Raw genomic sequence first — 72089 nt, 5'->3', positions numbered from 1 at the left:
TCCATGCACATCATATCCTTGCTGTTCGTTAGATGGGATATCTGTTGGTAAAACAAGCACAGATCGAAATGGTTCAACGAGTCATGGAAACTTACCTGAGATCATAAACTCTGACATTGTTAAAACAGCTATGGGTGCTGCAGAAAGAGCAATATCATCTTTGACGAAAAAAGCTTCTATTAATTCAAATGTAAATGAAGGTAAATATGCTTTCCCAAGTGCCTAAAATGTTTGTCAGGCTTTTGTTTTGTTCTGTCAAGCGTATATTGTAACATGTTATTAGAAATGAAATGAAATGCTTATAAATTTAGCCCTAGTCGATTAGCGCACTGTGCCTTATTGTTGTATGATAATGTGAAGTTTTTGTTTAGCAAAATGTTCATGTGCTTATTCAATTTCTCATAAATTTATATTTGCATCGAGTGCAGAGAACAAGGAGAAGAAAGATGGTGAAGCGGAAACGAATCATGGTAATTGTGAAACCAACCTCACTGAACTTTTGAATGCCTGGTATTCTGCGGGTTTCTACACAGGAAAGTAAGTAATTCCACAATTCTACTTCTCTCAAATTGTCAGAAACTTCACTTTATTTTTTTCTTCCAATGATGATGTTGAATGAGCATCTGCAAAATTATATCTTCAGTCTGAGCCAGCCATTTGTCAATTCTAATGCTGACATGCTAGACACAAGCATGAAGCATACATACACTTGTTTGTTAAATTTGTTTAAATGGCTGTCCCTTTTTCCCATATGTATGGGGTAAAGGGAGGTAAGATAGTAGGCTGCCCCCAACACCAGGTTGAGAGCAGCTTCCGTAAGAGACCTTCGAATTATGAAATGTCCTTCGTGGGACTCGATCCCACGACCTCAAGGTTAAGAACCTTGTGCTCTACTAATTGAGAATCAGGTATAATTCACTAAGAATCAGGTATCGAGTCCGATGTAATCTCTTTGACGAAATTTATTAATTAGACTGTTGGATGTTGACTACTTTCTTTCATCGGAATATGCCATTGCACTGCCTTACTCAGATGTAACTGTAGTTTGTTAACTTCTGCTATTAATGAAAATGTTTGGAAGCGTGCCTTTAAACACATATACCAAACCAAATGATAGAGTTGTGTGTTGAGCTCTCTAATCATGGAAGTTTGACGGTGATATGCAGGTACCTTGTGGAGCAGAGTATTGCCGAGAAAAGGCAGTGATATGCATCCTTTTATGCAATGTGGAAACAAGTTGCTACAGGATATTAGTCATCCTACATCTTGCATTGGAATCCGTTTATCGAGTATGGTGAGAAAGGAATGTGAGAATGTATGGCCAATATACGGAATCTGGCCGATATTGTTAGATTTCGGATATTCCAACAAATTCAGAAGTTATCCGATTACGATTACGACTGCATATTTCAATTAACATTGCTCTGCTTATGATCTGGTTACTTTGTAGACTTCGGATTGTACTGCTTATGTGTTGCTTGTTGTACTCTGGTAGATTTTTTCAGCATTGTTCAAAGTACTAGGAAAGCCATCAGAATTATCATCCATTTTTGTTGATTTGTGTTGAAGAGGGACATATAAGAGGATTGAATATAGGAAGGGTCTAAATTATTTTACATCAAAGAATAAGGATTTATTAAATATTTAAATTTAAAAATTGGGAGGAAAAAATCTTAATTAATATTTAAATTATAAAGCACTTAAAATGCAATTATTAAAAAAATCATTATTTAAGAGTTATACATATTTCAATAAGAATATTATATATCACCTTTCATTAGTAGCTAATACTGTATTCAAACCTTTAATTCTTTACTAGATTATAACTGAATTTTAATGGTCGAAATTTACTAAGGTAATGATATGCAGTAGGACTAGTAGACGGTTGAATATCCTTTTTCTCTTTCACGAATCGATTAATGGAGTACATATTAGGCTTATTCCAAACTAAAACGTTTTTATGTATATGTGTTTAAACTATTTTTTGAATAATCTCTGTGTTTAATATTATTATTTTAGGTGTTTGTACTGTCAACAATGTTAATTTCTTTCGATAAGTGACACGTAATATAATTTAGAATTTTAAAAAACTTTTTTTAAAATTAAAAAAAAATAAAATTATATTTTTTGGAAAAAAGAAAATTTGAAATAACCCTAAAACTATAAAAATCTTCATTTTTACCTTTAAAACTACGTCACCCTTCGTCGACGACAAACCTCTATTCTATCTCACCTCTCCCCGTGACCAAAACCTCTATGAATCGTGATCGATCTACAATGAATTGATGTTTTATACCCCGCAAATTCTAGGATGAAAATCATGATTCCATGCGATTCTGACGTCTAATTGATGGCAACTACAACGACGTATGACTAAGAGGATAGGAGGGATCACATTGCGGCTGTGGTCGTGGTCAGAAAGGGCAACAGTGGCGGGTTAAGTTAGAATTTGGGGATTTTAGAGATTTGGGAGTATTTTGTAATTCAAGAGATATTAGAGTTTTTTTATATAAATATAATAATTTTTTAAAAATAAATTTCAATATTATCAAATTGTGACATGTATCATTCAACGGAGAAAATTTATATAATTAATGATATGAGTACTTAAAGTGATAACGTTTGTGACGTTAGGTCCCGAGATCATTTTAAAAATTATTTAGACACCTATTTGAAAAATGTTATAATTTGAACACTTGTTTTTTTATCTAAGCCTATATATTAAATAAAATTAGAAGAATGAATGGTCGAGATTGGATCTCACGGTTGATTGAGTATATTTATTGACTATGCGAGGTGATTCGATGTTGTCAGTAGTTTGGCAATTGGGAATTTAGGGCAAAAATGGCGAGAGAAAAATCCAGCAAGGACAACGCTCAAGCTCTCTTCCATTCTCTTCGTTCTGCTTACGCTGCCACTCCCGTCAATCTCAAGGTATCTCTCGTCCTTTTTCTCCTTTCCCTTTCACACTCAATTACTTTTTCTAATTACCTTTTTTTTCTTTCTTTTTTGGTGTGGTGGTGGTGGTTTTCTAAGTACAGATCATTGATCTATATGTGGGTTTCGCAGTCTTCACCGCTCTGATACAGGTACTTTCATTCATCTTCAGAAATCGGTTTCCTTTCCTTGATCTACTGAGATACATGGATTTGTTCTTGCGGGATTTATAATTATATCCTTTCGCATTATATTTCATCCATTGTAGTAGCAGTCTTCCATGAAATGCACGTAATAAGTAGATAATCAGAATAAGAAATTAGAAATGCTAGTGTTTATTGAATGAATTAGAGTTTGATAATATCATGCCAAACATTTTGAAATTCCATGAAATCAGCTTTCAATAGAATGTAAAACATTTGACGACTGTTTAATTGTTGGGGTAAGGTCGTGTATTTTACAACCCCAGCTTTTCTTTGAGTGGTTCTATCTCAATGCATTTAGATTTTTTCATCATATTTGAATTGGGCGATTCCTTACTCTTGGCTTCCATTGAGGATCCACAGGTGGTTTACATGGCTACTGTGGGATCATTTCCTTTCAATTCATTTCTTTCTGGAGTACTTTCTTGTGTTGGGACTGCTGTTCTTGCTGGTAAGCACACTTTACTTTGTCACTCTTTGCAAGAAAAAAAAAACCGTCTAACACCATTTTGGTTCCGATTGGATGTAGTTTGTCTTCGTATTCAAGTGAACAAAGAAAACAAAGAATTCAAGGTAAGCTTTTTCAAATTCTGTCTTACATTCCAGTAGGCAGGGGAAGAAAATCATGTCATCTTAATATCCATCGGATTTCAAATTGTGGAGTTCAATTCAACCCCATGGAATAACTTTTTTTTCCTTTGAAGTTGTTTTCCATCACCCAAAGGTTGAGTTGTGGGACTGGGAACAGGGTTTATTCATGCATGTATATAGCAGTGAACATTCGATTGCTTGTTAAATCCCAACTTGATAATACGCTTGTAACAATTGCAGGATCTACCACCTGAGCGAGCTTTTGCAGATTTTGTACTTTGCAACTTGGTTCTCCATTTAGTGATCATGAATTTCCTTGGATAAAATCGTATCTCCAGGTTTGCTGGGCTGCTGTTTTCTCGGTTTATGGTGGTGATTTGTGATTATAAAAGGAAATGAAATTCATAGGTTATCATTTTGCTTTTGTGCATGGTACACACCTAATCCAAAATTGTAGTAAGATTTTTTATTTTATGGGAAACAGAAGATTTTGGAGTATCGATTTGCTCATTCTGATTCCTTTCCGTCACAGACTTTCATATAAGGCAAATTAGATTTGGTAAGAAAAGGCGTTTTCCAATGGTAAGGCTGCCCATAACAGCTATGCATCAGTACAAATGGGTATTTTGCATGTTTTAGCCATCTGCAACCCATTCTTGAAAGGTAGAGATTTGTGCAAAGGAATTCATCGAGTGGTATTAGTGATAAAAGTAAATATTATTCTTTCCGAAAGATCTGGTTAAGAAAAGTTTTGAATAAATATTATATTGTAATCACTCCAAATTATTCAAAAATGAGAGAGAGAGAAGATTCGTGCAAAGAATCAAGGAACGGTCCCAGTGGAGAAGGGAATACTGCTCTTCATAGGTGATTTGGCTTAGAGTAGTTTTAGCTGCACTTGTGTGCGAGTTCAGTCAAATTTGAAATTGAATATAGATGCTATCTTATAATCATATTAGAATTTAGAATGATAAATTAAAGAGAGATTCGTGCAAATGTGATGGATACCCTTCTTACTAAGGGCTTAATGAGAATGTTAACAGCTACAGTTGTGAAGAAACTCCATTGCTAAATAACAAAGAGAAGCTACACACATATAATATGCATATGTAAGTATGTGTGTGTGTTTTTGGTGGGGGGGGGGGACATTTGATGTAGTTTATAAGATGCAGCTCACATGCTGAATATATTTTTGTATTTGGTTTTTATTGTTTGTTGTGCAAAGGGGTAAAGATATCCAGCACTTTCACTTTTCTTAAAAACCTAACAAACGAAGCACGAAAATGCTTTCGTTTCACTCTTTTTATGTTTGTTTTCAATGTGGATTATATTTATAATATACATGCACGAGGCTTTGTATCATCTCACGTCGATAAATGCCCACATTTGCTTATATATATATATATATGCACACACACGCCAAGTTTAGATCTTTTAGTTTTATATCATTTTATGATAATTGGATGAGGAAAAATCAAATACCGATATGAACTCTCTTTTTTTCATGAATATCTTCTCATTTTCTATTTTAATCTTAACATTGATTTCTATCCATCCAACGATTCTAAAAATGTAGAACTTTTAATTTTTCACTATATATATTTAACCCTATATATAGGGATATGATCCAATTACATGTGTAAAATCTTTTAGTTTTTACACTTTTTTATGACATTTGGATGAGATAAATTAAATATTGATATTAATAGTATAAATCGTAAAGATATTCATTGAAAAAAAATAATGAATGATTCTCAACCACCTTCAATTTTCTTCAATTTAATGGTGCTAAAATATAAACTAAAATAGTTTTATACAATGCAATTGAATCCTAACATAGATTTATGGCTTGAGTGCTTCAAGTATGCATTAAAATGTTCCACTTTCTTGGAAATCAAACCTGATTTATGATGGCTGTTTTACAGTTGTTCAAAGCTTGCATTTAGGGCACGCAACTAATTATTATTTAGCGTTAGATTTTTTACAGTTTCTAAATAGCTGAATTTAATGTTATATTAAACTTCTCACCCATTCAATTTTTTAACAAATTCCAATTTGATCTTAATCTTAATTAGAAATAAGGGAAAAGGATTTCAGGGAAATGACGCGAAGTGTTCTAAATTTAGATCTAATGACTTAAAAAATAGAGATAAAAAGATGAGTAATTTGATTATCTAATTAAATATGTTTGCTTTTCATCCGTTTAATTTGTTGATACGACATGATGTTATTGTGAATAAACGATGTTTTCTTTATACAATAATATTTTTAAAATGAATGGTTATGATATTTATTCATGAAACATTATGAAGTAAGTTGTAGTCCTTGAAAGAAAAGGTTATAGTCATGAATTGCTAACTGTTCTTGTTACTCTTCCAACTAATTATTTTCTTCCCCACAACTTCTACTAATTGTTACTCCACCAACTCCTCTCTCTCTCTCTCTTTTTGTTTTATTTAATTTTAGTTAAATGATTATCATTATTCCTTCTTTTCATCCGTCTGATTTAAAGAAGATTTAATTCGTATGATGTATTAATTTTGGGTAAAATCTTGTTAGTTAAATTTTACTTCTTTTAATCTCTACAATAAACATTTATTGAGATGTCATGATTTGATTACATGAGTTTTTGTCTTTGCTTGATGTTATTGGAATTCAATATTGCCTTAAATTTGATTTTATTGGAAATTTGTGAAGTTACAGATGATAACTTGTGATTTTGGCATGTTAATTGGGAAATGCTTAAGGAAAAACATCGAATAAGTAATGGGGAATTTGATTAGTGTTTTAAATAGTTTATATTAATTTCTCATTGTTCATTAGATTTTGTTATTTATTTGGACGTTTCAACTAGTTTTCTATGCATGACCCTGAGTTCTGGAAATTGCACTTAAAAAACAAAGTTTTGCATTTTTTTTTATTTTTCTAGAATCATGGGCGATCTAGTGGGCATGAAACCGAACATGAAAGAGTTGAAGTGCAATCCGATCAACATCATCTAGAAGGTCTAGTCAGAAGTTGCTTGAAGAAAGAAGATTCAACTGCAAATTCGAATTTAAATTTGGGATTTATCTTTATTTTTAAGATTTAATTTCAAGAATTATCTTTTAAGATTTTTAATGTTGTTTTAGGATTTTTCAGGAGACTATAAATATCCATTGAGGCTGTCGAAACGATTTTTTCTTAGGTGTGAGAAAAGGGTGAGATTTTGAAAACCACATTAATTTTTTAGTTTACCTCTTTCAATTGATTTTTAATTTAAAAATAAATGCGATTTAAAAGACCTCTTGTTTCGAAAAATTTTGGATTTTCTTTATGATCAAAAAATACGGTTCAAAGAGTCGCCACCAATCTTTGATTAGGGTGTGATTGGGCACCCAAAAATGCTTTGTCATTTTAAATAAAAATTAATTTTAATTAAAACAACAAATTGAGGTATGCGTTACCAAAATCCGAGTTCGGGAGTCGGTTACGTGTGGGGAAGGATTAGCACCCCCACAACGCCCTAAATCGGTACCTAATAATTAACGTCCTTGCGTGTTGAACAAATCCGAATTCAATTTGATTTTGATCCCATAAAATAAAATGTAAATTTAAAACATTCAAAAGCACTCAAATAAATTAAATTAAAATTACCAAGTCATTTTAGAAAGATAAAGGATGTTCGATTATTTACAAATATCGAGACCAGATCTTAAAGATATAACAACCTTTTCTCGATATATTTAAATAAACGAACATTTCTTTTTCTCTCATTCCCAAATTTTAGGGTGATGGATCAATTTTTAGGTTTCACTTTCGGGATACACTTTTATTTTTAAAATAAAAGCGGACCTCAAATCAGTTTATGACTGCCACTTCAACAATTTTAAATTAAAAGGGTATACCCTTAGTCCGATTATGTAATAGGTCGAGTTATGCAATAAGGTATCATGCAATTATGCAAATGATGTCATGTAAAGACAAAATAACTAAAATATGCCAGCACTCAAACAAACTTCTAATCTTATAGATAAAAAAAGAAATAAAATTCATATGTATTACGACACAACATACATTAGAATGAAACAATATATACAATAAACATGCTATTAATAACTCGATTTCAAATTCAAAATTACCGTGAAGGACCATAATAAAATAAAATTAAACTAAGCATGCAAAGTAAGAATAACAACTAACTTAAAAACAAATCTAAGAAGGGACTATGTTAAAATAAATTTAAATTTAAAGAATTAATTTAAAAAAAAGTCTAAATTATGACTAAATTAAATCTATGGACGAAAATAAAAATATTAACATAATTACATACCAAACGTAAAATACAAGATATTAACTTGAATAAATAATGGGGTCAAATAGTAACTTTTTAAAGTATGAGCCAGAATCCAATCATTGCAAAATTCAATTAACACACACAAAATGGACTAAAATCGAACATGCAAAACTGAAGACGAATATGCAAACAAGAGAAAATAAATACCCTAGCATTTAGGACTAAAATCAAATGTGCTAAAAGTTAAAGACCAATTACGAAAATACTCGGCTTCAGGACTAAAATGGAAATCAACAGCATACGCAGTGACCTTAAAATAATTAGCCCTAATAACTAACTAAAACCTACTTTAAACTAAACCTAATCCTACACTCATATTAAACCTAACCCTCAGCCGTTTCACTCATCTTCTCTATATCTCTCCTTCTTCTTCCCACGCTCGCACATTGCCCAAACCAGAAAAGGAAATCTACCGGCTCCATCTCTCGGCCACCACGTCTTGGTGGCTCTACTCCGTTCGTACCCAGTATAACTCCAAAGTTCAACGCCCACTTAAACTCGGCACTAGACCAAACTCGATCCTATCTCTCTCTTCCCATGAACGCTTCAAGTTCTTCACACCGGCCACCGCTCGCCGATGACCACTCTCCATTAACACGGTCTCTACTCTGACCACTCAAAACAGAGATCAACTATAATCATCTCAATCCCGACGACACGAACGAATGGTCTCTAAGACTAAGGGTAAGTATCTCTTTACTTCTTCTTTGTTTGGTTAGAACATGTGTTAATAATAAATGAAAATATTACTGAAATATGAAATGGTTGAATACCTGTCGAAGAATATTCCCTTGTATGCTCTGTATATCAAAATGGAAACCTTGTTTACTTTCCGAGATTGCTTTGTTCTTCCTTCTTGCTCTATTGTGTGAAATAAAAAATAAAATAAAACGGTTCTGGTTTCGTAATAGTATTAATTGCTTCAGAAATTTGTTTTTTATTTGTTGAAAAATAGATGTAGAAGGAATCGTTTTTTTCCTCTGATTACAAGATGGTCTCTTTCCCCCCCCTTTCTTTTCTATGATGCCCTTTTCTATATCCCTCTCGATTGATAGTTTTTAGTGGTTAAAAAACCCCCCTCAAAACTGACCATTTCCTCCATTTACAGTTTTTGATAACTCACAATACCCCCACTCTCTACAAACCGTTCCTCTAGTTTTTTCTGGTTTCTTAACTTCCCAGACAAATTAAGCATCTACAGCTGCCCCTCTTTGTTCATTGTCGTGTAACGAGAATAGAGCAATGATCAAAAGATGATCGAATTTGTCTGGTCATGAGAACTTCAAAAGATTAAACCACTCAATATTATGTCGGGATAAGAGACTGAAATCTTCAATGACGAGTCTGCTCCGTATTCCTTCAGGAAGTATAGACGAACAATCTTCGTAAAATGTGTCTGCTCTCTATTCATTCAGAGAGTATAAGACTTGAACAATCTTCAACAAACGTGTCTGCTCCCTATTCGTTCAGGGAGTATAAGACTCGAATAATCTTCAATAAACGTGTCTGCCCCCTATTCGTTCAGGGATTATAAGACTTGAACAATCTTCAACAAACGTGTCTGCTCCCTATTCGTTCAGGGAGTATAAGACTCAAACAATCTTCAACAAACGTGTCTGCTCCCTATTCGTTCAGGGAGTATAAGACTCGAATAATCTTCAACAAACGTGTCTGCCCCCTATTCGTTCAGGGAGTATAAGACTCGAATAATCTTCAACAAACGTGTCTGCCCCCTATTCGTTCAGGGAGTATAAGACTCGAATAATCTTCAACAAACGGGTCCGCTCTCTATTCCTTCAGAGAGTATAGAACTCGAACAATCTTCAACAAACTTGTCCGCTCCCTATTCCTTCAGAGAGTATAGGACTCAATCTCCAACGAACTTGTCCGCTCCCTATTCCTTCAGAGAGTATAGGACTCAATCTTCAACAAACTTGTCCGCTCCCTATTCCTTCAGAGAGTATAGGACTCAATCTTCAACGAACTTGTTCGCTCCCTATTCCTTCAGAGAGTAGGACTCAATCTTCAACGAACTTGTCCGCTCCCTATTCCTTCAGAGAGTATAGGACTCAATCTTCAACGAACTTGTCCGCTCCCTATTCCTTCAGAGAGTATAGGACTCAATCTTCAACAAACGAGTTTGCTTCACTACTCTTTCGTGAAGGCTTATAGATTTAATTATTTTGAAGGTCAAACTGAAAGCCATTGGATATTTGAATCTGCTTTGACTCAATTTTCGTCTGAACAACATTCTTGTCAAAATCTCAAGACCAGTTATCTTCATCTCGATGCTTCAAACTCTTCAATCTTCAACATTATTGGGAAACCTGCAAATGCTTAAGTCATCATGCAATTATGAGTGCCATGATCTATTCATGCCTAAATGTATGCAAATATGCAATTTGATGCACTTTCTCTTCGAAGGAACTCTATCTCCTTTGATCTCGATGGAACTCGGCTTCATCTTGGGCACAGAACGTTTGACCAGTTCACCCCAGTTGACAATCTCAATTCCATATCTCTTCGCTTAACATGACCCTGACTCCTTTCTTTCTTGAAACCCGCCAGTATCCATGACCAACTTCTCGACAAACAACAATCTCTTAGGGTCATCTTTTAATGGCTGAAGTTTTCTACGAACTCCAAGTTTTAGCTTACCGTAGCCACACAGCTTACATGTTTAAACCATGTCAACTTCAGAATACCTGCATTTTCCAAAATCTTTTGCACAATAATACAAAGTGATCTCATGTACTTCAAGTTAAGCTATATGTTTAACTTTCAAAATAAGATGCTTTACAAAAGGGAAAACGAACAATAAAAGACATCTTTATTTATAAATACAGAGCACTTTGGCAACTAAATGGCAAACTTTTAACTGGAAAAGCAAAGAACAAAAGAGTAGGCGTCTTCAAATATCAATAATGCAAATGCTTTTGAACTGGCACGCCGTTAGAATGTCTCAAATGTAGCTTCTGTCAAAAATATCTCCAAATTATGATGCTTAAGAGTATGAAACTACTTCTAAACTCCAAATCTCTATCATGGATGCCCTAAACCAGTATTGAATCTCATGTGCATTCAATTCTCTCCTGGTTATTTAACCGAGACTCATTAATCTTTAGTCTCATCCTGATCACCAACTGTCATTGTTACTATCCATATCAGGAGCTTTCACTTCCAAAATTAATTCAGAACCTTCCACTATGCACAAATTCTGAATTTCAAATTCAACTCAAGTCCCTTGCGGGTTTTCAACTTGAGACCTTTGGTTCCAAGACGCCCTTTTGGGTTTTCATCTTGAACCCTCCTTTATTTTTTTTTCATTTTCTCTTTTCATTTTTCATTTTTCTTCCTTTTCCATTTTCTTCTTTTTCTTTCTTTTTGTTTTTTCCATCATTTTTGTTTTCATTTTTTCTCTTTTATTTATTCTTCAAGCAAAATATCTCTTAACAGCGTCGGAATTCACTGGATATGGTAATTCTGATCCGTCCATTTCAGTTAGGACTAGAGCTCCCCCAGAAAAGGCCTTCTTGACAACATAAGGTCCTTCCCAATTGGGCATCCATTTTCCTCTGAAATCCTTCTGAATAGGCAAAATCCTTTTAAGCACTAAATCTCCCTCATGGAATTCTCGAAGGCGAACTTTCTTACCATGTGCCTGTATCATACGTTTTTGGTACATATGACCATGACAAATAGCTTTCAATCTCTTTTCTTCAATCAAATTCAACTGGTCATACCTACTTGGACCCATTCTGCCTCATCAAGCTTTACCTCTGACAAAATCCGAAGTGGGAATTCCACCCTCAATAGGTAAGACAGCTTCCATCCCATAAACCAAAGAAAACGAGTTGCCCCAGTTGAAGTCCGTACTGAAGTTCGATAAGCAAACAGAGCAAAGGGCAACTTCTCATGCAATCCTTATAGGTCTCAGTCATTTTCTCTATGAGCCTTTTGATGTTCTATTGGCCGCTCTACTGCCCCATTCATCTTTGGGCGATAAGTGGTATTATGCTTTATTTTGAACTGTTTACAGACCGAGTCCATCATCTTATTATTTAAATTCAACGCATTATCGGAGATAATCCTCTCGGGCAAACCATATCTACAAATGATCTCCTTCTTCAAAAATTTGCATATTGTAGACTGGGTAACATTTGCGTAAGAAGCCGCTTCTACCCACTTGGTGAAGTAATCTATGGCTACCAGAATGAAGCGATGACCATTTGAAGCTTTGGGCAAAATTTGTCCAATAACATCCATGCCCCACATTGAGAATGGCCACGGAGCTGTCATTACGTGCAACGGATGAGGAGGAGTATGTATAATCTCCATAAATCTGACACTTGTGACATTTCGGGCATAATTGATACAGTCTGTTTCCATAGTTGACCAATAATACCCAAATCTCATAATCTGCCTAGCCATAACATGCCCATTAGCATGGGTACCACATATTCCCTCATGCACTTCTTCAAGAATAAATTTGGCCTCTTTCGCGTCCACACATCTTAACAAGACCTGATCCAGACTTTTCTTGTATAGAGTCTCACCATCAAGCACATACCCTGATGCCATTCTTCTAATGGTTCTCTTATCATTCTCAGTGGCTTGTTCTGGATAACTCTGATACCTTATATATTGCAAGATATCATAATACCAAGGGTTTCCATCTTCTTCTTCTTCAATATTAAAACAATGGGTTGGATACTCATAAGCCTTCATTTCAATAGGCATCATATTTGAATGCTCGTTCATCTTAAACGCTGCTGCCAGTGTGGCTAAGGCATCTGCCATCTGATTCTCTCTCTGGGGAGGTAATTGAAGTTACTTCATCAAATCTTCAACAAGTTCCATAACTAACTACGGTATTCTACAAGCTGGATCTTTTGTCTCCCATTCTCCTCTGAGCTGGTATATTACCAAAGCTGAATCTCCATACACCTTGAGCATTTTTACTTTGCGTTCAACAGCAGCTCTAAGACCCAGAACACAAGCTTCATACTCGGCCATATTGTTTGTACAATCAAAATTAAGTCGACTGGTGAAAGGATAATGCTCCCCTGGGATACCAAAATTGCCCCAATTCCATGTCCCAAGGCTTTGAAGCACCATCGAAGTTCAACTTCCAATATTTGCGAGTGGATGCAACTGCTTCTTCTACCGAAATAGCCATTAAATCTTCATCTGGGAAATCAAAGCTCAACGACTCATATTCTTCCGAAGCCCTGCTTGCAATGAATTCTGCTATAGCACTTCCTTTAATTGCCGTTTGGTTTACATACGGATGTCAAATTCGGACATAAGATCTGCCAACGAGCTAATCTTCCAGATAATGCAGGCACACCCATTAGATATTTCAAGGGATCAAGCTTGGATATAAGCCAAGTAGTATGATACAACATATATAGTCTAAGCCTTCGGTAGCCCATACTAAAGCGCAACACAACTTCTCAACGGGTGTATCTTGTCTCACATTCAGTGAACTTCTTGCTGAGATAATAATAGCCCTTTCTTTCTTCTCAGTTTGGTCACGTTGCCCCAGCACACACCCCATTGAATTTTCATAAACTGACAAATAAAGAATCAAGGGTTTTGCCTGAGAGGGTGGCGCTAAGATTGGAGTGCTCGACAAATATTTTCACTGCTTCAAAAGCTCTTTGACAATCCTCACTCCATCTCCTGAGTTATTCTTGCGAAGAAGGCGGAATATGGGATCACACTTTTCCGTCAGCTGAAATAAACCGAGCTATATAATTTAATCTCCCCAAAAATCCTCTGACTTCTTTTTGTGTTCGTGGGGGTGGCAAGTTTTGAATAGCCTTTACTTTATATGGGTCTATTTCAATTCCTTTTGGCTTACTATGAATCCAACAACTTTCCAGATGTCACCACCAAAGTACATTTATTTGGGTTGAGTTTTTAGTTGGCATCTTCTTATCTTTTAAAAAGCTTTCTCAATTCACATATGTTCTTCCTCTGTCTTAGCTTTGACAATCATATCATCGACATAAACTTCTATCTCTTTATGCATCATGTCATGAAATAACGTCACATGGCCCTTTGATATTTGCCCCCCGTTCTTCAATCCAAACGGCATTACTTTATACAAAACGTTCCCCACATGGTAACGAACGTCGTTTTTTCCATATCTTCAGGATTCATCTTAATTTGATTGTAGCCAGAGAAACCATCCATAAAGAGAACAAAGATTTCCAGCAGTATTATCCACTAGCGTGTCTATATGTGGCAAAGGAAAATTATCTTTTGGACTAGCTCGGTTGAGATCCCTGTAGTCAACACACATTCAAACTTTACCATCCTTCTTCGGTACTGGGACAATATTAGCTACCCATTCAGGATATTTGGCCACTTTAAGAAACCCGGCATCAAGTTGTTTCTTCACTTCCTCTTTAATCTTGAGCAGCATCTCGGGTCTCATTCTTCTCATTTTTGTTGTACCGGTTTACATTCAGGCTTTATTGGCAATTTGTGAACAACCAACTCTGTATCTAACCCGCATATCTCGTATGACCAAGAAAACACATCTTTGTATTCTTGAAGCAATTCTATCAATCATGCCGACCTCCAACTGACAGAGTGGTACCAATCTTTATTTCTCTCTTATCCTCATCTGTCCCAAATTCAAAATCTCAGTAGGCTCTTTATGAGGTAGAATCTGTTTATCTTCATTCTCCACCATTTTCAGCAATTCAGAAAGTAGTTCACATCCCTCATCATCATCACAATCCTCGATTTCTCTTTGACATATAGGCTTCTCGAAATCAATCTCCGGGTCAGAGTCATTGGCATTCATATTATTGATATCTGAGCTCCTGAAAAAATAATGAAAGAGAAGATATATATACATATATACATATGGGGGATCTTTTCCATATAAATAAATAGAAGAAAGAAATACATACATATATACAACAAAGAATGAATGAATGAAATGAATGGGAAAATGTTTGCCATTTGGAACTAACAGAATGCATCTTTTATTGAAAGCAAAAAAAACAAACAGCTTAACCCTTTACATAAAATCACCTATTGCCCCAGGGTATGAACAACGGGAGAAGTTCCAGTGTGCATTACTCTGTAAAAGATTTGTAAACTACAGGCAGTTCTTCCGCGGTCCAATTGTTCAACACGAAGCCCGGCGGTGCAGGATAAATGCCCATAACTCTCATTTCCTCAAATTCATCATCAGTTATAACGTTAATGCCTAAATCTCCCAAGGCATCCTCAACTATCACCTCGGTGTTCCTTGAATCCCCTTGAAACATATGTCCCCCAGACATGAAAATACTACTCAACGGCGGGAAGGTCATGGGTTCCCAGCTAAGGTCTTCACTAGCCAATCTGGCTTTTCTGATCTCTTGGCCCTTCTTATTCCCCTCAACTTATCTCTCGAAGTTGGCTGATACCCTAAACCAAATCGATCTTTTTTTAGTAATAGGGCATATGGGATTCACCAGTCCTTGCAACTGTCGGCCTAAACCCTTTCCAACTTTTGCTCCTCTTCCAAGAGTCAATTTAAGCCCTTTGGTACAGTTTGACAATCGAGGCTTTGGTATCTTCTTGCCTTCGGCCACAAACGTAGCATGATAAACTCCAACGATCTGAAAGAACACTCGACGGCTTGCTCATCAACTTCAATATACAGAGCAGTAGTAGAACAGAAGCAATAATGTCCTCTTCAGCATGAATACATACCAACCTTCCATCAATCACAAATTTCAGTCTCTGGTGTAATGTGGACGGAACTGCACCGGCCTGATGAATCCAAGGCCTTCCCAACAACAATTGTACGTAGGCATAATGTCCATTACGAAATTCCACTTCATAAGTTGCTGGACCAATATTCAGAGGACATCAATCTTGCCCGACACTTCTCTTTTAGTCCCATCGAAAGCTCGAACCACACTTTGACAGGTTCTCATAAGTGTACTATCTAATGGAAGCTTCTTTAGAGTCCTAAAGGCATCACATTCAAAGCTGAACCATTATCAACAAGACCCGGGACAACACATGCCCTTTACATTTAACTGTAATGTGCAAAGCCTTCTGACTACCCATCATCCCAGAAGGGATTTCATCCTCAGAAAAAGATAAAAAATTATCAGCTTGTACATTGGAAACTAAACGATCCAACTTTTCAATGGGCAACTCTTCGGAACAAATGTCTGGTTCAAAACCTTTAACAGAGCATTCCTATGGGCCTCTGAACTCAAAAGTAATGATAAACAGAAATACGGGCAGGCAACTTGTGTAACTGTTCCACAACACTGTATTCACTGTGTTTCAGAAACTTCAATAATTCTACCGCTTCACTCTCGGTTACTGGTTCATTAATAACAGGCTTATCCTCTTCTATCTGCTCATCCACTTTTTTCCCTTTATCAACTGCAACCTTCTTCTCAGACTCTTTAGGTGGATTAAGAGAATAACACCTACCGCTTCTAGTAAAGCGTCCCACCTCATCTACTTCCTCATTCTCTTTTGTTACATCTCCCTGCAATCATATCTCCAAGGCACTTGTTTATTATCCTGATATGGGAATGGAGATGGAGGTGTAATAACCACTTTCGGGGCTACCTTCTCAATAACTCGATTTTTGGGAGTAATAATTAGAGGACAACTAGCATTGTATACCCCTTTAGATGATCCTTCTGAAGCGCAAACTTCCGCTTCCTCTTCTTCAGCAATCTCTCTAAAGAACTCAATTTCTTTACTGTCCATCATGTCTTGTACCAAAGATAGGAAGTCAGACATTGCTGAATACTGTGTCCTTCACTGTTATGATACAGACATACCTCTCCACTGTTAAACTGTTCACCCATCAAACGGGGCTTCAACAATCCTACCTTGACCATCTGGCACCACACCCAACTCATGGGTGATACCACCTCACTAACATTCTTTACAATTCTCTTTCCTTTCTCTTCAGTAATCGCGTTAACTCCTGCCCCTGCATGGCTTGGCAACGGATTATGAGCTATATTTGGTTGTTCACTGTCACCAAAGTTGATGACATTCCTCGTTCTCAAAGCTTGGACAATCTTCTTAAAAGCAGTACAATTCTCAATGGAATGCCCAGGGTTCCCTGCATGGTACTCACACTGAGCACTAGCATCATACCATTTGGGAAAAGGAGGTTGCATTGGTGTCACGTGATACGGCGAAACCACATGTCGATCATACAAAATCTGAAACAATTCCTTATAAGTCATCGGAATTGGATCAAATTGAGGCCTCTCTCTCCTTTGGTCCCTTACCCCTTGTCTATTATCATTTTGTGTTGACGACCCTGCTCCTTGAGGACGGGAAACCGTGATGTTATTAGAATCGTACTGCCTCACATTACTGACTTCGCTTTCCTTTTTCCTCGTTGGTGGCCTCTTACTAGACTCTTCTCCTTCGAGCTTTCCACTCTTAATCGCCATTTCAATCATTTCCCCTGCTGTAACCACATCAGCAAAACTTCGATAAGGATTACCGATAAGATGCGAGAAAAAAGGAGCCTTTAAGGTGTTGACAAAAAGCATATTTGTTTCCTCCTCTTCCAATGGCGGGTGGACTTGCACCGCTACATCTCTCCATCTTTGAGCATATTGTCTAAAACTCTCGTTAGACTTCTTTTCCATTCCTTGCAACATCATTCTGTTTGGCCTAACATCTTTTACATGTTTGTATTGCTCAAGAAAGGACTTAGCCAAGTCTTTCCACGATTTAATATTAGCTTTACTCAGCTGGTTATACCACCAGATTGCCGAGCCAGTTAAGCTTTCCTGAAAGCAGTGTATCAACAATTGATCATCCCCTATGTATCCGGTCATCTTCCTATAAAACATTGTGATATGTACAGAGGGGCACCTGGTACCATCAAACTTTTCAAAGTCAGGAACTTTAAACTTTGGAGGTAAGACCAGATCAGGAACTAGACTTAACTCCTTTGCGTCAAATCCATAGACATTGGTATCTTCCTTCATGGCTCTGACCTCTCTTTCTAACTGCTTCCATTTTTCTTCCAACAGATTTTTTTGATCCTTCTTGGCTTCTTCATCAAGGTCCGGAACTTGATGATATTGATGTTCTTCCTGATATGAACTAGATCCAGGTTGTACGTTAACAGAAGCACCGACTGGATTAATGTGCACCTTCCCGACATGAACAGGGGTCACTTGAACATTCTGAGATTGTTCTGGGGTTAACCCTGGATGATGAAGTGGGTCTTCAGTTACACCTTCTGGCATAGGGTTTTTCCCATGTTCTGGATTTCTTCCATCCAACATACTCGCAAACTTGGCATACATCTCCTTTTGGGCATTCATCATATCTCTTGCTTTTCTTAATATTATCTTGTAACTCCGATGAGCCTTCTCAATTTGGGCAAGTTTGTCTTCCATAACTTTCTTCCTTGTTCTGTAGATATGCTTGGGATTTTCCAGTATTACTCTGTCACAGAGTCATTTTGTTATCGCTGATATTTAATAATGAATATGAACATATGATTATGAATGAATAAAATGCGATGCAAAAATTAAATGCATTAAAAATGCATATGCAAAATGCAGGGTGTTGATCCTGGAACGACTCCTTAGAACAACTCTTTATATTAGAACGACGTTCAATTACAAAGTTGAAACATATCACAAATAAATTTACACCATCTCTCCTATTTCTTGTACGTGTGCTAGTAACTCTACAATCTTCTGATTTTCTTCAGCCTCTGGATCCAGTTCTTCAGTTACATCAGCAGCTTCCTCAGATAGAATGACCAAATATTGAGCTATTCCTCGCGCGTGTTCTAGGTAACAAGCAATAAAGTCCTCTCTTTGCTTAACTCTCGCCTGAGCTCGCTCCCATCGAAACGCCATTGTATATCCCCTTCATAGGAACTATCGATAACTCACTTGCTTGCCTCTGAAACTTGAACCATGACTTCAGCTCGCTCACTTGTCTCTTCAAACTTTCAACCTCCCCGGCTCGAGTTACCTTCCCCGCTTCGGTATCGTCGTAATGCAGTCTCTAAACTTGAAATTTTCCCCTTCAACTTCTCATTCTGGGCTTGACTCTCTTGTAACCGCTGCTCTAAAGAATCATTTTCCTTCGATAAAATCTAACTTGGTGCCTGCTTTGCTGAGCTCTTCTTGACTCTCTCCGCTACTCTTTTGAGGCTCGCCACCTCTTGCCTTAATTCAACAGACTTACTCGAGCTAGAACCTGTCTGAGCTTTTACCATTCGCTGATAAGTTGACCGAAGATCGTCAAAATCTAGCCGAAGTTGCTTCTCTACTTTTTCAATTCGATCTGCTCTACTCTTCTGAATGTCAATCTCCAATCCTTTTTGATACACTTCATCTTCTAGCTTCTGCAAAGTCATTCTCCATTGTCTCCGTTCTGCTTCGAAATCGTGCTTGGCTAACTCTAATGGAGATGGCACCACTCTCAACTGTTCCTCCACCGGCTGAATATTTTCAGGATTCACCATCGGGATATTGTCATTTACTCAACCGCTTCTCCACTGCTCGTACTCTTGAGACAACTCGAGATCATAGGTAAACAATTTCACGCGACGAGTTTGCTTCCAGGCCTCAGCAACCCCTTTAACTTTACCCTTATACTGATCTCCTTTGAATGCAAAATCTGACCCTACCAAGTCCCATGTGGCTGGAATGAACTGCCTTGACCCATACTGTCTGGAAACTAGTAGCGGTGCATACCCAACAGAACCCCATATACCTGGCAAAGGAACCCAATCTCGCTCTCCACATCAGTAAAGTATATCCGAAGAAGTATTCCACGAAGCTCGCCACAAAATCTCCATCTCTGATATCCTTGAAGATGACCATCCATTTTTCTTCAGTAAAACCCCCAGGCCACTCTTTAGAAAGAAAATCTTTCAAAGGCGAAAACCCCTCTAGAAACACTCGTCCTGGTTCTATTTCAACATGTTTAAAATGATTCAGAATCCACACTAGCAGCAAAGGCGCACATCCTATAAAGCGTCATTCTCCCTCGCGCCTACAAGAACTCAAAGACCGGAACGTCTCAGCTAGAATAGTTGGAACATGATCTACGTGCTTCTAATCTTTCAAACAGGTCAACAACTGATACGTACATATCCTAGCACTTTTGGAAAAATAACAAGCCCATAAATCCCTAAAGCAAACAAGTCAAGCTTCTTTCTCTTATCAGGATGATGAGCAATTACTTCTTTCAGAGCAGCCCAAGAGATGCACTCACTGTCTCCCTTCTTCTTAATGTTTCTGATTACCCAATCTTCACTCATTCCGGTCATCAATAGTAATTTCTTCTTAAATGAAGGAGTGACTGGCAACTTGGTATATATTCTATCTATCTGGGACCTCGGACAACGGACCAAAGCTTGATATTCCTCTATTGTTGGTGTCAGGTCCACCATACCAAATGTGAAACAGCTATAAGCCGGATTCCAGAACTGCGCCAATGCTCTAAACAGATTTCGATCAATATGAACATCCAGAAGATAAGGAATATCACCGTACAACTGATAAAACATCTCCTTATCGGCTACTGTCCATCTTCCCCATATCTCCTTTAGTTCACTTAGATCATTCTGACGCACGTTGATGTGAGTATAACCAAATAACTCCGACACGTATCCAGGCATCACGCTGTCTCCATTGGTCAATTGGGACTGTTCCGACCACCTCAGAATATCTGCATTGTCCTCAACCTCTTTCTGAACCGTTCGTTCCATATTACTGGTCTTCTATATGGACATCGACCCCAAATCAACACCATGTAATGGACAATGCAATGCAAAACAGAAAAGAAACAAGGCAAAAACAACAAAAGATCGGTTAGTAAACATGAAGCAATTAATTCAGGATAATAATTTGTTCAAAAATCCTACCCACATACGCTGACTACCCAATCATGCTTTATCATATCCTACCCAACATGATATCTACCCCATGCTTCGTTATTCACAAAAAGAAAACCTAACCGCATGATATCTAATTCGCATACTTGTTTAAAAATAAACCTAACCGCATGATATCTATTCGCATGCATTTATTCGAAAAAAAAAAAATAAATGACTCAAAAAGCTTTTCCTTGTGTACCCTCCTCACGGGATTCTTAAGGCTCGGGTTTGGCTCAACCTAAGTTCGGGCTCTATATTCACTATATGCCGGGTTAGGTTCTAAAGCAATAGGTTCTCGAATTGTCCTTGCCGGTGCCCCCTTGGGCTGCCGAACCCTCAATCCTGGCCCATCACAGGCTTTAGGGGATCGAATTCAATTTCGAGGGAACACACCTCCTTATGTCCATGCGGAGGTGAATACCATCACGAGGACCATAAGGCGTGAGCTCCAGGAGCGATCCACTATCCCATGCGGAGGTGAAAACCACACGAGGGCATAGTCTCTCACTCCTACTTAATTAGGACAGAGCGGGGTTTTAGCTCATGTTATGATAATGCATCTGTGCAGTGTGTGAGGAAAAGCAAAAAAAATAAAAATAAAAAAACACTCAAAATCAATTCCTAAAACAAACAATTATTCTGAAACCATTAGCAAACAGATTAATACAACTATTTAATTGTTAATCGAAAAAAATCAAAACATAAACAAAACTTATTAAAAACCAAACAAGGGATCAAAAATCAAATTAAAACGAATTTGTAATTTTCAATTGCAAAGACAATTAATTAATCGACTATCGGCTTGACTCTCTAAAAAAAGGTCCCCAGCGGAGTCGCCAAGCTGTCGAAACGATTTTTTCTTAGGTGTGAGAAAAGGGTGAGATTTTGAAAACCACATTAATTTTTTAGTTTACCTCTTTCAATTGATTTTTAATTTAAAAATAAATGCGATTTAAAAGACCTCTTGTTTCGAAATTTTGGATTTTCTTTATGATCAAAAAATACGGTTCAAAGAGTCGCCACCAATCTTTGATTAGGGTGTGATTGGGCACCCAAAAATGCTTGTCATTTTAAATAAAATTAATTTTAATTAAAACAACAAATTGAGGTATGCGTTACCAAAATCCGAGTTCGGGAGTCGGTTACGTGTGGGGAAGGATTAGCACCCCCACAACGCCCTAAATCGGTACCTAATCGATTAATTAACGTCCTTGCGTTGAACTTTACAAATCCGAATTCAATTTGATTTTTGATCCCATAAAATAAAAATGTAAATTTAAAACATTCAAAAGCACTCAAATAAATTAAATTAAAATTACCAAGTCATTTTAGAAAGATAAAGGATGTTCGATTATTTACAAATATCGAGACCAGATCTTAAAGATATAACAACCTTTTCTCGATATATTTAACATTTCTTTTTCTCTCGTTCCCAAATTTTATGGTTATGGATCAATTTTTAGGTTTCACTTTCGGATACACTTTTATTTTAAAATCATTAAAAGCGGACCTCAAATCAGTTATGACTGCCCACTTCAACAATTTTAAATTAAAAGGGTATTACCCTTAGTCCGATTATGTAATAGGTCGAGTTATGCAAATAAGGCTATCATGCAAATTATGCCAAAATGATGTCATGTAAAGACAAAATTAACTAAAATATGCCATGCACTCAAACAAACTTCTAACTCTTATAGATAAAAAAAAAAGACAATAAAATTCATATGTATTTACGACACTAACATACATTAGAATGAAACAATATATACAATAAAACATGCTATTAATAACTCGATTTCACATTCAAAATTACCATGAAGGACCATAATAAAATAAAATTAAACTAAGCATGCAAAGTAGGAATAAACAACTAACTTAAAAACAAATCTAATAATGGACTATGTTAAAATAAATTTAAATTTAAAGAATTAATTTTAAAAAAAAGTCTAAATTATGACTAAATTAAATCTATGGACGAAAATAAAAATATTAACATAATTACATACCAAACGTAAAAATACAAGATATTAACTTGAATAAATAATGGGGTCAAAATAGAAACTTTTTAAAGTAATGAGCCAGAATCACAATCATTGCAAAATTCAATTAAACACAAAATGGACTAAAATAGAACATGCAAACTAGAAGACCGAATATGCAAACAAGAAAATAAATACCCTAGCATTTAGGACTAAAATCAAATGTGCATAAAAGTTAAAGACCAAATTACGAAGCAAACAATACTCGGCTTCAGGACTAAAATGGAAATCAACAGCATACGCAGTGACCTTAAAATTAGCCCTAATAACCTAACATAAAACCTACTTTAAACTAAACCTAATCCTACACTCATATTAAACCTAACCCTCAGCCGTTTCACTCATCTTCTCTATCTCTCCCTTCTTCTTCCCCACGCTTGCACATTGCCCAAACCAGAAAAGGAAATCTACCGCTGCTCCATCTCTCGGCCACCACGTCTTGGTGGCTACTCCGTTCGATACCCAGTATAACTCCAAAGTTCAACGCCCACTTAAACTCGGCACTAGACCAAACTTCGATCCTATCCCTCTCTTCCCATGAACGCTTCAAGTTCTTCACACCGGCCACCGCTCGCCGATGACCACTCTCCATTCAACACGGTCTTCTACTCTGACCACTCAAAACAGAGATCTCAACTACTCATCTCTCAATCCCGACGACACGAACGAATGGTCTCTAAGACTAAGGGTAAGTAATCTCTCTACTTCTTCATTTTGTTTGGTTAGAACATGCTGTTAATAATAAATGAAAATAGTTACTGAAATATGGAAATGGTTGAATACCTGTCGAAGAATATTCCCTTGTATGCTCTGTATATCAAAATGGAAACCTCTGTTTACTTTCCAAGATTGCTTTGTTCTTCCTTCTTGCTCTATTGTGTGAAATAAAAAATAAATAAAACTGTTCTCTGGTTTTCGTAATAGTATTTAATTGCTTCTGAAATTTGTTTTTTTATTTGTTGAAAAATAGATATAGAAGGAATCGTTTTTTTCCTCTGATTACAAGATGGTCTCCTTTTTTTTTCCCCTTTCTTTTCTATGATGCCCTTTTCTATATCCCTCTCGATTGATAGTTTTTAGTGGTTAAAACCCCCCCTCAAAACTGACCATTTCCTCCATTTACAGTTTTTTGATAACTCACAATACCCCCCACTCTCTACAAACCGTTCCCTCTAGTTTTTTCTGGTTTCTTAACTTCCCAGACAAATTAAGCATCTACAGAGGCAAGCCTAAAAACACATATCTATATCTCATATTCATTTGTCCTTTATTTCTCTAGTTTTATAAAAGTTATTTCTTTTTCTTTATTTATGTTTTCTTTATTTTTCTTTAAAGTTTCTTTAAACACACCTAGAAATATCACGCAAAGTGGAGTTTGAGATCAAGTTCAACCTTCATAGAGAAAGCATAATTCGAGTCGGGCTTTTCCAAGCGCTTTTAAATTGTTTTGAGTTAACAACGATAATTGTAGTTAATCCAAACAAGGATTCCGATTTCTAAAATTGATTTAGGAAAATCAATCACCAAAGAGAAAAGTGAGCTACAAGGATTGAGCCTTGAGGACTCAAACCGACATTTAACCGGAGTAAAAATCCTATTCAAGGATCGATTGAAATTTGAGACAAAGCGGAAGCTTGAGGTTGTTTTTAATCATCGTGAATTTTTAATTTAAATTTGTTTTCTTTAACTCTTTTACTTTCTTTACAATTCTTTCTATCAACCCCCATTTTACTTTTACTTGTTATTTTCACCCAATTCAAGAATCAAAAGCAATCTACACCAACATCTTCTTTAGTCCATGTGGATCGACCCATACTCTCTCTATATATTATATTCTATTTTTTTATTTTATAATTTTGAGATTAAAGATATTATTTGAGATAAAAACGACGTGTGTCATCTACCATGTTATCCGCCACATTAATCTACCATCGTGGACTGCCACGCCAGTATTGTAGACTACCACGTTAACACCATGAATTGTCACATCAATACCGTAGTGGTTAACGGCAAAAAAAATGTTGGTCAAAAGGCAACATTGAGTTTATTTTATGAGTTAAAAAGCCACATTGTTTTTTTATGGACAAGGACCTCTGCTTTTTGCCTATAAACTATAATATGCTAAAATCAATATAATTTATTTTAATAATAATTAATCTAAATATTAATTTGTCAAAAATAATAGTGATTAGGTGTTGAACTTATTAAAAGTCTTAAACCGAACAATTGAATAAGCTTAGGTTCTTGTAGGATTTTTTGGTTTAATATATGTATCAAATTGTTTTGATAGTAGGGTTGATAAAGGTCAAAGAAGTCCAAACTTGACCAAAACCCAAATAAACAAAGATGAAATCTAAATCTAAATCTAAATTGAGCAAAAGTTATAAAAATGACATATAATTTAGAATTAAAAAATAACGGAATTAAGGTGAAACTAAATATGTTATCAGAAAACATAACATTTTAAATTGATCGCAATTTTTTATAAATATTTTTATTGTAACCTAAAACGTTACAAAAAAAAACATATTTTATTGCCAACAAAAATATTATAAAAATGATAATATTTTAAATTATAATTGAAAATATTGTAAAGAATTATATTTGAAGTTACATCCAATCAAAATGGTAAGCTAGCTTTTCAATCACATTTTCAATAACGTCTTATTACCGCCGTTTTAAATTTTAAGTTGTACCCTAAAACTACCCCTAAAACAATCTAATTGCAACCCACAAAAGATCCAACCATAAACCATCCAATCACCACTTGAACCCGAATTGAGTCTAATTACCACCTCATTCATAGCTTATAACATCCAACATAAGGACAAAACATTTCTCCATACATACATGCAGATAATGTGTCTAACTTTAAGCCTTTCCATACTTCCAAAAGAAAATTAAAGAAATTCCCTTGGCCATAAATTGAAAGAGTACAATACATTTTAAATTAGTTACTGATTTCTCAGCCTTGTTCCTAATCAAAACTATAATCACTCTTAAATTAGTCTCTAGGAAATAAACAATCAAAAGTGCATGAAATTTTGACGAGCTTCGTTGTCCAACTTATCGAGCAGGCTGTGCCTGTGCATGCTCAAGAAGCTGGCCGACTAGCTTGTAGGTCCGTCCTTGGAGCCTTTGGTGTGGTCTATCAACTGCTCATACTGGAGAAATCCAATAACAAAATCAAATGTCACTAAGAGGATGAATGAATGGAGTTTATTGTCTAACATCGATGTACAAAATCTTACACATTGGGCTGATTAGGCTCCATAATAACGGTTCCCGTCTCGGTATCAATCTTGGCATCAAGCTTTGAGTTTCGGATTAGATTCACAATCCATCTCTCCCTCCTCATAATCAAATTCAACTTCTCGAAAAGCACACTTGGAACACATGAAAAATCCATTCAATGTTGGCTCAAAAACAACTAAAACTACAGAAATAATAGACAAAATTCCCTTTGACGGAGAATCCCATAAGTTTAATATTCTTTTAATGACAGTATTTATTGAAAAAGTTGAGAAGACCAATGGGAACTGGCAAATGGGTATCAAATGAATCCTTCTAATCATTAATTCGTAATGCAACTTTTAGCATGCAAGTCAATTGTCCACAAAGAAGCTAACTATTAGTTTGACAAAGAAGGAACTTACCCCATTTGAATACGCTGATGAATTCTGCAGTATGTCTCGAAGATAGACGGGCATTCTGGAACTCATCTTTCAATGGCACAGTTGAAAAGTTACCTTCTTCAACTCTTTCCCGAGGAAGGGATCATTCAATATCACCTACACCAAAAGCGGGAAAAACATGGCTTAAACATAGCGCTTGAAATTCAGAATCAAACTACTGCTAAAATATTTTAGCACAACACGATGGTAGGAAACATCAGCAATTGATACAGTGAGGACTGAGGAACTTAATAAATCTTCTGTTGATATAAGATACTCAACTCTTACTTCTTCACACTCCTTCATCTTCTTCTGCGCTCCATCAAATTCATAGTTGACATAAACACAAGCCAAGAACTCCGTGATGGGATCTTTGTAAGAGCACTGATCTTGCTGGATAACTTTGATAAATTCTTGAATTGAGGTCTTCTCCTTTTGTTGACAATAAAGCAGTCGCTAGGTATCTTAACAGATGTGGAGCACTGGTTTGAATGGCATTTAGATACCTGGAAAGAAGTGAAATCACCGTGTAAAAAAAGCAAATAAAAAGGTTGGATAACAGAGGAGCCAAATATGTAAAGCCAGAGAAAACATAATGAACAAACAGTAAGAAAAATTATCTAGCCATAGAGTACCTAAACATGTTGAATAATCATTAACTATACCATGAAACTTTGACCAAATGTATAGCAAATCATAGGCTGGTTGAATAAACTTCTCATATTAAACAATAATATAAATAATACCTAAACATGTTTTACTCCATCAGAACCAAAATTGAAGCGTACAAAATACAAAAAACAAAGAAAAGATGAGCTAAAAACAATAACATATTGTCTTGATTAAACAGGTCAATGATCTGTGTTCTTCCATTGTCATGGTTGAAAAAGATGAAGAGGCTCCAATGCATAAGCCATATACTCTGAACTTGGTTCAAAGGCGATGAGAAAACTCGTAGCAAGAAGACAAATACCAAAAACAAAGGGTCAAGAATCAAGGGAAAAAATGTTCAAACAAAAGCAGTATAATCAATCATTATTATAATGGAAACCTTGGAATCGATTATTTCTTTCAAACGATTAAGCTTCAAGAGCGATCCCAGTTTTGCAATATCCTGCCCCCCCCCAAAGCGCTCAAACTCCTTCGCTGTTAGACATAAAGCCCTACTATAGATAATCAGCAGCACCCGAGTTACCACATTCAAACTGGAATTGCATACTGATATAATGCCTCTACTGATCTGGACCAATCTGAAAAAATTATTTTTCTCCCCCATTAAAATTATTCCAAACATAACCTTAATTCAACGAAAAACGCAACGAAAAAGTAGAGAAAAAACAGACCTGGTAACGGTCATTGAGCATCTGGAGATTATCTGTTTATCACACGCAATTCTGGACAGCGTTAGGGTTCTGAAGGAAGTGACGAGAGGGGCGGCGGCGTCTTCCAAAGCCTTAAGACGAGCAACGACCTCAACTCTCCTGTCGATCATGTCCTGGGGGACATCATCGGTATGGTAGAGGTTCTTGTGGATGTCCATGGCGTAGTCGACCATGTTCGTCTTGTTCAACAGCTCGATCTTCGCTTTCAGGATCTGCTCATCTGGGTATAGCTGTCGCTCTTGTAAGAACTCCAGCAAAGGAAACACCAAGTGCCGATCGAGATTCGGAGCGATCCGTGGGGTTAAGTCGTAGGCTGCCATTGGCTCCGACAGTGTCTTCGTCTCGATCTACGAATAGGGTTTTAAAGCTAACAAATTGAAACGCTAGCAGCGGATAAAAGATTGTAAAGCTTAGGTTTTTATGGGGGTTCTAAATGTCAAAATTACCCCCTATCAGTTTTTTTTAGCGAAATATAATTTTCGAAATTTCAGATAAAAATATTATTTTAATATAATTTAGGATAAAATATTCATCGATTATAGTGTGTTCTTTATTGAGTTTTTTTATTGTTCAAAATTATAAAATGATTCATCGATGATTATAATGTGGTATTTTGTTTGGTCATTCGACTATTGAAAGTTACAAAATTATCATACGATTATTCATATGTTCTAAACTTGTCATTTTCTATTAAATAATTGACAGTTGTTTAAGATGTATGTTAACATGCTAAATAAGATATAATAATCTTTTAAGATTCTAGAATCACATTTTATCATATCATATTCAATATGTTAATATCTAACTAATATTTCAGTCAAATTTTAACGAAAAATGACGAATTTATAACTTATGAATAGTCAAATGATCATTTGTAACTTTTAATACTCAATAGATTCAACAAATAATCTAATCTAATCAGTAAATCATTTATAATTTTTAATAGTTAGAGGACTTAACAAATATCGTATTATGATTAAAGAGTAAATTATATTTTACCTTATAATTTTAAGATCACTCGATGATATTTATGATATCATATTGTCTTTATATATATATTTTAAATATAATTCTTAAAGTTATAGTTTTTATTTTTATTTTATAATTTTTGATGATATATTTGATTTTATAAAATATATTATAGAAAAATTTTATAAAATTAGGGCTTTAGAAAAAATATTAATAGACTAGAAATTTCCCTCTCAACAGTGATCGCATGAGAACGATGGCGAGTGAGCAAGGCATGAGTGGCTGGACCATATTCTCCACTCATCCACCAAGCTTCTCGAGCAAGCTGCTCCCTCTGCTAATTTTCCTCCTCTTAGGTCCTTCGCTTTCTTTTTCTCTGCTCGATACCGAATTTCACACCCTCAACATTTTAATAATCGAGATTTTTTTTTGAAAAATGATTAGGTTTTTGTGAAAATAATGTTGCTTCTGGTTATTCCATGTTTTGATGGATAGAAAATGAGATAAGGAGGTAGGTTAGGAGATACTGAAATGCGGAAAGGCCTCAATGGTTAATGTATTATGTGAAACTGAAAACTTCTAGAATTTTCTCAAGCCTCATTCAAATCTAGGATTAGGTTTTCCGATGTTAAATTGTTCAAGAGAAGAAAGCTTTGCTTAAGAATAGTCCAGCAGTAATGTGGTTTTTAGCTATTGTAGTTTATAACATTGATTCTTTTTAATGCTTTGTTTATGTGTTTCTGAATTAAATGAGAGTATGAAATATCAAGACTTAAAAGATTAAAATGTCTATTAATGTTTTAGAGGAGATAAGTTTAGCTATATGGAATTCATGTCTTGTCAAGTTCTGTTTGTTCCTTTAACAAGTAAACTGATTGGAGGATAAGAGATGACTGAATATTTTTTCCACCAATTAATTAGTCATCAATGGGGATTTCATTTTCATCAGCCTAAATTTAGTTTTTGGATATATATTATGGAGGGTAAGAAACAGCTTGCCCGGACATTTTGGCCGATAAAACTTGGGATGAAATGACGTGGGAGTGCAATGAAATTCAATCTTGAACTTTCTTCCTCTATTATGTTACATTATAATAAGAATGGCAAGTGAAAATTCTCCCTAGGCCATCCTGTTTTCACATCTCCGTTGGAGACATGGACTATGATACCCACAATGTTCATTATATTTTTTCCAAATTTCAATTGCTTGAGGGCCTTGATATATTTTTTAATATTTATTATCTATCAATATTGCTGATATTAGTTATTACCACGATAAAATTAAGTGAAGCCACCATCGATAATGCCAATAAATTATAACATATTCATCAATGTGTCAATAATTTAAGTTTGCAACTTGGTACTAAGAACCTCGATTCAAGGGTTATCTATTTGTTGGTCCAAACAAATGGAACATCAAGTGTTAATTTTTTTCCATTAATTTCTTATCTTCGAATGAAGCTTCAGTTAGTATACATCTCAGCTGAGGTCATTATTTGAAATAGGAGATTTATTAGTAATATAGATCCATGCTTCTGGTTTTTAATTGACAATTTTCTGTCCAATTATCTATATTCAGAGAAACTTAGATCAGTTAGAAGCATTATCTAAGAAGCTCCAGGCCAAAACCATAAGAAATGAGGCTCCTTCTCAATCTATAGCTGCCACAAGGTAATTTTATAATTTCAATTACTTTATATTTCTCTTGTGATTCTTGTAGTTACTGTTGGTTCAAAAGACAGAATGTTAGTTGAGAAAGTAAGAAATTGTTAGCTTTGAACCTTTTTGAGGTTGCAAGTGATTAAGCAACAATCTAAAGGGTTATACTTTGCTTAGCTCTCCCAGATTTCTACTTTAGCATATGGAATATATATATAAACTGTCTTTGTTGCATCTGAAGGCTACTTGCACGTTAGGGAATCAATGCTGAACAACTTACACGTGATTTGAAGTCTTTTGAGTTGAAGGTAAGAAGTATCTTTTATGCTCCATATGTTACTTTATGGTAACTCAGCTTCTGTGCCTTCAAACTCAACCTTTTAACTCTTCCATAGAATTAGTTATTTTTCTTTGTTATAGAAGGCTATATGTTTAATGAATGTTTTGAGGGGGATTGATATTGGAATCAATATGTGAAGATAAGGACGTTTTTATTGCCCCAAACTTTATCTTCTATCATTAATGATATCTGATTTCAGCTTTTGTAATTTTACTGTTTACATGCTATTTTGGTCCCTTGAATACGTGCATTACTAAGTCTGGTCATCAACTTCAAAGAGCTTCGCTATTGATTGCTTCATGATCTTGCTTCAAAATCCCTTTTTTCCCCTTTTCATAGTTCTATTTTCTCCCATTTATAAGCTCAATTAATTCAGGAATAAAAGATTGGCAAAATCAAAAATCAGGGAATAACGAAATGGTGAGAGAGAGAGTCTTAGGAGGTCCGCACTCCGGCGAGGAGTGGACGGTGTTTGTTGATTATCTTAGCAAAAGAGTCACTTGGAGATCATTAAAGGAAATTTTTAGTCACCATGGGAGTGTTTTGAGAGTTTATATCCCGAATAGTTCTAACAAACCAAATTATAGAGATCATTCATTTGCGTTCGTTCAGTTTGCGAAGGAGAAAGGAATGCTGAAGGCGATAGAGAAGGTCAATGGTACTTGGATTGACAGGAAGAGAGTTTCGGTATGTGTAGCTAAATATCGGAGGCAGAGGTCCTTGCAAGTTGGTGGAAGTAAGTCCAGAAAAGATGAAGATAAGTCGACTAAGGGAGCGAAACAGAGGAGTAGAGCGGGATCTGAGTCTTTTAGTCGGTTTAGGGATGAGAGGTCATATATGGTTGCTTTATCCTCGTCTGATGGGATGAGGAAAGTTCCGGTTGGTGAAAAGGGTAGGGAGGGTCACCCTTGTAAAGATAATGGAATAAGAAATCTTTGGGAGATGCAAATTCCCTCTGATGAAAGGGATTGGGTGAAGAGAGCATTGACTGGGATTATCAAACCTCACTTTGATCTGGAGCTAGTGCTGAAGGGATTGGCAAGTGATGGGTTCAAGGTTAAGGGAGCTAGTTGGGGTTATGCGTGGAACTCTTGCATATTAACCTTTGATTCGGAGGAAGATTTTAAAGAGGCGTGGTCGAGCAGATTAGTGGAATTGTCCTTCTGGTTTGATTGGATTGATATCCTTCTGAATGATGACGGGGTACCGATGGCTTTCTGTTCAGTTGAGTTAATTGGTATCCCGTTATTATGCTGGAATGTCCTCTTTATGGAGAAACTTGTCTCAAAGTGGAAGCTAGTCTGTATCCGATTCGACGGTGAAAAGAGAGGACATGGCGGTGGCCAGGGCCTTACTGAGGGTGGCCAGTCCCTATGATGTTCAGGTCTGTTACGCTGGGCTCGTATGGGAGATCTTTTAAAGTTAAAATTAACGTGGGGTCGGTCTTTATTAAACAGGAAAGTTTTTTGGTAGGAAATTCAATGGTTGCCGGAGAGGATAGGTCCAGAGATGATGAATTTTCAGAGGATGAAGAAGAACAGTGCGCTGTTGGGGGTGGTAGACCAGACCTGCCAGTTGAGGATACTAGGGACAGAGTAGACAGATGGTTAGTAGGGGATGGAAGTTCAGCTTTAGTAGGCGATGAAGCCGTCAGAATTTACTGTGGAAGGAGGAGAAGGTCAATCTAGTGGAGTAAAGGTGTCAGACTTTCCAGCAGAGGATTTGAATTGAGAGGGAATTATCAGGGTATTGGAATAGGAGTAACTTTTCTAATGAAAATGATAAGGCCCAATCAGAGACTTGAGTGAGCCCATTAGACTTTTACGGCTGGGCCAGTTGTTATTTTAAAGCAGCTGGGCTGTGGTAATCTAATAGAATCTGGGGTGGTGGAACTTGGAGACTTACAGCAAAAGGAGATGGATTACTCAAATAGGCAGGGTCGGGATAGAGATACGCCGGTTTGCGTACCATTTTTGCTTAAGGATGGTACGAACGTCAGATTACAGACTATTGTTTCTAATGAGGTCTTGATGGAGGAAAGAGTAATTCGGGATAAAGGAGGGGGTAATGCGGACGGAACAGAGGTGGAAAGGGTTGAGAATCCAGTTATTCTAGCTGGTTTCCAGGGGCGGATTATAAAGAAAAAGAAGTTAAGGATCGCTCCAACGTGGTCTGATAGTTCTGGTTTGGAGGGTGAAGTGTCATTTAGTTTTCATGATCGAGTTTATGAAAGACTTGATAGAGGTCTGGATAGGGAAAGTTTGGATCGAACCAGTGTTAATTCAGCGCCCCCAAACAAATCTATTGAAGCAAGATTGGAGGCTGCTGCTTCTAGAGATGTTTGTGATATGTTGGGGATCTCTTTCAAAGGGGGTAATCAAATTCTGGAAAAGGAGATCTTGAAGATGGAGCTTAGTGAGAATAGTAGAAGCTCTTGACTGATTTTTTCAAGATAGTAAAGGTTTTTGCTTTTATTAATTATGTCACAAATCAAATTGATTTCATGGAATGTGAGAGGGCTTGGAAAAAAGGCAAAATCAAGAGCTGTTGCTAGATTAGTTTCAAAAAACAAACCGATGATTCTGTTTCTCCAGGAAACTAAGTTGAATAAATGTCGAAAGGGATTGTTGAGGTAAATAGGGGGTAACTTCCTAAAAGGGTCTAGCTTTCAGCCATCTACTGGTTCTGCAGGGGGTCTAATCTGTCTGTGGAACGAAAATCTGTTTGAAGTTAGCAGGGAGTTTAAGCATAATAGGTTCCTTGCTTATCAGGAAAGGTTAAGAATGTTAACTTTGATTGTGTGGTTTTAATGTGTATGGGCCGTCGGTTGAGACTGATAAAGAGGAGTTTTAAGTGAGCTAATGTGTTTTACACAACAGCTTGATTTGCCGGTATGCTTAGGGGGGGATTTCAATGCTTATCTAGATCCGAGGAGATTGGAGTCCAACAGATTGGCATTCTATGGAGTTATTTTCCAACTTTGTATTTAATCTTAACCTTATGGATCTTCCTTTAGTTGGAGGGAGATTTACTTGGTGCAACAATAGAGAAGCTTCAACGTGGATTAGATTAGATCGGTTTCTATTAAGTGGTGCATTTTTTCAGGTATTTCCAAAAGTTATCCAGAAATTGTTGCCGAAATCCTTATCTGATCATAACCCTATAATTCTGGAAGATGACCACAACAATTGGGGCCCTAAACCTTTCCGGTTTTTTAACTATTTACTAGAGGATGAAGGGTTTGATGGGTTGGTTCATAATGCTGTGTATGATTTAAAGAGGGAGAATGCAAGAAGGGGTATGTTGAGTATTCTTCAAGGAACGAAGAAAGCCATTAAGAAGTGGCCATACAACAATATTATGGGGATTTCAGAAAAGATTTCAGAGCTCGAAAATAGGATAAACGACTTGGAATTAAAGACTCAGGGTAGGGGAACTTCAACACAAGAATGGGGTCAACTAGTAGCTTGGAGGAATGAATTGTGGGGTCTGCATAGGAAGGAGGAGAGTATTTGGTTCCAAAAATCACGAAATAAATGGATCAAGGATGGGGATAGAAATACCAGATATTACCATATTTGCGCTCTGAATAGGAGCAGAATGAATGCTATTTCGTCTTTGAAAGTGGCTGGGATTGATATTTCTGATCCCAGCATGATTAAATCGGCTATCTTTGATTACTTTAAAGTAAATTACAATGAGATAACATCTCTGGAGGTGGAGGAATGGAATCTGAATTTTGCCAAATTGACCGTGGAACAAAAGGCTGGATTAGAGGTTAGTATCAATGAACAGGAAGTGGGATGATGTTTTTAAGGCGGATAGTGCTAAGGCACCTGGTCCGGATGGATTTACTATGGGTTTCTTTAAAAAATACTGGACTATACTGAAGACCTTGTCATGCAGTTTGTTCAAGATTTTCAAAGAGGGAAATTATGGGAAAAGGGAGTGAATCATTCCTTTATTACGTTAATTCCAAAGAAGGCTAATCCACAGGGAATTGAGGACTTCAGACCTATTAGTCTCGTTGGCAGTCTCTACAAGATTATTTCTAAAATATTATCGAAAAGACTAGTCTCTGTTATTCAAGGTTTGGTTAGCCCTTCACAATTCTCATTTATTCCGGGTAGGCAGTTGCTAGATTGTGCACTTTTGGCAATGAAGGAATCGAATATTGGAGAAAACAAGGGAGGAAAGGAATTGTCTTTAAAGCTGACTTCCGTAGGGCCTATGATTCGGTTGAGTGGCCTATCTTATTCAGGATTTTGAAAGACATGGGTTTTGGGGATAAATGGATCTCATGGATTAAATGTTGTGTTTCAACTGCATCTATTTCGGTGTTAGTTAATGGTTCCCCTACCGAGGAATTCAATATTAGTAAAGGGTTGAGACAAGGGTGCAGCCTATCCCCTTCTATTCAATTTAGTGGGGGAATTATTAAATCTTATGTTGATTAAGGCAGTTGATAAAGGTCTGTTTCAAGGGTTAGCATTGGTAGGATTGGCAATTCCTTCCAGTTGACTCACCTGCAGTTTGCTGATGATTTAATACTCTTCTGCAGCGATTCAACAATGCAATTTCTAAACTTGAGAAGAGTGTTGAGGGTCTTCGGTGTGATGTCTGGGGTGCATTTAAATCTGTCAAAGTGTACTGTATTTGGGGTTAATATGGATGCTGACAGGGTTCAGGATTGTGCTAGGAAAGCAAGATGTGGAGTGGGGTATTTCCAATGTTTATCTTGTTTACCGATTGGATCTAGGAAAAATTCAGTGGGTATGTGGGAACCGGTTGTCCAGAATTTTAATAAGAAGTTAGCTGGGTGGAAAGTAAATTCACTGTCGTTGGCGGGCATACTTGTTTTGGTTAAATCCGTGCTTTCATCTTTGCCAATTTTTTACCTATCTATTTCAAGATTCCACACAAAGTGTCTCAGAAGTTGAACTCGCTGATGGCCAACTTCCTTTGGGGTTATGATCTTGAAAAAACGAATCCACTGGGTGAATGGAAGTCGGTTGTCAACCAATCGAAGAGGGTGGTCTGGGAATACTGGATTTAAGGTTGATTAATAGGGTCCTTCTAGGGAAATGGGTTTGGAAATTTGCCAATGAAAAATATAGTCAGTGGAAGAATCTGATTTGCAGCAAATCCAACGTTAGCATTTTGTCTCTCTCAATTTCAGAAGCGTCTACACCTTTTGATTCCTGGATATGGAGAGGTATCCTCAGTAACTATAATAAGAATGATCAGATTGGTGGATGTTTGAGAAATAATCAAAGGTCATTGTAGGGATGGGCGGTCGATTGCTTTTTGGAATGATGTTTGGATTACTAATCTGCCTTTAAAAGACAATTCCCAAGAATTTATGCTTTGTCGACAAACAAATGGGGGATGGTCTCTGAGTTTGGTGAGTATGAAGACGATGTTTGGGTTTGGAATATACAACTTAGAAGAATTTTGTGTGATTGGGAATTGGACCAGTGGATTGCTTTTATGTCTTTGATTGACAAGTCGTCGCTGTCACGATGTGTGGATGATTTTTTGGGTTGGTCAGGAAAGGGGGATGGCATTTTCTCGGTCAAATCTTGTCGATTATCGTTACAGATAGGTCGGAAGGGAGTTTTGTATGGAAGAAGTGGGTTTGGGATGGATTGGCGCCTCCAAGAGTACAAACTTTATTATGGCAGATCTGTCATCAGAAAGTGGCAGTGAGAGTGGAATTGAAGAGAAGATGACTTCAGATTTCGGATGTTCTTTGTCCTCTGTGTCATGCTCAGGATGAAACGATTGCACACTTGTTCCTATCGTGCCCTATTGCCTCGGATTTGTGGAGTAAATTTCTAAGGTTATGGAATATCTCTACGGTGATGCCTCAAGACCCTTCTTCAATTTTGTGTTCGTGATCGAACCTTAGGAATAATTCCCTTATTTGGAGGTTTATTCCGGCTGTCATATTTTGGTCTATTTGGAAGGCCAGAAATCAGGTTGTATTTGAAAACGGCATATGTGACCCTACTGTTCTGTTCTTCATTACTAGATTTAGATTGGCTAAATGGTTCTTGGCTAAATACCCTGGGGTTCGGATTCTGACAGACCTTCTAGTAGGGGATCCTACGCGGGCGGATTTATTACCCTCTAATTCGAGTTCTAAGAAGGTTATTTGCTGGACTCCTCCTCCATCTGATATGTTCAAACTCAATGTTGACGGGGCAGTGACTGGAGATGGGATGCAGGGTGGTATTGGTGGTGTTTTGAGAGACTCCTGCAGCTGCACTTTAGCTAATTTTTCTTCCGCAGTGGGCCCTGGTCCCCCTATACTATCTGAACTGAAAGCGATTAAGAAAGGATTGCTCTTCTTCTTTTCATCCGATTGGGCCAACAAGGGAAGACTTATTTTGGAAAGTGATAACAAATATGCAGTAGATTGGATTTTAAAACGGCATCCTTCCCCTACTATTTTCAGTGAGTTGGTGGAGGAAATAGGAGTTCTTGTTACTACAAAGGGTGTTGTTCTGAGATGGGTTTCTAGGAGTTGCAATATGGAGGCAGATAGGTTAGCTAAACAGGGAATCGGATGAGTGTTGAAGGCTTAGTGTTGTACTTTACGATAGTGTTGGTGTGGGGTTAGGCTGATGGGTGATTTTTTCCCATCGCTATTTGTATTATGGTCATGGTGTATTTTCGAGGGGTAGAGTGTTATGTTTATCCTGTGTTTCTCAGGATCAGGATGTTTTGTGTATCTTATGTAATTCTGGTTTTTCAATAAAATGAGGTGCTCTTTCCCTCCCTCAATCAGTTTACATCAAATGTAAACTATGAGGGAGGTTCCTAATGAGTCCTCCTATTCCTATAAAAAAAAATCATCTTTTTGAAGATCACGTTTGAGGATGTTTTCCCTGCTGAAGCAACGAGTGTCGAGGAGTTTCTGCAGCAGGTAGTATTTACTTTATGGACTGAATACTTTTAATTTAATCTTGATCACTAATGGCCAACCATCGCCATTTTCCCTGATTAATTACATTCTTTTGGATTAGGCATGTTTTAGTTCCAAGTTATTGTTATCAACTATTGCTGTATAATGTGTGAATTATAGCGTTTTGACTGTCAAACACACTGAATAAAAAAGGATATAAACTATGTATTGCTTAAACTGCCATCCTGAAAGGTTTATTCCTCTTTAATCCTCTAAACGGTAAATAAAGGAGAGTTCTTTTCTTTATATGTTTGTGTATTTGTTTTCTGATATTATCTGAGATGGCTTGCATATCTCTACTATACTTTCTATTTCTCTCAACTTTCGGTGCATTTTAAATAACTTGATCACTTTGCTGTTGATATTACAAGCGGTTGGTTGACATAATTATAGATTTTCATTCATTATCGGTGCTTAGTGAAAGGAAGTTTGATTTTGTAAAAGATAAGAATTAAATGCATTAAATAAACTATTATGAATGAGATTATGAAGATACTTGAGTTTTTGATGGGTGAACTTACAGAGAAGAAATGTGCATATGTGCTGTGCTTTTATGTCTTTTTCCCCTGTTATTACCATTAGGGTGTTCAGTCAGTTTTTTAAGGGATGATATCCAAATAAACCCTTAATTTTTTTTCAGTCAGTTTTTTAAGGGATAGAGTTCAACCACTGGTTTCCTGCTAACTGGGTAGTTTCTTGTATCACAATAATGATGAATTGTTTTTGATACATTGAACATGAAAATTAACAAATTGATGATGACATGTTAGTTTGTAAGTTTTTCTTCAATTACATGATTGATTGGTGATGTCTAATGTCTTGTAGGAAGACTGGCAAAAGGAAAACCGGGAGTTCTTACAGAGCTTGAGCCGGATTTCAACATTACCTAAGACCAACATGACCGATAAAAGCATTGGTGGTGTACGGTCAGGTCAAATAGTTTCCATGACTTCTAGTCGTCAGGTTCCATTGGGTCCTTCTGCCACGGGGCTTCTACCTTCAGCTGACAAGCCAGTTGTTGACAAAAAAGTCAGTATATGCTGAAGTTGTTAAAGATCTGACCAATGCAAGAGAACGAGGCTTGCCATTTAACGTAAGGATGATTGTCTTTCCTTTCAAGTTTTAAATAATTAACCATTATAATCAATGGGGGTAATTGAATTGGCTTAATATTTTGTATGGAGAATTTTGTTTTTCATATATTTTATCAAATAATTACATACACTAATATAAAATTATTTTTAAGTATATTTATACTTTAAATATTTTAATAAAATAACTACAATAATCTTAATATTAATCAAATTAAGATTCAATTAACCACAAATAAATGTTTTAACTCTAAAATAATATGTTATATATTTACATATATAATTTTTTTGATTGAATTACAATTTTTCAAAAAAAAAAAAATCCAAAATTTAAGTTGTAATTGTATTTTATTTACAAAATATATTATTGAGCCACTTTATCCGGTAGATGAAATAAACTATTTTCTTCATCAATAATAAAAAACCTTTATCAAAAAGAATAATTATACAATAAATAAATAAAGTATTTCAAAGATAAGAATACTTTTTATATCCTTAAAACCAAAAATTCAAATATCTAAGTTCAAATATCTAAGAAAGTACATCAACATACTAATCATATTTAACCTAATGGGGGATTAGGAGATGATATATGAGGAGACACAGGTAGGAAGACCACCCCTCTAAATCTGGGGGACTTGCATCTCTGGCTAGAATGCCACACCTCTTCACTGCCTCGATCTAGATTCACGCCGAGCTTCGTCCGGTGTTGAGGGAAACAATTCCACATACCGAGACCCTATTGTCATCTTATCCTTGCACATGGCTCTTTTTGCCTCATCAACAGAAGCAAACTCCACATATGCCTCTCCAGTAGCTTTTCCGTCGGGGCGGTATGCGATTTGTATCCGACCCTCGATGATCTTGAAATCTCCGAAGAATTCAATGATTTCGGATTTCTTCACCGAGAAGGGAAGACCGCGCAGCTTGAGTAACTCTGTGTACTCCATCTGGTCCTTATCGTTGAATCTTTTTGCTCGAGACGGTGGGGGGCTTCCGTGGAAATCACTGTCGTAGATTCCTTCATAATTCACCTCCACAGCCACGGCATGGTAATAGTCCTGCCTCTTGCACCGGAAAACTTCCACGTAGCGGCGTCCCATGTTTTGTCGATCTCTTTGCAAAGCAAACTCCACCTGCATGGACGAGGCAAATACGACAAAGGCCTCTCCAGAGAACCTTCCATTCTTGTTGACCAGCAAAACGTCGACAATGTCCAGTCCGGCAAAGAATTTGAAAATGTCGATATCAGTGCAGTTGAAAGGAAGACCCCTCAGACGGACCACGGGAAAGGCAGGTGGCTGGTAACCACCACCATAACCGTAAGGTTGATAGCCACCCATGCCGCTGTTCACTGCGAAGTAGGGAGTTGATCCCATCATTCTTTGTCTCTTTGTGCCGACCTCGTACCCGTCCGAAACCCCCCCTCTTCCCAACATTGCCCTTCAATCATCCATACCCAAAAGGCAAAAAAAAAAAAAAATCCCCCACTAAACCTGTTAATAAAACCAAACCCAACCCACACTTCCCAAATACCTAATTTCTTAAATCCCTAAATTCATGTATTCTAATAACATTTTCCATATTCATAACCTTCCTTCAAACAATAAACATAAGAAAAAATATCATGCATATAATTCAATTCATGATTCATAATCTCTTTTTATTGTATTCTAAAGAACCATAATCCTATCCTTTTACATCTTTCCCAAACAATTCCATTAACAGCACAAAGATTCATATATGATATAAACTAATGCCTGAATTTTCCATAATATTATGTTTAATTTCATAAAATAAAACAAAATTCATCAAACAAAAAGGAAAATAACATCAAATTCATCCGTTTTATCTTCAATTATTCGTTAAATCCCAATGCAAAATCATAGCAGAGGAAACCCTAATCTCAATAATAAAAAAAACGATCCAAAACCAAATTCACCCTCGAAATTAGCTTTTGACATAGAACTTTGGGAAAACCGGAATCTAATCAGAATTTAGTTTGGGGGTATATATTAAACCATTTTATCTTCAATTAATTTCAATCATTTATTCGAATTCAAACACAAAATCAGAACAGAAAAAATCCCTAATTCCAATCAAGAACACGAGTAAGGGGCTTTGACGAACTTACCCTCTGGAACCGTACATAGCGTCGTTCGAGGTGGTTCTAGATCTTCGATTTGTTAGAGAAAATTGCAGAAAATTTCACAGCTGATCACAGAACGCTTCGCAAACAAAATAAGAAAATGGGCAGCCAGAATTCTCCAAATAAAAAACCGAAATTTATATATGGGAAACGGAAGTAGCCCAAGTATGGAACATTGTAAGGCTATTTAATGAAATTACACAAGTACCCTTTTGTGCACTTGGGTTTTAATGTGTGGCCTGGGCTCAAATAATTTTAAAAATTTCAAATTCAGATAATTTTTAGAGTAATATATACAAATGATTCTCTTATTATAATGTTATTTTGTTAAGTTTTTCGATTATTAAAAAATTAAAAAATAATTATCTAATTATAAGATTTTGTTTTGTTGAATCCTCGACTATTAAACATTATAAAATAATCATGTGACTATTTATTTGTTTTAAATTCATTTTTTTGTTAAAAATTAATGGCAATCTGAGATGGATGTTAATTTATTGTCCAAGATATAATAAAAATGATCTTAAAATCTCAAACGACTATTATATCTCAAACAAAAAATTAATATCCAACTCAAAATGCCATTAATTTTTAATAAAAATTAACAAGTTTGAAATATTGTAAATAATCGAATGACCATTTTATAACTTTTAATAATTAAAAGACTCAACAAAACTATATATTATAGTCTAATGATCATTTTATAACTTTTAATAGTAAAAAAACTCAACAAAATAACATTATATAGTCGAATACCATTTGTATACTTTTAACCATTATTTAATTTCTTGTACTCTAGGTTTGTAATTGAAAATCCTGGACCCGACTCAAATAGATAGGGTTGTTCATTCGGTTAAAACCGAACCGAATTAACCATAACCGAATTAATCGATTTTTTTTTCTTTAACCGTTAACCGAACCAATTTTTTTTTTCGAAAATATTAACTAAACCGAATAAATATCAGTTAATTCGGTTAATTTTCAAATTAATCGATTTTTTTTAAAATTTTCTAATTTATATAAAATTTAAATGTTTTTTAATTTAAAAAAATATATAATTAATTTAAATAATATATAATTATAAAATAAAAATTTCAGATAACTTTTTTAATTAATTAATATTGATTTAGGTTTAAAAGTTATTAGATCTTAAATTATTAATTGTGTTTTAAATGGTTTGGGCTTAGCCTATATGTTATATATAATATATTTAATATTTTTTTAATTAAAAAAATAGTTTACAATTAATTTAAATAATATATAATTATAAAATAAAAATTTTATATAATTTTTTAAATTAATTAATATTGATTTAAGTTTAAAAGTTATTGGATCTTAAATTATTAATTGGGTTTTAAATGGTTTGGGCTGATCTCATATGTTATATATAATATATTTAAAATTTAATTTCGGTTAATTAACCGAATTCGAACCGAATTAACCGTTAACCGAATTCTAAAAATTTTCTTAACCGTTAACCGATCGAACTAATTCAGTAACCGAATCGAATTAACCGAACTAATTTAATTCGATCGATTAACCGAATTAGTTCGATTATTTAAACAACCCTACAAATAAATACTATAGCACCTTTTATTACAATATTTCTCTTTGTATATTTCCAATTATATTTCTAACTCAAAGAATAAATATATATTAAAAAAAACTATTCATACCAACGGATCTAGAAATTATAAAAATGATGATCTAAAATTTTAATATTTTATTACTAAAAGAATTTGAGTATGCAAATCTTTCTATTTTTTTATTTTTATTAATAAATTAAACTAAATTTAATATTTTTTTTCCAAAATAATGGACGTTCCACATACAGGTTCTTTAAGCCCTATACGGCAGGCAGAAAAATATAATTGTCAGAATTTTAATTTGCAACCTACAGCATTTCCTTTGGTGTTTAAAGAATTCATCACGTCAAAGTAACGAATTTATTTAAATAATATTTTTATTTAAACTCATTATCTCGAGATAATGAATTCCAATAAAATATATTTTTTTATTAATTTTTATCACATCAAGTGTAAAAGTTAAAAAAAAAATATCTTTTATTAAAATTCATCAGTGACGAATTCTATGTACCGTAAAAAATACCGTAGATCCCAAATTAAAAATCTGACAACCTAATTTCTTGGGCTGGGGTAGAAAACCGCAACATACATCCCCTCCTGATACCAGGTAAGCAAAATTTTACCCTAAAATTAAAAATGAAGTCAAAACAGATAAAGATCAGATAAAAATTCAACTCATCCAATTCCATGTCAGATTCATAATTGTGCTTCAGTTGATAACCATCTTTCAGACACTTAAATCTTACGTTCTAAATACAAAAATCTTCTAACATGTTAATATACATGTTTCAGATACATATTCAACACTTGCTCTAAGTCAAGCCAAGTATGCTCACCTTCGTGCTGATACTGTGAATCGGTTAATTTCTTTGTATATTTCATTTCTTACCTTTCTTGTTTGCACCCTTGAATTTCTTGGGCCGAGTTCGAGCCTTGAAAGAACGTTGTTTGTCGCCGGATGCTGCCTTGAGCTTTTGGCTCGTAGTTGGCTGGTCTAACTTTCTCTTCTGACCTCTGACGTTGCCGGTGTCCGACCCTTTGTCGAAATTCTTCTTTTTACCATATCCATCTGATTGACCCTTCATTGGTTTTCCAAAGTGCTTGGGTCTTTTAGCCGTTTTCATTCCACCACCATGGCTATCTGATATGCCAGCAGGTTCGGTTGAATCAGATCGCTTGCTGCCATCCCTTTTGTCCCTCTTTCTCTTCCGGTGTTCGAATTTATCATTTTTCTGTTTAAATGTGCCGGATCCCCCATCTTTCCTCTTCCGAGACCTGCTGATATTCAACAAGTAATTAATTGTAAGACATTCAAATGCGCACTACCAATAATAAACTGAAAACCGTAAAAGCAGCAACAGAAAGAGAACAGACCCCGCAGTTAATGAATCCGCTTTGTCCGCATCATTATCATCAGCTTCTTCCGAAGTTGATTTGCCACGTCGGTTCTGCAATAATACAGACATTACATATAACCCACATGTTGCAAACTGGTCTTCATGAGACATCTTGGGAACTTAAAATGGCGGAGGAATTATCCAAGGCAAAAAGATATCAAATACCATATTCGAATCAGGAATCAGAGCATAGAGAATGCTGGTGCGAATGATTTTTTTATTAATAAAATCATTTGACACCTTCAGATCAACGAGATCATTGGAAGCAAAAGAAAGGTAGATCAGATGGAAGGAAAGGGATGAAGCCTTGTTAGGGAACCAAAAGCTAACTTCCCAGCTACCGACATTCATCGCCTACTTTTTTTTACCGAAATTCTTGGGAAATATTCAATATAGTCCCCAATATGAATAAATTTCATTTTTCTAAAAATTGATGAAACTGGGATGACTAAACAAATAACACAAATAATTACCTCGATAACGGTAGTCAGAAAATTCCTATGCTTTTCTGGAGCAACTGATTGAACAGCAGCAATACCACATTTCCTTGTTAAAATTTCCAGTATTATAGTGACCTGTCGCAACATGAATGCACAAAATGAGAAAACCTCCAGTTACATAGTGTAAAACTCTTCAGTTTTATACTGATTGAGGATCATTGGATGGATGTAAATAAATGGCCAAGATACACAGTTGAGAATGAGTAGAATTTTGCGGGTAGAAAAAAATGGTGGATAATGTGAATGAACACAGTTTACGCCTCAATCATCCATTTACATTCATCCAATGAACACGGTTTAAGTCTTGTGATTTTTTACGGGGACTTGAAATACAATTTTATGATCGATTCAATTTTAGCACTGTAGTACCTTCTAATTTTATAATTTTTAGACATAATTCTATCATCGGGGAGAGGGCAAAATGCAATTCTACCATGCATTAATTTGTAAGTTTTTTTTTTGGAGGGACTTGTACTTAATTTAACCATTTTAGGGGCCCATGACCACTGCCAGCCTCCCTAGCTTCATCTCTAATAATCTGTCTACATTTATTTAAAGTGAATATCTGTTTACCTTTGATCTGAAATGATTTCTCGAGATAGATGACCACTGGAGAACTCCATTGATGATGTCAGAAAGAAAGTTCTGCAGGTCATTAGCTTGCAAGGAAGAAACCAAGACTTTTACAAAACCCAAAACAGCCTGTCAACAACATAAAAAAAAAGCTAGTTACAGCAAGATGAAATGAAAGAGAATAAGTTGGCACGACGGAAACTCACTTTTATAACTTCCACAGCTTTAGTTTGCAACAAGGCTACAATAGAGGAAACAAGATCAGGCAATGCTATACAGATCTCAGGATCATCATATACGAGAACAGATAGGGCAGCTACTGCTCCACTCTTAATGAGAGGTGATGAACCGGAAAGATACCCCATTATCTGAACATTAAGCAATATCCATCACATATTATAATAAAATTCATGACCGATAATAATCTCTCGCAGACATTATTTACAAAGGGCAAGTTAAAGCATCATAAAATTTATACCATGTCGACTTTTCTAAAACATAAGTTCGTCGACGTTAAAACAATAAATACAAGTCCAACTTAGAAGGTTAACAAGTCCTTGTTTTTTAATAGCATGCAACATTAATGGTGTAAAACATTGTGGCCTCTTGGGATAGCTTCTAACTTCACTATATTTATCATGGAAATCAAATCGGCATCTTTTGTACTTAACTCTAAAACTCAACTGTCAGAAGAAAGCTACTGCTTCGAGGCTACAACAAACTTCTAGCTAATCACAAAGGATTCTTTATATAGTTTTATTATTATTATTCATGTAACTTAATGTCTGGGTAATGAATTATTGCATATAAAAACATTAATTACAAAAATGGACAAATTAAAGCAGCCAATTTATTTACAAGAGGAATTCACACAAAAGAGATCAAATGATCCTCACCATGTTAATTAGTTTGTGATAGGATGGATCAGACTTGAGATCTGAAGGTTTTCTCAAGGCAGAACTCATCTTTAGGAGAATATCATAAGTTGCTTTCCTTCTTTCTTCCTTCCCCTGCATATTAAATTTTAAATTAAAAACACAATGACCTGCATTACCTCATTGAGAGAAAAAGTAAATAAATGAACTTTAACGGCCCATACATCCTTTAACATGACTATAATCTCATTGAGAATAAGAAAAGGCTTTGTATTTTCCTCCAATGAGCTCATCTGCAAGAAAATTAGAAGTTGCAACTGAAAGTCAGCTCCCATCATCATACCGGTGTGAACGCAAGCTAGACTAAAAGATACATGAATTTGCAGAAAACAAATTAAGTTAAGATGGGATGGATATAAATTCCATCATGTTACACATCAATGAGTTGTCGTAAGCTCAAATTCTCGATCATAGCAACAGCACCAATAACAGGCATTCTTATTTTCAAAAGGACTACCGACTTTACTACTTTCTTCTTGGTAAGAGGCCCTATGAGAACTTCACAAGTCGCAACTAAGAGTAAGTAGTTCGTTAAAAAAGTTTACCAGATGGATAGTCCGCAATAAATCAAAACCTTTGTTTGACCACATTAAATGATGAAGACTATCACCTTAATCTAAAAGCATGAATTATACAATCAACAGGCATGACAAATTACAACAGTTGCACTACACCTTGCTCACAATCAGATGACCAAATATCACCACAAAGAAAGAAATACAAAAACACAACAGAAAAACAGAAAAGGAATCTCTAATTCTCAAACAAGATGAGCTTAGATGAGAGTTAACCTTCAAGATGTGAACCATTAGAATGTTGAAACAATCAAGGCGGCTTCTAAGAGATGTAATATCAGCTGGAGATTTTAGTCCAAGTAATAGATCAATCAACTGCTCTAATCTAGAAGAACAAAACCAAGCATGTTCCTGCATCATAGCACAAGAAAACAGGAAATTTTATCTCCTAACACTGGACGAAGATTAAAATAGATGAGAAAAAAATATCATGAGAAATACACCTCCAAAATTCTGCCCAAAGCATAATATGCTTCATGATGGCCAATCTCATTGGTTTCCTAAAAACAGAGGTTAGTAAACATCTTAAGACTAGATTAGCTAGTTCCAAAAACTAACAAAAATAGCACAATAGAGATAAATGGGTATCTTAAATACCTGAAAAGCTTGCTTTATTAAGACATATATAAAATCAATAAGGTCCTCCTCTGCTCCTGAAATCAGAGAAGATGCCAGCTCGATAATGATACACCTGAGTAGAAAGGAAGTCTTAGCACCATTGTCCATCTCTACCATCCACGGAGAAATTTTGAGCTCACATTATTTTGTCAAGTGCAACAAAAGCCTACTAGATCCATCCATTCAACACTACCAAAAACATTCCCTCTCATTCTGCTTAGACCGTTAAACGGATAGGTGGTGGACACCCACCGTTAAATGGATAAGCAATATGCATAATGTTCAATGCAAATGGAGCAGATAGAAAAGCACTCATAGAAGGAGAGCAAACACCGACAAATAGGCTGATCTGCCTACAAAGTGCAATACATACCAGCAAAATAAACAAAGTAACCAAGTAAATTATCACATTTTATGTCAACAACTACACATTAAGGTGCATATCCTAATAAAGACGACTGAAATTGCCTTCTGCTGAGATAAAAATCAACTCTTCTATTTTGTTGGAACTCCAAATCATTTAACTTCACTTTTATTTATATTAAGCACCTTAGCAAAACTGGTATTAAATCAAAAGCAGTTATGATTAGCTTCACTTCAAATTTGAATACTACAGGCATAAAATTACATCCATACACGTCACACTTGCTAATCATGCAACAAATTTCAGTTGGATAAAACTATTGCCTTCAGGAAATGAAGGTCATTAGCACAAAATCAAATATTTTATAATAAAACCACAATAATAAAGAAATAGAGCTAACTAAGAAAATGTCATAGATTTGCAAACCATAAGCAGAAGAAACCACTATCTAGACTAGAGAATTATAAATTCAAGAAATAAAAACCGGAACAAACCTGCGTGCCTCTTTACCCATAGTATTAAGATTACTTTCTTTTTCCATCAACTTGTTGGCATTACCAGGCTGCTTTTCAAATTCACCTTCACCATCAATGAACTGCATCTTCTCAACCAACGATACAAAATTTCTTTTGGTAACAGAAGAGTCTGTAATTGAAGCCAAGCATCCAATGGCATCCTGAAATCACGAGATCAGAAGTTATTTGGAGTTTTTTTTTATAAGAATATGGCCTCATTAAAACCCCCCTTCATAACCATCAAGCTCCGAAAAACTCAATAGTCATAGGAAGGAGAAAAAGAGTGCCCAAATTTTATTACCAGAAATAGGATTACATCCAAAAGCAAACAGATACAATACATAGGTCCCAATACAAACACCCAATACAAATTAGTTATTTGGAGTTTTAAATTAATATGACAATAATTAGTGTTTCAAAATACCAGTAAGGGGATGTGCACATGTTTGATATCAAAGTCAGACAATTTGTTTTCCCAAGAAATAAAATCTGACTTTAAAGTAATATGAATAAGTCTTATCAAATTTTAAACCCGATGCCAAGATGAAAGAATGAATGTTGAACCTTTAGATATAAACGCTTTGCTGAAGGTGACTGAACAAATACATCAACCAGAGCCTGAAGCATCTCTGGAGCACATGATGACAAAGCCTTGATGTTTTTGGTTGCAGTTTTCTTTGAATAAGAGGCTGGACTTGTGGACTCTAGTTTTGAATTGCCCTCTATGGTGTTGTTTGACTCATCATCATCCTTTCCAGATCTAAGAATACTTTTGTTTTGATTGATAAGAATCTACAAAAAGCAACATAAATATATATATTATACAAGACTAAGAATAACAACGTACACAAATTATTTGGAAAAGGATAAACATAAGGTTCTCGGATTTACAAAACTAAAGAAGACAAGGATAATAATAATACAAAATTTACCTGTATGGCTAGAGCAATATTTTCATTCATAAGTGGGTCCTCCTTAAGAATATCATTGATAAGTTTAGCCAAAGCTTTGAACTTCTTGTGTGTATCGATTGGATAGTGACAAAAGGCAGGTAGTAATCCCAATAGGCTATGAGCACGAGCCTGCAGATCTTGACGAATTACAGACTTTTTTACTGAATAAATTGGAAAAAGAAAAGATAAGAGTCAAAACCAAAAAATTACAAAGATCTGCTCATCATAAAATTACAACAGAACCCGTGGAAACCAAAATTCATAGAATTAAGTGGCACAAGACATAACTATCCATGAAATAAGAGCTGGACACTCTAAGAAGCACTAAATACTCAGTGCAATAACCTGTGTGTCTGTACAGGCAATTGTAGATAATCTCATACTGCGCAATTATAGTTTTATGTTTATACGCAATAAAGAAATAAAAGGATATGTAGTAGAAAAAAGTGATGATATGCTTCTCTCCAAAGTCGAGTAACTAGGGTTCTCAGTGATTGGTATCTAATGCACCTGTAGGGAACAAATACACCTACTACTAGGGGTGTGCAAGAAGATCTAATCCAATTGATCCGATCCGAAAATTCGGATATCCGATGATACAGATCGGATAAATTCCAATTTCGGATTATCCGAAAATCCGAAAAAATTGGGCTTTTAGATTTTAGATACCCTTTAGCCCAATAAATAAGTAACTAACCCAATTTTTTTATAAGAAGAGGAGGCCTCGTTAAAACCCCCCTTCATGATTATTGAAACGCCCTAAGGTGTTCCATAATCAGCGGAAAAGATTAGTACATAGTATTTGAATACAGCCAAGATCACCCCCCTTACAACAAGAAAACCCGAAAACCAAAAAGAAAAACTGTCCAATCAGAAACTCCCAATCTAAGCCAATACCAGACTTTGCTAAACCGTCTGCCTCTACATTTGCTGTCCTAGCTACCCAACAAATTAAACCCTCCAAAACTCTTAACCTATCAACAATTTCCTTAACGATAGTAACATACAAACTTGGACATTTATCCAAATTCCTAATCCACTCCACTGACGACTTACTATCACTCTCAATGATCAAGCGTTTCTTGTAGCACCACTGAGAAGAATCAAAGAAAATTAAACCCTGCTTGATTGCCTTAAGCTCCATTAAAGGAGGAGGACCGGAATAAAAATTAAGACATTTAATTATTTATTGTATGTGAGTAATTAATATATATATAAAATACAGTAAAGGTATCGAATAAGTTACATTAAATCACAAAATATAAAATATTTTTTTTGTCAAATTAGATTTTATATTCGGATTCGGTTATCAGATCCGAAATTTCGGATCAGATACGGATCACTATTTTAGGTATCCAAAATTTTCGGATCGGATCCAATATCCGAATTTGCACACCACTACCTACTACAAAGGAGATAAAAGCTGATGGCAACAAGTAAATTTCACAAAGAAATGGGGTAGACCATCTTTGCCAGGAAAAGGAATCCCTGTCTGAAACTCTAGACATATACTTCTAGAAAAGTATTTCAAAACAGATGAGCCTTGCATCACATATTTCATCTGGTTTATAAGCTAGATGGGTACAACATTTTAAACCAGCCAATGGGACTTTAAGCTAGACTAAATGTGTAAAGTAAAAACAAAGGAGAAGATTAGAGAAGTAAAAAAAGTGAAAGAAAGCTCCTAAATATGGATATCCATCCTGTAGATCATCATGTCAATTGAATCTTTGGTCTCCAAAATATCCCTGAAAGAATCATAATCTGATGGATTCACAACAATTTAAGCCTAGCACCTTTCTAGATTCCATTTTAAGTGCATTATTACCCTTCAATTTTCACATCCAGTCTTAATGATGACGTGAAGAAATCTCCAGGGGTGGAGAAGTACCTTTACAACTTGCTTGCTGGAATGATTAGCAAGCGGCACTATATGCTCCATATAATAGCTGAGAGATGCTCCAACAACATAGTCCTTCAATATGGGTACCAACCACATATTTGAATAAATTAAGCCATCAACATCAAGAGTTATAGGCAAAAGAGTCAATATCCTCTCTGGCCCTAAAACAGTAACTGCTGATCCTAGACAACTCCGGAGCTGCAAATTATAACAAAAAAGGATGTCAATAGTTTTCCAGTGATTACTATGGAAGATACCGCAATCATAAGCTGAAGAAGCCAACCTACCTTAAACAAATGATTAGCAAAAGATGATGAAACATCTTGTTGAATTGATGTTAACCTCTAATCGGATAAATTATTTGGATATAACATGGGCATAACATGTGTTATAAAACACAGCATATTTTTCAAACTAAATGCATTAAAAAATGGGTAATAAAATTCATTTTGCAGAAAGAGAGGAATGTGCAGGCTTCATTGTACTTGGCCACCATATAATGCCAAACATGCCAATTAAACATAACAAGTTTGCCGGAAAATAAATAGAAGACAAGGAAAACAACAAATACTCCATTTTTCCAGACCAAGTACTCGATATTTACACTTATCATACATATTTCTGAATTTGCATTCCCTTGTTTTTGCTAAAACTTTACCATTCTTTATGTGTTTATTCTATGTACTCGAGGCATGTCAGAAGAAAAGTGTGGTTATCAAAAGTACAAGGTAGATATATCAACAACAGCATTCAGTAAATTTGATGGTTGTTATCTCTGATTTCTCTATTTCTGCTGATGCCACTGATGGACTGTTTTGGAAGGGGAATGGGGAAGGGGTTTTCACTGTGAAATCATGTGTCAACCTATCTTATTCGGGTTCTCCCGATTCAGAGGAAGCTAAATTTTGGAAGTATAATGTTTGGAGGGGTCGGTTGCCTCCAAGAGTTGAGACTTTTCTTTGGCAAGTTATATTAAAGAAGTTGGCGGTCAAGACAGCTTTGGTTAAGAGAGGTGTTCGGGGCATAAATGATACTTTGTGTTCTTTCTGTAATCTTGAAGAAGAGTCTTCATCGCATTTATTTTTTTCCTGTTCGTTTGTTTGGCCAATTTGGATGAAATTCTTGGGATATTGGAATTTTCAATCGGTTTTTCATGCAGATGCTAAAAGATTCCTATTGGCTTGGAATGACTTGAAGACCAACTCTCTTATCTGGCCATTTATTCCTGGAGCTGTTCTATGGACAATTTGGAAGACCAGGAATTTTATTGTGTTTGAAGGAGGGAAGCTTGACCGAACAGAGATTTTCTTTCTAGCTAGGTGCAGGCTTGCTTCATGGTTTCTAGCTAAGGAAACTCAAGTTACTATTTCCAAGGATGATATTATTGCTGACCCGTCCATAGTGGATTCCTACTCATCCCATTCTTATCGGGTTTCAACCGTGATTCCTTGGTCCCCTCCTCCAAAAGGTTTTGTTAAACTTAATGTGGATGCGGCTACCTCTAGTGATTGGAAGAGGAGTGGCTTAGGTGGTATTTTGAAAGACATGTCTAGTGCGATTCTTGGCTCCTTCAAAGAGCCGGCTGGTCCGGGGCCCCCAACTTTAATGGAATTGAAGGCTATCCTAAAGGGTTTAGATTTTTTTGAATCTATTCGTCATAGGGTTAAAGATAGATTGATTATTGAGAGTGATAGTCAGGTGGCAGTTGGCTGGATTAAGGATGTGGTCTCTTGTCCTGTTGTTTATGTTCAAATAGTTAAAGACATTATTCAAAAGCTTAGTGTTTTTGAAGGTTTTATTAGTTGGGTTAGTAGGACAGCCAATATAGAGGCGGATGTCCTAGCTAAGGCGGGTATTGGTTGAATTATGCTCTGTTAAGGGCTGTTTCTTTTTGGTTTTATATCTCTTGAGGGAGATGGTTTGTATTACTTTGTTATATTTGAGTTTATTGAATCCTAGGGCACTCCTTTCCTCCTTGTGTGGATTAAGGAACTATTTTAAAGTTCCGTTAACCACCAAGGGGGTTTATTGAGGCCTTTTATTCCTATCAAAAAAAAAAATATCACAACATTAAATAGAATTGTGGTAATATAAAACCCCAAAACTCATCAATAAACGAACAAGCGAAAAAGGATATGCAAAGTCTTACATGGCTAATATTAGATGTATCCCTGCCAGCACGAGTCATTAAGTCGGCAAGTTTATGCACAATTCCCTTCATAAATATATATGAGGATTCTCCTACAACAAATTGAAGCACAAAATTAAGCAGAATTCATTGCACAATAATCACAAATAATTTTGTCTGAGAATAAAGAACACATTCCTGACCAACATATAAGTTCTCAAATTTGTCATCCTCTCTTTTTATTTATGTTTCTTCCTAAGGGACTTTAGCTACATCAGCTCAAGCAGTTGGCAATCTACTCTAACAATTTCAAAAACCCTGTCTGCATCTTGTTTGGACTACGAACCAATAGTTACTTTAGTGTCCATCAACTCTAGAAACAAATGTCATAAGAACTAAGCCATGTCACAACAGTTTATGCGGACTCAATTAAAACAGTCTCACAAATACACAGGACCCTTATACCACCAACACATTTATTTGGAGAATGCTCCATAACACATCTAATATAAATCACCAATAACACAGGAGATACATGAGACGAACAAAAATAGTTAAGATAATGCAGCCAAGCTCTTGTTATGGCAACTCAAGGCAGTGTTTTAAAAAGCGCGCCTGAGGCGCTAGGCGAGGCGAGGCATTTAGAAGAAAGCCTCCGACCACCAAGGCGGCGGCGAGTACATGAGGCGGCGATTCAGTCGTCGGAGGCGGCGAGAGGCGATGCTTTTAGCGATTCACGTACAATGACCCATTTATGTTCTGTGGAGACAGTATTAGGTGGAGTTCCAGGGCAGCAGATTGTGTCGGGGGTTTGTATTGATGGGAGAGAAAGGAGTTTAAGCATGGGGTTGTCACCTTGGGCCAAGATAAGGCTGATCAAGAAGATGGGCAATGTTAAAACAAGTATGTTAGAAGTTAGTGGGCTGCCAGTTGGCAGTGATAATAGGACAAAAATAAGTGGGAAGCACGTGGGTCTCGAGAAATACAAACTTCTCGGATGATTCTGCACGTTCGGTTGACTATGGTGTTGCACCTACTTCAATTAGGAAATCCAACCATAATGGGCCTGTTAAGTGGGTTGGGAATGAGAAGTCTATTGGGGGGCAGAATGGTAAGTTGCAAACTGAAACGGATGAGGTTTTGATCCAGTGGCAGTCTGTAGGGGTGACGGGGATCATGGTGTCAATACAATTATTTATGGAATCCAAGAGAGGGGGAAAGGTTCTGTGGAACTCAAAAGAAGCGCCTCGCGTACGTGAATCCCTCGCCTCAAAGCGCCTCAAAAATTGAGGCTCTCGGGTAGCTAATCGCCTTGGAGCGCCTCGCTCCTTTTAAAACATAGACTCAAGGACAAAGAAAAAGAATGAAAATATCGTATTAGCCACATGTTCTATGATATTATACACATTCCTATGAACCTAGGGTACCAATTCAGGCTCCACTAGAAAAGTACAGTTGTCTAGCTCTTATGCAGCAAATAAAGAAATAATCCAGCATACCAAGTTTCTGAAACAAAACAGTCAAGACAGCCAAAACATGCTCGTTAGGAAGTCCATCACTTGAACTAAGGGCACTCTCAAAGATTGAACATATTGAATTTATTGCATCTGCTTCCTCACTGCCAAGACCATTGTTGTCAAATGAAAAAGACTTCAAGTCTAAATGGTGGCTAATCAACTCCTTCATAATATTTGATGCATGTGATGCCACACTAGCCTCAGAAGACAAAAGAGCTGCACCAAAACTACAACATTATCAGACGACAATATCCATAGAAAACTATCAAAATTAGCAGTAACATTATGTATTCCATAGCATTGAAGAATGGAGATAAACTCTACACCTCACATGAGAAACAGAACTAGACATTCTGATATAGAAACTTATAAATCCTTTTACATTTTAGTTGCACCTAGATCAATCAACCACTAATTCATGTTCGTCAATATGGGAAGTAAACCATTAACCTAGTGAATGACATGCCAAAGTTTTCCAAAACTTCAAAAATGTATTTTAAATGTAGCAGAAAATTAATGCCATATGGGAAATTTGGCACAGTTGAGTTCTAGTGATGTTACAAAAGAGAGATCGTCAGTTCAAGAATTTCCATCTCTAAGTTTCAACTATGTGAACGATTTAGAATTACCTGAAGGTGAACAATTGTGCAAAGTATAAAAACCATTTAACATTAATAAGTTTATGAGCTGGTACGACAAACAACATCCCCATATACAAACTGGAAATAATTAATCACAAACAGAAAAATAAGTGTTCATTCAAAGAAAGAAGATTCAATAAACTAAATTCTCGACCCTATTTACAGAAGACAGCGATAAGCCGCAATAGCCAATAGTTGCTTGTCACACAGGCAAAGCAAAGTGTAAAAATGCCAAAGCCCATTACGGATTTGTGAACACAAACTAATAAGCAATATCATCTTCTCACAAAAATAAAAAAAAATAAGCATATAATGTCTTCTCACTAAAAATAAAAATAATAATTAATCATGTCAAAACAAACACATCAAAAACCATACCTGCTAAAGAACTACAAACTAAAGGAACATTCTTCATCCAGGAGTTTGATTGTATAGCATGAAGTTTATCTATCGCACATTTTAACAAAGTTGTTGCAGATATGAGAGTGTCTACTGGATTCTTCTCCCCAGAGACATAAGACGCAAGAGAAACTATAACATTCTCCATCTCTGGTATAATCGCTTCAACATTTGAGTTCCCAAAAAATACTTCAATAGTACTATGAGTGTTCCGAGTTAGAATAGAGAACTCAGAACTAGTAAGTTTACATAGTTCTGATAAAAATTTTAAACGGATTTTGGAAGAGAGATATGGACCAGTAAGCTTCAGCACATTTAACATATGAAGGACCTCCAAATGTTCAGGTTTCAACATTGTTTCATCTTTAGAATCATCTGCACTCTTTATGGTACTTAAGGTAAGTGCAACAGGCATATGATTTTTTAGCAAGGAAAGTACCAATTTAGTTGCCTCCTTGATAACAACTGAGGACTGGAAAGACTTAAAAAACTTCTCAAGATGTTCTTGAGCACATCTCCGAACCTGCAACACAAATTACACAATATTAAGTCAGCACATTAAATTACTTTACTAATGAATAAATATGACTAGCAAGTTGCTAGTTTTATTCCACAAACAGTTATTTCTTTGAACGGTTTATTCAATTTCAGTATTAATTAAGCGCCAATCTCGGGCAATGTTGCTACAACACTTCATGTTTGTGGAAGTACCCGTGTTCGACACACTCATGTCCGACGATACAAGACATGCTCCAAGGATCCTCTAAATACATGGAAAAGTTTAGAAAAATCTAACCATACTTGTGACAAACACATACTCATATCTAACACACACACTGGAGTCCAAGTAACTTAATATGCAACTGCATGAAAATGCACGATCCAACACAAAAGGAATAACTTGTTGCTTAGCCTCTAGGAACATAGCATTTGTCGACGGGAGCTACTGCTTGTCATACATATTGATTTAAAAGCCATCCTTCTAAACAATGATTATTCATTGAAGATCAAAAAACAATAAAATGACACTGAGGACAAATTTCAGAACATAATGCAAACAGACCAAAACATTCATCATAGATAGAACCAGAGCAATATAAATAAATCTGCAATTGTTATGACCGAATAAAATTCGAACACAATTGATGATATAAAAATAAAATCAAACAGATTCTTGACTATTGTATCGAAAAGGCCACTAAAGCTTTGGGGGAAAAGTAAACAGTGCATCAAAACCTTGGGTCGTTTATCCATGGCAAATTCAAGCAATGACTCTAGACCGAACTGAATCGAGTGCCAATCCTGCGAATCAGAAAACTCAACAAGCAACACCCCCAAACACTTCACCCCACTCCTCAAACTCGCAACACCTAATCCCTCCTTCCCCACCACTCTCACCACAACTTCCACCGCCTCCTTCGCTTTTGAACTGGAAATTCCTCCTTCCGGCATCGCCGGTACCACAATGGACAAGAACGTAAGAAGAGCACCGATAGCCGTCGAATCGAGGTTGGCTGCCGAATCATCATCGAGGGCGGAAATAGAGGCAGCAAAGTAAGCTGACGGAGAGAGTGGTAGCGACTCGGCTGAAAGGATGGAACGCATGGCGGCGGCAGTGGCGATTAGATGGCGGTGCTGCGGGGCGGATGACTTAGAATAACGGTCCATGAGATGCTGACAAATATCGGTCCCATCTCTCAAAGGGGTTTCGTTTTCGACGCCGATTTCCTTCGGGGGTTTCATCGCTGTCTAACGGAGGATTTGGGGTCTGTTTCTTCTTCATTGGCGGCAATTTCGTTCAGATTTCGGGGCGGAATCAGGGTTTAACAAGAGGACGGTGGTGGGGAAGAAGGGTTTAACAAAGGGTTTTTCTAGCTTTTGCAACAACATAAAAATTAACCGATCAATTTGGGCTTCAGCAAAGAACATCAAACAAAGCCGAATTATGTGTTCTATCGGTTTAGCCCAATACCATTTAACTAGTTTTTCATTGTAACATTTGTTGATTAGGTCCCACAATTCATGTATTATTGAAGTAATATATTTATTATATATAGTTTAGGTATTAAATTACCCATTTGATATCTAAATTATTAGTTTTGATTCAATTTAGCATTTAAAATTTCAATTTTTTTAAAATTATATCTAATGTTTAATTTTTGTTTTATTTTAGTATCTAGCCGATAAAAATTTAAAGAAACTTATGCATGTAATATTTTGTATAGGTAAAAGTACATCATTCATCCCTCAACTATCTTCTCACTCCTATTTAGGTTAAAGTTTAAAAATTTTCAATTTAACAACTCAACTTTCAAATTGTTCATGTTTTAATCACTCTAATATATTTTATTAATAATATTTTTTAGTATGGTACTAATCATTCCTCCAATAATCAAATGTGTTTAATAAAGATTTATTTAAATATCTTTTTTTAGCATTTTACCTATAATCATTCATTGAAAAAAAAATTACATAAAATATATTCTACCCACATCATGTATGTAAATCATAAACCATGCTGAACATATACATGTAAAACCCATTTCTAATGAAGTTTGAATACTACATATTCACATCAATGTAAATCCCAGAAAAAATGTGAACCAAAATCCAGAAACAAGTGTTATTTACATAGTTTCAATGCTGAAACAAAGCCCTCCTATAAGGCTATTACCCTACACTGGTCCCTTCAAAGTATGAAGGTCAGAAAGAATCCAGGACCCTTCAGTGAGTATTGAAGGCAAATCGTATCCCTGTCCCTATGGTCATCAAGTCATTCAACAATGTGGCGAAATCTAAAGAAAAAAATGGTGATAGAAAGTATCTATTCATGTATGCAAACGTATCATCAGAGGATGATCAAGCCAGATTCCACTGAGTAATGGTGTTCGAGCCTCGAGATCATCGCATGGACATCAAGGTTCGGACTTTATGCTGTCTTTCCGCCTTTCTCGCGCTTGGTGTCCTTTTCATTTTCCGACACTCCTCCATCACGGCTTTTTCCACTGTCTCGATGGAGTTCAAGAGCTTCTTTTGGGGAGTAAGAAGCCCCTCCTCGGATTCCTCACCTTTTTTATTGGTGACATTTAGCAGAATCTTCGACATACTCTTGATCGTTGGAGGGCGAGGCTTCGATCTGGAAGTTGAAGCTGGTGTTGAGAAATTGCGCTCTAGTTGAGCAACTGATGATATGTTTGAACCAAGAATAGTCTCGTTACTGGGTACAGGGGTCTCTAGTAATAGGCCTTCACCGTCTCCTAACCCTGCTCTCCTCCTTTCGATGGCCTGGTTATCCCCATCAAATTCAGTAAAAAATATATTTTGTGCTTGAGTTGAGCACCGGAAAATAATTATTGAAGTTCAGTGTAAAAAGCCATAGGTGTTCTTCCTGTGAAAGCTTACCAAACTGGTAATAAAGGGGATGCACTAAGCAAAACATTATATTTGGTGCTTGAGTTAAGCACCCAAACGGCATATCAAACACACTCAAATATAAGAGATAAGTAACGTTCAACTTTCGACAGACCACGGACTGTATGAAACGATGAATTACTGGCGAATGGACTAGGGATGAATATGACACATGATAAGTTTCACAGACCGTATGAATCCATTAATCGCATAAGAAATGAAGGCAATAAGATGAACATCAAGCAAATAGACTATGGATGAATCCATGAATAACAGGCAAATGGACTATAGATGAACAAGACACCTGATGAGAGATGTAGGCAATAATATAAACATCAAGCAAATGTATTATGGATGAATCCATGAATGGCAGATGGACTATGGATGAACAAGACACATGATAAGAAATGAAGACAATAAAGTGAGCATCAGACCAAGTTCAATAAACTCAAGATAAGCATTAAATATTAGCTTATAAAATGGAAGTCCAATAATCGGCCATATAAATCACGCTAAGAGATAAATACAACAGGTTCGAAGTAAAGACAATCAGATGAACTTCTACTTTTTAAAACCCAATGTAAGTGAATGAATCAAAACCCAGAAATGATACAGAAAAATCAAGCTCATTGAAGCCAGAGTGAACAATAAATACCAAGAAAAAATCGTATAGGCAATTCCACTATCAAAAATCTTCCACTAGCAAAACCAAACAGAGCCGCAAACAAGGTAAATGAATAAACAATGCTAAAGAAACAGATTAAAAGCCACTAATAAGATAAAGTAAAAATAAAAAAATAGATAAAAGATGAAAAACAAGCCATTATTACCCTTGCTACAGCAGTAATATCGTGGAGAGGAGTTCTCGGGTACCAAGAAGGTAACATAGTACCCGAACCTCCACCCCTTCCACGGCCCAAGGGACTCGGCGTCGCCGGAGTATTTTCTCTTCTATTCCGGCCACGTCTAACGCTGAATCTTGGAGTCCCAAAACTGTTGCCCCGACGGAACCCTCCACCACGAGCCGTCAAAACAGTAGCACCGGCAACACCCGTTGGCCTGCGCGTAACGCCCAAAATCTCCACCGCTTCATCTGATAGGATTCCCGAAGGCCCAACATGTCTTCGAGCAAAGACTTCCGCTAAATCAACTGTTCTTACGAGTCTATCTCTTGACTCCGCCATTCCTTATAGAGTTCAGCCCACAAAAGACAAGCAAATGGGTATAAAAAACTTCGAATAAAATGGAGAGAATACGCAAAAACAAACGGAAAAGTAAAAAGGGTATCGTAATTTTCACCAGAAAATGTGGAAAAAACAAGAAAGAATAAGAAAAATATTGAGAATATGGATTCTGTCGGTTCAAAACTACAAACAAAAAGTGTAACCTTAGGAAAAAATGGGTGATTGCTTGAAGGTTTTAACGGTGACGGCGGTGGCTACCGGAGGCGGCAAACGGTGTTTGGAGAGACGAATTTGGCAAATTTTTCGAAGTGAAAATAATGGCGCCCTTATAGGGGCTGGTTTCATTTCTTCTAAACTTTTGACACGTGTAACTCGTGTGATCAATGCCTGTTTGAATTTTACTTTTAGGCGCTCAATTAAATCGGGATAAAGTATATCAATGGTCCCCTGACTATAAGGTAATGTTTTGTTAATTCCCTTAACTATTAAAACTTCCAAAATGATCTTCTAACTATAGAGTGTTGCTTTGTTGAGTCCCTCGACTATTAAAAGTTTCAAAAAGGTCACACAACTACTCATTATGTTCCAAACTCAACTTTCTTCGTTAAAAAATTGACAGCCATCTAAGTTGGACGTTAACATAATGACTGAAATATGATAATTGTTTGAGATTTTAGGATCATATTTTATCATATCACACTTAATACGTTAATATTCAGCTCAGAATGTTGTCATTTTTTTAACGAAAAAGGATGAGTTTGGAACATAATGAATAGTTGGATGACCATTTTGAAACTTTTAATAGTCGATGGACTCAACAAAGCAACACTCTATAATTGAAGGACCGTTTTGAAACTTTTAATAGTCAATGGATTTAATAAAACAATAACTTATAATTTTGGGACTATTTGTGTACTTTACCCTCAAAATCGTGTATATTTCCATATGCTCGTCCCTCAGGTGAAATTATGGTATTGGTCCTTCTACTATGTTAAAATTGGAGATATCATTTTCTTTATTTTTTTAGTATAATCATCTATATTCAATCCATTCATCGATTAATAATACTGTAAAAGCTCTTCAAGAGAGTAACTCTTTTAACTTGATTTTCTTTGTTTACAATATGAAAATTTAACCTGAAAATTACTGAACAGATCTAATATCTGAACTCATTAGAGCTTCGTTTTTTTAATTTTAGTTTTAAATTTAATAATTAATTTTTATAATATTATTAATAACCTAAATTGGGATAATATTGTTTATTGTATATGTATTTAAGTGATGATATTACATTTGGTGTCTTATTTTCATAAAATAATTGTACTCTTAATATGTTTAATATAATATTTGTGCTTTAAAAATATATAATTTATGTTTTTATTTTGAAAAAGAAAACACATCTAATATAATATATCTGAATTATCATTTGTGTACTATTATAATATTTGTGAATTTTCATTGATTGATTTAATTCTTATTTACAATGTTAATCAAGTGTCATAATGATAATAATATATTAATTACAGTTTAGGTACATTTGTTAATTTATATATCATAATAATGCATGAAATAATAGTTCATATATCATATTAAATATTTCGATAAAGTATATATATTACATTAAGTACATTAAATAATTAATAATTAATAGATATCACATTAAATATTTTAAAGATATAAATATCACATTAGACCTTATTTAAATGATAATATTTAAATAATGAAATTTATTTATGGATAATAATATAATAGTATAATTGTACTCTATATATTTATGGATAATTACTATAATAGTCATATACTTTTTTTTTATATATATTTGTATCGGATCTGAAGTAAGTTTTGACTCTAAACTTTGAGTCAGGTAGAACCTCGTTGAACTTGGATTAGGTGTCGGATGAGGGTGTAACACTCGGGTTAGGTTCGGATAACCCGAAATCCTGACGTGACCTATGACCATCCTTAATTATGTTATTTGGACTAACTTTTAAATATTTGTAAAATCGACTACCAAATTTCGACAAATTAAAATAGAGGAACAAAATGGAGTTCAACTGATTACAATTAAAGATCAATACAAATACAAATGCAAATCATATAGTATAAGTTTAAGCAGTCCATAATTTAATAGATCAAACACATGGAATTAACCCCAAAGAAGATAAGAGAGATACATTGCCAAAGAAATAAAAGACTGTTAATCTACCTATAAGTGATTGATCAAAGACAGCAATCCAGGCATATTATATAATACCAAATGAAACTTCGATTTCCGGTGCAGACGGGTTGCGAGTTAGTATGCGAGTCCCATCGGAAGTGCGTAAATTAGGAGTGAGCCTGGGAATCAAAGAGCATGAGCTATGAACATGGATATGCTAGGGGAGAAAAACAAAAGAGCAAACTTGAAGACATAAATGGCGGGTTAAACCTACTTCCAGTTGAAACCGATCACCGTCACGAGGTTTCGGAATTGGTCATTAGCTGCTCGTATTCGAATGTACTTTGAGTGCGTTATGCACTCTCATTCTCTTCCTTCGGCGGTTCTGACTCTTCCTTTGGCGGTTCCGACTCTACCTCGTTGGTTTTAGCAACCACTTGAGAATCCTCTGCTTCAAAAGGGCCCGCTTCACTCTTTAAGTCGGCTAACTCGGCTGTACGATTTCAATGCATTGGACATAGTTTCAGAATTAGCAACTTGTGGATCAATGGTTATCTTATTCAAGAAAAAAGAAAACTGTTGACAGATAAGTGTTCTTACAAGGTGGGGTGGTTGGTGTGGAACTGCTCCTGGAGAGTTTCTTGGGCGACACGTCAGGTGATTGTCTCGCACTTTGAGAAGTGAGAGAAGAGGAAAGAGCAGCTATTGAGGAACTGCTCCTGGAGATTCTCTTAGGAGGTGATACGGCAGGCGATTTTGTCTTCTTTTCAGCAGTGAGAACAGATGAAAGAGCAGCTATTGCAGCCGCTCTTTGCGATGCCTGACGAAAAGTGATAGGCTTCGGAGCCGCAGTTTTGGGTTCTGATGATGGATTAAACGCAGATGATAAAGCCGCTAAAGCTGAAGCTCTTTGCGATCCCTCACTGGAACTGGGACGCCTTGGAGGCGGGGCTTTGGTTTCTGCTGACTGATTAAATGCAGATGATAAAGCTGCTAAAGCTGCAGCTCTTTGTGTAGTTCCACTCTTATTTTCAGGGGAGTGGTCCGAGGCCTAAAGTAACGGCGCATATCGAACAAGTTAACTCATAAGCAATGTAATGAATGGTTTGAATTCTCAAGAAAACATGCACAAAGAACTTCGGTGATAATCATTATGTAAGAAAACGATATTAGATTTTGCATGTGCAGAAGCCAAAGGAAACAATAATAAGCCGCATCTATCGAACTTATGCAAAACACCAATGCATATAACTAAACATAAGAATGGAACTGCCAACAATTCAAATCTTGAATGAAAGGCTAAGCAGATTTCCTTTTTCCAGACTGATGCAGCTCATAGTCTTACTGTCCTCCAGCTAATTTGGCTAGATATACTGGTTCTTTTCATTTTTTAGTTTACACCCAAAATTGGATACAGCTAAAACTAATGTATATACATACATACATACATGCATGCATGTGCACACACATACTGAAAAGAGTTCGAAAAAGAGTTTAGTGGCATAAGCAGTTTAATACCGAAGGGGTTAATTTGGCAGAAGATGAATTGAATGCAGAAGTTAAGGCAGCTAAAGCAGCAGCCCTTTGAGTGGCACCCCCTAGGTTCTGACTGGGCTTGTCCTGTCTCCGCAGCATAGATTCCATCATTCAGGGAACCGGATTAGTAAAAAGTTATGATCGTTTTAAGAGAAACAGATAGAAAGGCATTATCGTCTTTAGATAAGATCTTATATCACTGTCCTTAATTTAGCCACAAAGAATAAGGATCAAAGGCTCCTCAGGGGCAATCACTGTTAAAATTCAGTGTCATCTGTAGCAGATATATGCCAGAAATTTATCTTTGCAAATTAAGTTAGCAACAAAATGGTAAAAATGGTTCATAATGTACACAATGGATACAAGTTATAACAGGAAGCACTATTGAACAACACCAAAAGATGTAACGTTATTTACACAATCTTATTGATGCTTTCACTCCATCAAACAAAATATGCTTTTAAAAGTTTCCTTACAATTGACATTTAATTTTTATGAATCAAATTTTACTTAACACTGGAGAAACTTCATATATTGAAAATTTTAACTTCGTGTGAAATGAAAGAATTTACCTCTACATCGTTGCTAGCTCCAAAGAGCAATGTCCTCTTCTTCTGGTATGAGTTTCCGTTCACCTGTGCTCCAGAGAGAACATCTAAGTGTAAATATGAAACAAAGCAAGCTGAAGGCAACATACGTGAAAGGAACAATGAAACATGTTAGTTGAAGACCGATAAAGATGGAAGTTAAATCTAGCATTAATTGAAGTGACAGTAACTCAAGGATAAAGTACAAAAATTCAGTCAAGGACACATACAGTAGCTCTGTTGGGATCCCATGAAAAGAATGTTGTGAAGAAGCAGGGTTCATTTCCTTCAGTAACTTTGTAAAGTGGAACAATCGGAGACAAACCATCCAGACCTGCAGCCCTGTCTATATATTTCTGCAAAGAACTTTTAAAATGAATAAAGAGCATATTGGAACAATAACAAGACAAAGGAACTGATTTTTGTTCATCACCTGACCAATTTCGAAAACACTTCGCTTTTCTAGGGAATCAACGCACTGACCAACCCAAACAAACACTTCTGCATGTGTGTCAAGTACTAAGATATCTTCTGTCAAGAGATCATCCTGTGAGAAATTATAGACTTCCTCTGCCTGCAAAAGAAGAAAGTAAACTTACACATTGAAGACCCTGGGTACCTGTATGATCGAGTTTCAATTACATAATCTCACCTCAAACTTTCCCGAGACATCTACATCGAAACGGACAAACGCAGAAAGAACAGTTAGAATGATAAAAGGCTTCATTAATAACTGAAGGAATCAGCAAAAAGTCTTAGGGACCAAATTGGAAACTAAAGCAAATTGCGTTTATGAATAAGAAACAAACCTTTGTTTAGAGTGACACAGAACAAGTGGGGTTCCCTGGCAGTCCCAAAAGATGCTTTTTCGCAGGTATAACTTTGTTTGCCCCCAAGTACAAGCCAGAAGGCGTTGCTCTCTTTTCCTTCTCTAGCATGTTTCACAGAAACTCCAGGCTAAATGCAAAAAAAATATATATATATATATATTATATTAATTGACACGGGAGACAGAGTTGTGTGAAAGAATTATGCATTGCTGCTAATGATTTTTATAATAAATTGCAAATGGCAAGTTTAAAGCTAGATGTTATGAAAAAAATAAAATAAAAACAGCCAACTTGGTGTTTAATTTTCATTATATTTTAACTTGCCCCACTATATATTCAGAGGAGACTCAAAAAAATTGCAGATACCCATATAACCATGTTTTAAAAAGCAGAAAACAGATATAATCAGTTGAAGAACTGTGGCCAAAAGAAAACTTGAGCGGAAACACTTGACTCAAGAGAACTAAATCATTATATAAGAATTAAATCTAAAAACATTTGATCGATACAAGATATACAGGCATATATCCCTATTATAATGCTCTTTAGTTGTGTTGATTAATTAGTCAATTCAACTTTGTAGGGACTTAGATGCTGTACCATAACTTTATCAGGTTTCTAAATCAAGAGCATGTCCTTTAGGCTTGTGTTGCATCAATCCCTACAAGTAAACAACTATCTATAAAGAATCTACCTTAAGAATTCCAGCAATTTTTACAGCTAATTGCTTCTGTTCATTGGTGCTTGATTTCCATTCCATACAAAAAATGTAGGATCAGATTGTAGGAGGAAACACTCAGTCGAGTTCAACGATGATGCCACCTGAAAATTAATTGCAAGAACAAGGAGGTATTGACGTTAGGATACAAAGGGATAATAATAATTCCTTAATCACTGAGGTCGCTTGGTTCTTTTATTAGAGTAATGAACTAAAATTAATGAGAACTATGAGCGAAGCTTCGTTGACTAAGTAAACAACTTCACATAATAATTAGTTTGAAATTTAGTGAACTGATAGCAAAAGGACACTGTCAATCATACTACTACGGTTAGACAGAAGTGCACACAAACAAAAATTACAAATTCCCAAGATGAATACCTTAATGCTATGGGAAGTGTGATAAAATGATAAAAAAAATTAGATTTTTCCTTAACATATTCAAAATGCAAAAAAATGCAGAATATCTCCAATTATTAAAGATAGGAAAGGTCATTAAAGTTACGATAAAGCACCTGAATATCCTTTTATGCATACCCTTTTGACAATGAAACAACATAATTCCCCACAAATTCAGAAAATAACACAGCAATATTTGATAGATTACATATTTACTAGTCACACTTTCAATCAAATTAACTTAAAACCAAACAAAGCTTGAACAGCCAGCATCTACGTGCAAACTGAAAAGGGTTTTGTATCGCACAATATTACACATTTAATGGTGGCAATTGGAAATATCAGGGTCTAAAAGGCACTGGCATGCAAAAAAAAAGTTAAATTTCCATTTCCGTGTAAGTTTTGAGGGAAAACAAATTCAAGCGTAGGACGTTTAAAATCAAGTAACCAACCAAACGTACCGCATCAACTTGCACTACTTTATTATTGTGGATGGCAGTTCCTGATATACGAAATAGAGCAAGACTATCTGCTTTGTAGGTTACATCCGTCAAGCCTTTGTCAGCTATACTCCTTTTGTAACCAGAGCTTTGACCACCCTAAATAGAAATCCAAAAGAAAATTAGTCGATGACCTCCAAACTAAACCAAAAACTTCCAAGCAATTGACAATGAGATTCTAAAACTTCGAGGTGGAATTCAATACCTTAAAGACCAACATAGGTTGAAAAAGTGTAATGAATTGGGGGGGCTCTTTACCTTCAAACACTCGACCCTGTGAGAAGCATCTATTAGAAACAAAAGCATTAAAATCATGGACTCAGTCAAATTTAATATGATACCTGAACAGGCCTCCCCTTTAACGAGTTATACATTGTAGTAGCCAGCTTATAAGCCGTCTTTCGGTCCTCCTGAATTGAGAAATGCATATACTTTTAAAAATTAAAACATTTTAATGAGAATGACCATCACTAGAATCAAGCACATCAAGTTAACAATGTGACTACGTAGCCTCTCCTTTCGCCTATAAAGCATTGACAAGAAAAAGAAGATATATTTAAGAAAATTAAGATATATAAGAACATTTGATGCAGTACATCAAGGTCAGGACTCCCCTAAACACAAATCAGTAACCATATGTACATATGGGTGTATTCACTATTTTCAAAGCATAAAATCCTATAGTTGCAATCCAAATTCTATCCTCCATCAATGGTTCAATCAGAGGTGCATGAAGGTCGACCAGGGACTAAGATCAATTAGTCCTAAGAATGCCTAGATAGAATAAACCTGCTGAAAGGAAAATAAATTAGGTGGCTGGAGAATCTAGATTAGCATTCTAAGTTCATGATGAGCATAAATTCAGAAATCATCTTCTAAATTTCATATAAGAGGGACACAATCATATACGAAGCATATCTATCTTTCTTTCAATAATGAGAAGAAGCTCATATTGGCAGCACCCTAGCCTGTATCATTTAATATCAAATTCCCTGTTTCAAACTGTTATGTGGAAGGCAGCTATGCCATGAACAAAAATTGAAGATGAATGACTGAAAGGGCATATTACTTGAGTTGTTTCCAACTCAACTAAGAACAACGTAAATTACCTCAATGCTATTGTTTCCAATCCAGCAGCACAGAAAGTAATCTTCTTTCTTCTCACCTGACTGGTAGGTATAAAGCACAATGTAACAATCTCCACTGTAGAATTTACCAATATCAGCTTTTGGCAAAGGTGTCTTGGCACAGTCATTAATGCACCATACCTGAAAAACAAGCAACATCATAATCATATAAATAGTCAGCGCCTTTAAGTCCAATACCAAAAACCAACTAAAAGAATATTCACTCAACCTCCATCTTTCCATCGCCTTCAAGCAAAGGAGGGACTTCTTCAATTACAGGAGGGCTTTTGCTCACTCCCTTGACAGCAACTCCTCGTTGCTTCAGAAGAGCTAGAAGTAGAACAATACCATTCAATAAAGTTAACCACAAAACGTGTTATTTGTAACTTATTAAGTTGTCATACCGGCTACTTTTCCTTTTCCCTCCTCAACACCGGGACCTGTTGCAGACCCTGCCGGCCAAGAATCAAAGTTGGACTTGAATGAATTAGTTTCATGTCCTTGGTTGACACGTATTATGCGTGATGTTTGTGCTGTATTCTTACTAGCCAAAAAATCCTGGAGATAAAAGGTTTGAAATCAGAATTAACATTCTTTAAATACAAGAAGAAATCCAGATAAAGCCTCTAGCTCTACCTCAACAACTTGATTGGTAGCTTTTCTGTCCTCTACTTGTGTTGCCCGTCCAACCCAAACAAAAGCCTCAGCACCACAGTCTAGTAGATAACATTTTTTGTTTTCAAAAAGGCCTTTTGATAGCTTGCCTTCAACAGGCTTCAGCCCACCATCAGTTATGCTACAGAAACCGGTGATTTCAATTTAGCAATTAATAAAGACATATACCTTTAAAAACAACAGTAATAAACTTATATCAACTAAAAATGATTTTGATTAGGAGTGCCTAATCTAACATTCCCTAAAGAGATTCTCTACTAGAAAACAAGCTTCAAACCACCAAAAAGTTTAAGTAAAATCGATATTAGCATAATAATGATGACCATGTGAAAATTCTTAGAGCTATCTAGCAAACAATTTAAAATAAGCTTAATATGTTGGTTTATTCAAAATATCTTGTGTCCCATTCCCTTTTGAACAATAAAATGCAAATGTGGTTATGAACTACATAACTCTCAGCTTAACTTTAATGCTGCCTCTCAACTTCAGTACCAGTCAGAACATTCTTGATAATACATTAAAGAAACTGATTTTAGATTTCTTGCAGAATAAAGATAACAGGTAGGAATTCCAAAAGAACATGTGAGAAACATGTGACATTTAACAGAGTAGATAAAATTTTTAAGGTTTCATACATCCACTAGTTGAGATTTATTGGTAGATGTTAGCCAGCAGAAGAGGACGGCTTAATTTTAAGCATTGTTAATTTGAAGGTAATATAGATTAAAAGTAAAATCCGAGGAAGCTTAAGGATTTCAAGTACGTAAAAAAGAAGTTTTTACTGTCTTGCAGCAATAAAAGAATAAAACAAGTTATGAATGTTTTTCCAGCCTTCCAGACCCATGAAAAGTTTCTTGGCATGATTGCTTTAACTTATCTCAGTGAAAGAGATTGGGGCTACGGGCTTATTAATTTGGTTGCAATCACTTAGGAACTGAAGTACTGCTGCTAACAAATGAATATAATGCACTGTCTTGGCATCTAACTTAAATAAAATTCTAGACATACCAAAACCCTCGTTTCCTTGCTACTAGAAAAAGAAAACAGAAGATACAATTATGGATTTACCTATAAAGTTTAGCAGGAGTAGTCTCAGGAATAACTTCATCTTCAGTGGTAACCTTCTTGCTTATTGGAGCAAAACCACCAAAGAGGACCCAGAACTCACCAGAGTTGGGCTCAGTGCCCATTCTCCCATCCTCTGGAAAGGTGATTATATTTATGCATATATAAGTGAAGATCGACAAAACGGAAACTATATAAGTAAATCTTGCATTCAATTCTATTAATAATTGTAGAGAAGTATTGATTCAGGAGAAACAACAATGTTTATACTGTAAATGCATGCATCCTCACCAACAATTCCAAGATCACAGTTTTCGTCATGATTCTTTTCCTTTAAAAACTGAATAACATCTAATGCCTTTGCCCTTTCCTGAATATCAGAATGTGCACCATTGAACTGATAAATCTTTTTTCCAGTGTCCAGGATAAACACATCATCATGATTCAATGACGACCGAGCAAAAGGAACCTGAAACATGATAATGAAAAATGGTATTTTCCCAGACCTACAATAGTCTCATATTAAATACTTGATAATTAATTTCATGTAGCCTTTCTTTCCTTTTGAATCGGTATTCACCAAACTTATTTTAAGAGCTTCAGCTACCTGTTTCAGTTTCGCAACTCGCTTTCCTCTGCAGAGATACAACTGTGTCTCAAACTCTCCTTCAGGATTTTTAATTCCAGAAGCAATACCACCCTCCAGTTGTATAATGCAAGGTCTAAAGTATGACATAAATTTGTCAGATTCTTGACCTTGAAGTTCCCTGTACTGCACGGCACGTCCTCCTAGTACTGCGTCTAGCTCAAAGGCTTTAATAGCAGCTGTTCCAGCTTCATCCTGCATGTGCCAACACCATCTCAAATGACGTTCTAGTTCATTTGAAAGAACATTCAAATCCTCAAAAAGTTAAGAAAGTAGAAGAAAAGAAAGCAAAAGCGCACCTGGCTGGTATCTTTCCCGATCCAGTAGTGTATGTCATACAGATTTTGACCACCCTTGCTTGCTGTTGTCTACAAATGTATAAAGATATATTTGTATATATAAAACAGGAAATGAAATACAAAAATGCAGGGGTAGTGTTCGCAATGATTCATCCAGGCTCAGAAATGTATGTTGTTGGTGTGCATCCACACAAGAGAGCATGCAAGTGTGTGAGAGAGGAAGAGAGATTCATCACCTGTAATACAATGTAAGAATCGCCCATATAGAATTTTCCATAGTCAGACTTTGGCAAAGGAACTGGCTGAGAATTCTCAATACGCCAAATTTCAGTCCCGCTACAAGATGTTAAAGTGCAACAGCCTTATGGTAGGACATATATGCAACATAAGCACACATCTTAAAATGAAAAAAAAAAAGCATTTGAGTTGTCTTTTTCCTGCAACAAAACTAAGTGATCGATTCCAGTCTCCCTTATCAATAAAAAAATATATAAATACACTAATATATAATGAAAAAGTTAAAAGAAAAAAGGGTTTGTTCATAACTTCACAACTTATATGCCCTTTATTTTAAGGATACGGTTTCTGACCCACTCCTTGAAATGCGGGTTCTTTTACATCTTTTGCAGAGCTAGACATTTCTCGGAGTTTTCCTTGTCACTGTTTCTTAAGCAAAACTTGTATAGCTCAACTTGAGAATCCAACCTTCGGCAATATGGAAGTACAAACTTTCAAGAGAAAAAAACAGGTACCAGGTCATGCAAGGAAACAAAGTTAACTTGCAGTACAAATAAAGTAAGACAAACCTTTTTAACAAAGCTTAGAACAATTCAAGCTGCCTAATAATGTTCCTATTCCCCAGAATCGTTATACAATCAGAAAACAAAAGATGAGAGTATAGTTATCAGAAAAAAAGAAAGAAAAAATTAGTTTGGCTTTTAATAACAGTATCAATCAAAAAGAAATCCCAGCTTTTCACAATCATCAGCAACGAGCAAATATAGGCAGAACATATGTACTACCATGATCCAGTATTAAGAAATTTCACACAAACCGCATGATATTTTGATCAGAAACATGGGCTTTCCTAA

General features: G+C 35.8%; 4 protein-coding genes and 3 pseudogenes across 6 annotated transcripts in view; 2 read left to right on the top strand and 5 right to left on the bottom strand.

Annotated features, from left to right (window-relative positions):
* LOC120173030 overlaps positions 1–1487 on the top strand; it is a 2371-nt gene extending 884 nt beyond the window's left edge. Inside the window, exons 3-5 of one of the 2 annotated variants that reach the window (XM_039180329.1) lie at positions 1–200; positions 429–537; positions 1167–1487. The exon at positions 1–200 is cut by the window's left edge and continues 387 nt beyond it. In XM_039180329.1, coding sequence (XP_039036260.1) covers positions 1–200; positions 429–537; positions 1167–1206 — 349 coding nt within the window. In that variant the 3' untranslated portion in view covers positions 1207–1487. The remainder of the gene's footprint in view (positions 201–428; positions 538–1166) is intronic. The other variant, XM_039180328.1, reaches the window with a different exon arrangement.
* Positions 1488–2795: 1308 nt separating this feature from the next.
* On the top strand, positions 2796–4155 carry LOC120173033 (dolichyl-diphosphooligosaccharide--protein glycosyltransferase subunit DAD1-like). The gene is made up of 5 exons (XM_039180330.1): positions 2796–2934; positions 3042–3089; positions 3504–3591; positions 3670–3713; positions 3972–4155. The coding sequence occupies exons 1-5, from the start codon at positions 2845–2847 to the stop codon at positions 4053–4055; spliced, it is 354 nt and encodes a 117-aa protein (XP_039036261.1). The 5' UTR covers positions 2796–2844; the 3' UTR covers positions 4056–4155.
* A 21772-nt stretch (positions 4156–25927) lies between these two features.
* On the bottom strand, positions 25928–28499 carry LOC120173043 (annotated as a pseudogene).
* Positions 28500–39536: 11037 nt separating this feature from the next.
* On the bottom strand, positions 39537–41382 carry LOC120173044 (heterogeneous nuclear ribonucleoprotein F-like). Of its 2 annotated transcripts, none has more exons than XM_039180341.1 (2): positions 41245–41382; positions 39537–40553 (listed from the first exon to the last, which is right to left on the bottom strand). In XM_039180341.1, exons 1-2 carry the CDS (start codon positions 41259–41261, stop codon positions 39779–39781), a joined length of 792 nt encoding a protein of 263 aa, XP_039036272.1. In that variant the 5' UTR covers positions 41262–41382; the 3' UTR covers positions 39537–39778. The 2 variants fall into 2 exon arrangements, with proteins under 2 accessions (XP_039036272.1, XP_039036273.1); XM_039180342.1 differs by having other exon boundaries at positions 39537–40464; positions 41245–41380.
* A 2209-nt stretch (positions 41383–43591) lies between these two features.
* On the bottom strand, positions 43592–57739 carry LOC120173041 (annotated as a pseudogene).
* A 720-nt stretch (positions 57740–58459) lies between these two features.
* On the bottom strand, positions 58460–60473 carry LOC120173045 (protein POLYCHOME-like). Its single transcript, XM_039180343.1, has 2 exons — positions 60105–60473; positions 58460–59148 (listed from the first exon to the last, which is right to left on the bottom strand). Exons 1-2 carry the CDS (start codon positions 60456–60458, stop codon positions 58765–58767), a joined length of 738 nt encoding a protein of 245 aa, XP_039036274.1. The 5' UTR covers positions 60459–60473; the 3' UTR covers positions 58460–58764.
* A 2064-nt stretch (positions 60474–62537) lies between these two features.
* On the bottom strand, positions 62538–71746 carry LOC120173089 (annotated as a pseudogene).
* Positions 71747–72089: the final 343 nt, after the last annotated feature.

Source organism: Hibiscus syriacus, unplaced genomic scaffold (genome assembly GCF_006381635.1).
Source record: "Hibiscus syriacus cultivar Baekdansim isolate YM2019G1 unplaced genomic scaffold, ASM638163v2 tig00111941_pilon, whole genome shotgun sequence".
In the NCBI taxonomy this organism is placed as follows: Eukaryota; Viridiplantae; Streptophyta; class Magnoliopsida; order Malvales; family Malvaceae; genus Hibiscus; species Hibiscus syriacus.
The sequence above is the reverse complement of the archived record's forward strand: the minus strand, read 5'-3'. Positions and strand labels throughout refer to the sequence as shown.

Coding starts and splice junctions, on each gene's coding strand:
- LOC120173033 (XM_039180330.1), top strand. CDS start 2,845: ATGGCGAGAGAAAAATCCAGCAAGGACAACGCTCAAGCTCTCTTCCAT. Junction 2,935..3,041: donor CCACTCCCGTCAATCTCAAG/GTATCTCTCGTC, acceptor TTCTAAGTACAG/ATCATTGATCTATATGTGGG. Junction 3,592..3,669: donor TGGGACTGCTGTTCTTGCTG/GTAAGCACACTT, acceptor GATTGGATGTAG/TTTGTCTTCGTATTCAAGTG.
- LOC120173045 (XM_039180343.1), bottom strand. CDS start 60,458: ATGGCGGAGTCAAGAGATAGACTCGTAAGAACAGTTGATTTAGCGGAA. Junction 59,149..60,104: donor ATATTACTGCTGTAGCAAGG/GTAATAATGGCT, acceptor GGGGATAACCAG/GCCATCGAAAGGAGGAGAGC.